The following is a 62,128-nucleotide window of genomic DNA, read 5'->3' on the forward strand; positions in this document are numbered from 1 at the left end:
GACATCATCTCCGTTTTGTTTTGAGAGAGGGTCGGAGGGAAAATTGTGACACATGCCAGTTTGAAACAAAAAAGGTCAGTTGCACTTGTAAGAACAGCATGTGGAGGCATGCACATTGTTCTGACCTGAGAGCACTAGGAAATGGATAAGTGTAGGTGGTTGAGTTGCCAGAGTAAACTCCTCTCACAGAAAAGAGAGACATGCTCTTCGTGAAACGGAACACGAACGGGTCTTCGGGGGCAGGAAATCTATGCTTTGATACCTGGTGTCAAGTTTTTCAGCTTTCATTCACATGATTTCATTGACCGCAGGCGCTCCTACATGTGCCGCGCCGTGTTGTCGGCAAGAAAATGCTTACACAAAGTCCAACCACGCAAATCGTGTGTTCCTCTCCTCCGTAAACTGACATAATCCCAGTCGCAGTCTCACCGCAAAGCCCTGCAACACAACAGCTCTCATGTTCAGCGCTGTTGTCCAGAGGTTAGTCAGATCTTTTACTGTTTCCCTCTACCATCCAAACAAGCCCACCATGAACCGCCACATGAAGTAGAGCTCCCTGTTTGTTTATTGGAGGACAATGCTTGTGAATTTCCTCCCTGGGTCCCTCTTTTCAGTCCATCCAAGTGTCACACACGCACACAGTGATAGTAACAATGCTGCACAAGCAGTTAAGCTGCCTGCACCTCAGCTGTTTCCCAACAGCCTAAATCCTGGTAATTGGCCTTCCCCTGAGCTCCTGAGACAGGCCGACTAAACAGCTGCTACAAACAATGACACCCCTTCCAGAGGTGTTGTGTTCCCAAGCCAACATACAGCTGCCAACAAGGGATCAGGGACAGGCAGGATGACATGCAAGCCAAGGGGTGAGAACTGGTACTTTTACTTGTGTTGGTGCAAACAAAAGTCAAGAAGACATATCTATTTTCATATACACATGAAATCCCCCAATGGGAGTCGGTATGTCCATATTTCAGCACTTAAAATTACCCTGAGAATGTTTTGAACTCAGTTTCTCTTTTGAGTTGGACTTGAGATTATTCACAGTCATTGTTTTGGAATTGACGAACTCCAAACTTGCTGCTGGCCTTCCAGCATCCAGCCTCATCAAAGTACAATGCATCTCGTTTCAGATCCAAAGGGGAACCGTGGAAGGATTTGAAATGCCTCAGGACTCAATGTTCGCCCCAAGTTTGTACTTACTTTCACAATGCGTTACTAACAAACACGATTTTCTAGATCTGCTGCTCCATAGATTAGCACCATTATGATCAGCAGTCTAAATGCTAGGACACTGGTTCCCAGCCTGGGAGTCAAAATTGGCAAAGGGGAGAGATTAGAATAAAAAAAAGTTCTCTCTCCCGTCTAACCCCTCCAACCAGACCAGCATGTGCATAGAAACACCCTATAAATAGTAACGCCAAACACTACATAGACATTTGGCTTTACAAATGACAGGAACTCCACTTTCTTTAGTAAAGCTGCTCTGTTTAACCCATTCATCCACCACATCCCACTGCCAATGTGGACACTTTTTCTGAAGCCTGAAACCAGATCCCACAGGAGGTGCACAAGTCAAATTTCCTCTCAGACAACTTTAATCACAGTTTGCTGAAAGGTTATTACTGCATGTTTCCCCAGTGATGCCTACCCCAGCTTTAAGTGTCATTTGTTCAGCTGTGTACTTTTTAATGCAAAGCTGCCATTATTTTGTGTGTGTGTTATGACAACCTGACATCAATCAAGGTTTAAGGTTAAGGTTAGACTAGTCTAAATTCAGCTACTGTAGTTAAGGACACAATAGCACAATTATCGCTGTCTTATCAAAGGCACTGTCAATGTCATGTCACCTAAAACAGTGTCAGCTACTGTCGAAAACAACTTTTTTCTAGGCCTTAATATAGCAGTCGTATTGGAACATGGAAGAGTTAGAAAATTTGGCAAAGGACATGGTCATGAGGTTTCATAACTTTCATTACAAACAGGCCTTATTGTTCCGCAGGAAGAAACCTTTCATTTAAGTCTTATTTCGGTTCCTGTGAATGAACTTTGGGTGTTGCCAGTTAGCGAGGCAGCATAATTCAAAAATAACACTCATGGCGGCACGATAAGCCATGATTGCATGATTGTTGTTTTCGCATTCTGTGGTGTCACCAGCAGCCACTTTGCCCTCCAATGCTGATATGGCTCCCCATTCCATGTGGGGTAAAACCTCAGCCAGGCACTGAAATGTGGGTTTTAGCCTGATGTATTGAGCAGTTGAGGAAAGTGGAATCTTGCAAGGTTTGCAATTTGCACACAGAGTGCCTCGTTGAGGTGGGTGCATCATGGTCTCACTTTCCACATGTAAAAAAAAAAGGAGTTCTTGGATTTTTTACTCAGATGGGCACACAACTTTAACTTTTCTCTCTCTCTCTCTCTCTCTTTTTATTTTTGCTTAGATATAGTTAATAAATACATTCTGTTGTAAGGTAATGTCGAAAAGTCTTGAGCCACACTAATGTCTTTATATTTTGGTAGAAAAACAGGAAACAGGTGCTATTAAGCATACAAACATACATGAAAATACAGTATATAGAGTTTGCACAGAGGGTTTGTGCAATTCTAACAAGCCTGAAATTCTCAGTACAGCCTTTAACAATGTTGAGGCTCTGGTGAGGCCAATCTACGACTGATACTGTTTCATTGTGTCTTCTTCTATCCAGGTATTCTTTTACCGATATGACCGTGTCTTTGGGATGATTGTCATGCTGAATAATTGGGCCCGTGTGTATCTGTGGTATTTTTCACAGAGTCTGCTGAAGAAATAGGAATAAATTATATGTTTAATGGCAGCTGCTAGTAACAAAGTGTCTAAAGATACACTTTAAGACACAAGTTGTCTGTTATGTGTGGACACAACACTAGCTCATCATTTAAGTTAGATGGGGATTTTTATACTTATGCATTGACGTTCATTATAAATCTGGGATAAAATGATCTCATCTTGAGGTGCTAGTGTTTTATACTGGCCAAAACATTACAGTCATTTTTTGCCACTGCACTGGATGTACCATTAACTGATATTTTTAGGTTGTTGATGGCATTTTTTGTTTTTTTGTTTACTCTTTATGTATGATTATTGTGAGCATAATTAGAATTCAAAAGCATTTTTACAAGTTTTTTAACCACAAGTTGCTGTATAAAAAATAACAAAAAGACTCGTTTAGTGATAATAAATGTACAAAATACTCATAAAGGCTTACGTTGACTTATGTTGTTTCACTCCAGAGTAAAACAGAAGCCACAACCACCCGTAACATAATGACAACTGGGGGATCACAAATAAGACATAGAGGAGAGCACGGCCTGGTGTCTCTGTGTAATATTTCATCATAGAAAATCTAAATAAATTCCTTACTACAGTCAAGTGTAACCACGTCAATGCAGCAGATGTAAGAAATGGCAGCTGCTGGAGGAATGTGGTTTGGCAGCAAGTGAGGCCTGGAGAGAGACTGGAAGGTCCTGTCACGTTAACACTTTCTGTGTTTGGGAACACAAAAATACATTGTTGATAGACTGAGCAGGATTCAGTCAGGTCTGCCGGGGGGGGGGGGGGGGTGTTGGTTGTGGGTCTCATCTTTGTGGTCACATTGAAAGAAATCCCACACAGTCCTGATCTAGTGAAACATACAAACCCAATTCCAAAAAAGTTGGGATATTGTGCCCATAAGTGTAAATAATCAAATCCAATGATTTGCAAATCTCATAATCTTATATTTTAATCACAATGGATCATAGAACATATATCAAATGTTTAAACTGAGAAGATGGACGATTTAAGAAAAAAAATATTGGCTCATTTTAAATTTGATAACAGCTTTTCTCTAAAAAGTTGGGACAGGGAAACATCTGCTCTGTTTTTTACCAACAGTCATTTCTCTCCCAAAAGAGCAGTTTCTGTTCTTTTGGGAGAGGAGTGTTGTCCCACTGTTCTCTGATAGAGGATAGTTAAATTTTTCATTTCATGATATGCCAAATTTTGCACGCAGGCTAGTTCAGCACTGGAGTCTTCTACCACAAAACCATGCTATTGCAATAGCTGCAGTAGGTGGTTTAGCATTGTCTTGCTCAAATATGCAAGGCTTTCCCTGAAGAAAAATATATATAAGCTCTTCTGTCTGGAGGATGCAGTGTCCAAAAATAACTTCAAATTTCAATTCGTCTGACCACCTTGGGCAAGATACTAACCCCAAATTGCTCTCCGATGCATCCATCGAAGTATGAATGTGTGTGTGAATGTTACTTAGAAAGAACTTAGAAAAATGTGCTTGTGCAAATGGGTGTGAATGGGTGAATATACAAGTTGTGTACAGCGCTTTGAGTGCTCAGAAAGAGTAAAAGGTCTATATAAGAACCAGTCCATTTACCAAAGATCACAGTCATCAATTATCGTTTTTCAGTCTTATCCTTTGTGCAGATTCTCAGAGTCTTTGGCTGATATTATGTACTGTAGATGACAACAGTTTCAAAGTCTTCAGAATTTCATTTTTAACAGCATCGTTCTGAAATTGTTCCACAATTTGTTGATGCAGTTTTTTACATCTGAGAAACTCTGGCTCACTAAGATGCTCTTTTTATACCCAATCATGTTACTGACCTGTCGCCAGTTAACCTAGTAGCTGCAAAATGTTCTTCCAGCTTTTTCTTTTTAGTACTTTAGTTACTTTTCCAGCCTTTTGATCGCCTCATCACAACTTTTTTGTTACTGTCATCAAATTCAAAATGAGCTAATACTTTTCAAAAAATAGTAAAAAGCTTAGTTTAAGCATCTGACATGTTTACTATGTTCTGTTGAGAACAAAATATGGGTTTATGAGATTTGCAAAATCATTGCATTCTGTTTTTTATTTCGGTTTTACACAGCATCCCATTGGAATTGGGTTTGTATTTTAAAACGATGGCATTACAGAACAATCAGAGTGGTATTTAAAAGGTCTTAAACACAGATGCTAAAACATATTTTACCATTTTATAAGAACATATTGTGATTTTTAAACATTCTGGGAGGTTGGAGGAGAGACATAGCGACAGTGTGTGAGGCAGCAGACCTGGCAAACTGCATGAGTGTGGCAGGCAGTTTCGAAGGCCAGCAAATAAATAGGCTTCACATTGCTCAAGCACATACCCGGAGCCAAAGCTGTAATGTTACCATAAATCTGGAATTGAGTGGGCACACTCGGCCAATGCAGGAGCTCATTCTTCCAGATGTTAGTTATGGATCCCCTTTGTTTTCTCCCCCTACTCAGATAAATGTGTACACATGTTAGGCATGAAATTGCACAGAGAAGCTGTCTGGATTCAGAATTTCATCAGTTTGATGAAGTCAGGTTACAAACAACCGTTCTGCTTAAGCAGACTGCTGACATTTATCAGATATCTAGCCTAGTCCAAAAAATGTGAGCATGTGACTTCTGGCTATAGATAAGCCCATTAGCATTGTTTTTCTATGTTTATGCAGGGATAACATATAGAAATGCATCTGTGTTCCTTGGCTGTTGTTTGATACGCCATGGACTTACTTATCATTACTTTTTTGATTACTTCTTATTATTAATAATGTTTAAGCTATCTAGTACATTTAAAAAGCAGAGCTAAGACTTCCAGTTGAGTGTTGATATTTCTTAAAAGAATCTTTTATTTGTGTTTAAAACTGAATGATTCTTTTAATCTTCTGGTGATGTGTGACTTGCTATCTTTAATTGGAGACTGTAGAGACGGTTGCTGGTGTTTAGCAACTAAAACATTAACCGTAACACCGTAATTTATAAACCCTGTTTATGTGTTTAAACATACTTAACACTGCTTGTATATTTGTGCTATTCTTATTTTTTAGGAATCATCCAAAAGACTATTATTTATATCACAAACCATATGTAGAGATCACAATTAGCTATTTAAGTAACAAAGTGGGTTCATTCATGACTCCAGTCTTACATTTATAGTTGCTGTTGTGATATTTTTAATCATAAAAGATGTTTTCAACTTTCCACCTTCTTTGATTTTCTTACATGAACTGAAAGTTGTGCAGGGTAAAGGAATAGATGCATTTTAATATTATAGGCTTTGAATTGAATTGAATTGAATCGAATTGATTGTATTGCAATTTGTTTTGTCTATTTACAGTAAAAGAAAACAGATGTCATAAATGACCCCAGTGAATGAGGGCCACGTACAATCACCTGAGGGTTAAAAGCCTGATTTTTTTTTCTTTTCTCACAAATACTGTTGTTTGGTTAAACAAAAAAAGAAGACCTACATGGACTAATCACTATTTAGACTGCATAAACCCAATGTACACAGTATTCCAGGACAGAAGTCTGAATTCATGGGGGGAAAGCAATCAAAGTTATTCTAAAATCTTGGACCAACCTGACTCATTGGAAATCCAGCGGTAGCCAAGGTAGACGTTTCAAAACCAAGACCAGTTTCTTAAGTGGACATCTGCATGGTTTCTATCTTCAGCTGTGGTTCATCTGCCTCTAAGGAGACCTCAGTTACTGTGTACAGTAGCGCTTTATAGCCTGCTGCGTGACTTTAGCACCATTTGGCAAGGACTGTACAAGACCTCCTGAGGCCTTTGGAAAATATGATCCTTTCACTGCTACAGAGGACACTCTGTAACAATTCTTCTTTCCGAGTTCAATCAACATGCTTATAATGCTTATTATAATTTTTGGGTGCAGATGGCCACAGGACCACTGCTACGGGACATATATGGTCACAGACAGTATCGCTTTTATTCGGAGCAGTCTGGCTGTGATTTTTATGGGCTTCTTGTTAGTGATTGTGAAAAGACAGATAGGAGATACTTCCCTGAGTCGGCATTACAAAGAAGGGACATTCAGAAATGAGGTTGTATTTACACTGCAGCAGAATGTGCACAAAGTCTTACCTCACAGCTTTTTTTTTTTCACCCAGTGCATTCGTGGTACCAGGCCACAACCAGCATTAGCTTAAACGCTTCTTGTCAGCGTTGCCATGACAGAAGGTAAATATGATAACTGTCAGGTTCCTTGCAGCTGAAATAGCTTGGCTGAGCAATGTTAGAATGAAGACCAGTAAAATATTGAATTAAAGCCTAATGGCCTGTTTGGTTTGTATTTAGGGAGACAGATCTGTCAGTTAATAGGCTACTGAAGCAAAAATGTGTCTGAATGGCACATTGTCTGATTTGAAGGGGTATATGGATACTTTGGTAAATGTGCTCATCTGCTTTGTTGCCAAGAGTTAGATAAGGAGTGCTTCTGCACATTTTTACCTTAGTATTTTGAGTGGAAACAGCTAGTCTGGCAAGTGTTTATTAGTGAACTCTAAATATGCTGGTAGGATTGTGTTACCTTTGGAGCCGGGCAAGCTGTTTGCCCCCTGCTTCCAGTTCTAGGCTGACGTTTATGATATACCTATGTTTACATTTTAAGCTAACTAGCTGTTGGCAGTAGCTTCATACATGCCTGAGAGGTGTATCCCTATTCTCATACCATTCAGCGAGAAAGTGAAATAAAGGAGTCAGACTTTGATCTCCACACAGTGGAGGTGGTAATGGCTGGCAGCTCATGAGCTCAATGAAATATATATACGTGCTACTGTCTGACACTTGATTGGATGAATGTAAATATCTGAGTGCAGGACTGCTGCCTCCTGGGAAAACGAGCCCAGAAATCCATCTCCATAAGTGAATTTGGGAGTTGCTCTGAGCCCTGTGAAGAAGTCAAGGTTATAGCTGTGGGGAAGCAAGAGGCTACCCCTCCACCAATCCCATACACACTATTGTTACAATATCAGTTCACAGCCCCAGGGGAGGCACAAGGTATTAGTAGGGTGTGGTGCTGGTGGGGGGTCTGTTTTTTTATTACAACCTGCTCTGGGCACAGTGTTTGTGAAAGCTGATGTAAAGCAAGACATGCAGACGGTACTGCTCTGCGTTAACACAAGCTGGAGCTCAGCGGGTAATAACATGAGCCATATTGCAACTGGGGGATCCCGAAGTAGCCAATCTAGCACTACAGCTTCCTTTATACCTCACTACGCTCACACACCAACACAGCCACAAAGATATTGCAGGCAGGCATACAGGAATGTCCACATGTATGCACATCTGGTTACCAAGTCTATGGCATCTGAAGGTGTCGGTTTCATCTGACATCTGAAACAAACAATCAAAAACAGTTCCTTTCCAAATTCCAAGAAATTCACAGCCACCTAAAGCTGAAACACAAGATGAAATTCATCAAACGTGAGTGAAAACCAAATATGGCTTCTTGGCAGTAGAATAGGCAACAGAAATGTGTGCTCAAAAGAAAATAAAAATTGCATCTATAAGTTATAGAACTCACTAGAAGTCAAAATCCAGAAGCAGAACCTTTAGTATATGCTCACCTCACACAATCAATCCAAAGAAAGTTGGCTCAAAGTAACATAGAATTGAGCTTAAAAGGGTTTTTAGTTCCTATAAGGATTAATTTGAACTGTGAATCATGCAAAACAACTCTAGAAGTGTCCAGAAAAACTGTAGTGTTGGAAATAACATATCAGGCCCACTAGCTGGTGTAAATCTACCATAGGGTAAGAGGGGAGTACACACTGGACGGGTCATCAATCTGATGCAGGGCTAACACAGAGAAAGATAACCATTTACACTTACAGGCCATTTAGAATCACCCACTAACCACATGTCTGAGGAAGGAAGCACAGTACCAAGAGAGAACCCACACAGACATGGGGAGAGCATGCAGACTCTACACAGAAAGGCCCCGGCCAAATAGTGGAGTCAAATCCAAGACTTTTTGCTGTGAGGCAACAGTGCTAAACCCCACACCCCTAGTTGTCAGGTTCAAAAAATTAAGCCAATGCAGAAGTTTCTTAAACCTGCATTCTGTCTGATATGCAACTGTGACTGTGAGAAATCTGCCAGGGAGAGGCAGCCATCTGCCGCCCTGGTTCTGCTGGAGTTGTCTTCCTGTTAAAGGGGAGGGTTTTTTTCCCACTGTCTCCAAAGCGCTTGCTCATAGGGGTTTATATGATTGTTTTCTCTGTATGTATTATTGTAATATCTACCTTACAATATAAAGCGCTTTGAGGTGACTGTTGTTATGATTTGGCACTATATAAAAATGGTAAATGGCCTGCATTTGTATAGCGCTTTTCTAGTCCATAGGACCCCAAAGTGCTTTACACTACATTCAGTCATTCACACATTGGCGATGGCAAGCTACATTGTAGCCACAGCTGCCCTGGGGCGCACTGACAGAGGCGAGGCTGCCGGACATAGGCGCCAACAGGCCCTCTGACCACCACCAGTAGGCAAACATGGGGCTAGTATCTTGCCCAAGGATATTTGGCATGCAGCCAGGAGGCAGCCTGGGATCGAACCACCGACCTTCTGATTCGTGGCTGACCTGCTCTGCCACCTGAGCTACAGCCACCCCACCCATAAATAAAATAAAATTGAATTAAAAAGAATTAAATGTGCTAGTCAAAAAACATTTATTGTGAATCAAATTTGTGGAGATTGCTAACGCTTATCAAATGTAACTTCAAAATATTTCAATTAAAATGTAAATTTTTTCATAACTGGTAGTTTCTTAATGTTTTGTTTTTTGCAGGTTTTTTTCTCCTCAGTATAACAAAGCTGCTAAAATGTGGTGTACTCCCCAGGAGGAGTGAACTGGCAGATCTCCACCCAAAGACCTGCTTAATTATGATCGCTATAGCCTTAGGTAACATAAGATCAAACCACGAATTCTGTCAGGCCATTGAACGGACAGACATACCTGTACTTGAACCCGCTAAATGACTCTTGTAAGCTATGTGGTTACAAAACAACTGTCATGTCTCTGTTATTCCATATAATCTGATTGAAAGGAACTCCTGCAACAAAGTGGATCGCGGAAGACACACAACCAGAATGAAATGAAAGTATTTTGTGTTTGCATGACCTGGCTGCGATTTCCCTGGAGAGAGCTTTATTTGACTAAAGGGTGCTGGTAGGAGGGTGGGAGATGTAGGTTGGCTTTGTGTCTTCAAATTCAATTGTCCACTATACAGTTAAGGAGCCCAGGTTTCCTGTGGCGTGTAGTAATAAACTTAGGCTCAGGTTTCATCCAAGGCGTAAAGGACAGCAAATGGTCAGAAAAAAAACAAAGTGATCTGGACTTCTATATAAGGTTAGGGACGTAAGCTACAAGACGCTGGGAAATCTCGACAGTGTCTGGAAGTTTCAACCTCAGAAATCTCTCCCTTCTTTCAAGCTAAGCTCTGGCCTGGCGGAAAAACGGCTTCTGTCGAATAACTGTGGATCTTCCAGGACCTTACAGACCTCCTTGCCTCTTCAAAGAGAATGAAATTGGGGTCTTTTAGTCTTGGTGGTTTACAACAAAATTCTCTGGTCTGGCCCCAAAATTAAGATCAGCTTGGAAAAGAAAAATAAGCAGTGAAATTACTACACAGGGGCCCAGATTATTTATACAAAATAATGAATTTGTTTCTATACATGCCAATCATCTCACCCAGAAGGGAGTTTATTAATTTTTTTTCTGCAGTGCTGCAGTCAAACATGCGTCCTGTCCATGAAAATGTTTGAGGCATGTGGAAAGCTTACACCCAGTCCATGTTGATACAGTGTGATTAGTTTATTATAGAAGCCGATGGCCTGAGTACATGGCTGTTTGCTTCCATGTTGCAGCGGTAGCATCTGGTGGGGCGATCTGACACGGCGGATGATGATGACACGGCTGCGGAATGCGAGACGCAGAGGCAGTGAGTGGCAGGAGATATGCCACACGGGATGGAAGTGACGTGAACATGGGGAATTATGGGTGGGGAGACGATGAATGAAGTTACTCATCCTGCCAGCCTGTCCTCAGCCCTCCCGCTTATTGCCACAGTAACCTGAGGCCGGGATGAAAGCAACCCCAACAGCAAGAGGACTTTTCTTTTCGAGGTTGAAGAGCACCCATCTCCTGCTTTCTTTAGGACTAGTACACATGGTGCTGTGTTTTTGAAAATAACAGGAGTGAGTTACAATACAATCATTTAGGTTCAAATTAGATTGACAGGGTATCAAATATGAGGAAACTCAGTTACAGATCTATTATGCGCTGAACTGACTTACATGCATCCGAGGCCAGAGGTTCACGCTGAACAAAGACCGAGGTCACCTGTTCACCCTGGGCCTGTTCTTATTAGGTTATGTGGAGCCTGATGTTATTATACACATATGCAACAAACATGCTGCTCCTGAGGATGTGGAGGAGCATATGTGTCGACAAAATCTATAGAAATTCTGGTAACACTATAATACACCCAGGGACTAATGTCGCAATCTCCCTATAATTAAATAGAATTTACTTTATTTGTTTTGTGATAATATTTTACTTGAAATTATGATATAGTTATATTTACAAACAAATACTTAAAAGCAGGTAAGTAGTGTTCACTATGCTGTACATTTTGGAGAGGAGGTCATATTGGGGAGGGGCTTAACCTTAACTATTTCCACATCTTTTACAGAAAAGGTGACACAAATTATCCTGTGAATAATTTGAAGTTTATAATAACCTGGTCATTTCATGGCAAAACCATATTTCATCTTACATTGTAAGTATGCCTTCCATTTCAGGGCATGGGCTGTATTATGGAGTAACTTATGCTTGCCTTTTTACACCTTTATTTAAGGTTTTGTTGTAATGGCGGAATTTTATTTAATTACATGGAAACTGTGGCCTTAGTTGTGAACCGTATTGGAGTTTACCATTCAAGTACTTTGCTTAATTCCAACAAGCCCATACGAGGTTCAAGATTTTGTAGAATGTAGGTGGTTGAGGTGGTGGGTGTTCTTTGTGAGGCAAAGGACACAGGAGGTTGCACAGTTCAAGTTCAAGAGATCAGGCCTGAAATTGGATTCTACGGCTGCCTGACAAAAATGTCAAAGGGTCTAAATGTGAACGAGTGCAACAATGTAAACACTAGGTTCCTTTTAATCAAAGTGTTTCCACCTGCAGTGCCAGAGCCATCAGTTCTGGTCATGCAGGTCATTACCTCCCAGTTTTCTGGGACTCAGTGGCTTACCTAAGGGAGGCCTGAGCTCGACTTTGCCCGACTTTAGAGGAAGGAAAAGGAGCAAAGGGGCATTTTCCTCTAACTTACCTCAGAAAGAAAATAGTGAAACAATCTGCAGACCTACGGGCTCCTTTTACAATCAACAAGTGAGGTTAAACCCCTAAGTGCAGAGGACATTGAGCTCTTGTCCAGAAGTTCTGTTAAACTCAGCAAAGGCCTGCTGCACCTTTCAGCCCTATCCCCTACCATATCACAGCTCCTCACTACAATAGTCAGTGCAGGTGGTTGTACTAGAGGATGATCTTTTTCCAATCACCTTCTCACTCTCTTCCTCACTTATATAAGTTAACATGGCAAAACAATCACCTGATAGCAAAATGGCAATAAGCATGACGACGTGAGTGCCGTCTGGGAACCCGACACCTTATGAAACGATGCCCAATGTCTCATAAGGTTTTTACACACGACAGAATGACTGCTCTCCTGAGGAGCTCATCTGAACGCTAACCCATAAGGCCTGCTGCTCTGGCAGGCAGAGGAGGAGCAGGAAGACCAGGTTGTGCTAATGAGAGCCAGATCTGCTCTGTTAGCTTTGTGCCTGGCTGCATGCTCAAACACAGGCAGCAGGACAGAGAGCAGTCTATCAAGCAGTGCCCCCCAGAGCAGCTTTCAGGCTTTCTCAGACAGCGAGGTGTGTCAGGACATGAGGTGTTCTGGGTGTTTTCATGTGACATGTTGGGTGCCAAAGAGTGTTTAATCCTCCTTTCAGTGCTTTTCTGTTTGACCAAGGTTTACCAAAAACTCTTTTCCCCAGGGAAACCACCGTCTTTCATCCACCCCTTCAAGCCATACTGTTGAATCTTCTGCTGCATGAATTGCATTGAAACCACAGACACTGAGGGTGATCAAGTTATTGATGTGGTAATCCAGTCATGTTCCTGCAATGCCAGCACAAAGTTTGACTTTTTTGGCTTTAGGTGGATAAATTTGGAACATCTACCCCAGAGGTGGAACTGTTACAACTAAAGGCTTCTCAGAGGTTAGCATCCTGGGTATCGCTAGACCCATTTTACTCAGTCGCAGGTTTGATTGTGATGAATCTCTGAATTTAGCCTGACACTTAAAGTCATAAAAATACTTGATTTGACTTGATAGAGTTCCACCCCAAATCCAAGCTGCTACACTGCCCTGATATCCCTGTATTCTGAATGTAAGTTGAGCCATTGTCAACACATTAACCTTTTTGCCAAAAAGACAATTTAATTTTTAATCATCACTTTTTTAACATTCAAACACTTTCCAACTCACTTTGGAAAAAGGTGACCTTTTTTCTTTTTTTTTAACCTTAATTGACATGAGTCGTGTCTTTTTAGTCAAACACTACGGTGAAATTCAGATATACCATAGTTTTATAGTTAGTCTACTTTTTTGCATGGGCATGCAACTATTCAGTAACTGTTGGAGTGCAGTGTCCATTTATGTAAAGGCCATTGGTGCTTCAGTAGAACCTCGTCTTCTAGTGCCTCTGGTTATGTGTGGAGTTTGCGCGTTCTAACCTTGTCTTCACAGTAGATCTAATATCTAAGTTGTCCATCTGTCTTTGCCAAGGACAGTTTCACAAAAAACAGATTCTAAATCGCAAAAAGTTCCATTTCCTTCTTTAAATAAAAGGTTCAGGTTCTGATGCATACAGCATTTGAGGTTGGGGTGGGGGTTCGAAAATTACCATCCACTGCACAACTTTGCACAATATGTCACTAAAAGGTAAACCAAACAAACGTATTCTCCAAAATATATAATCTCTCAGCTCCTCGAAGACTGTTTTTTCAGTGTAGGCATGAGGAAACAGTGGTGCTGCAGCTCAGCACATGGTTGGACCACAGGAAGACTTTGGGCTCCGCGTCTCTTTTGTTTGACTGGGACATACAGCTGCCCAGAGTGTGGCAAGAAATGAGGGATATGCTACAAGGGAAGAGTTCTTGGTTTAGCTGCCAACCCTGACCCTTTTATAATGGCTCAGGAATTATTCACATCCCAGTTAAAGCACTGATAGAGTGAATTATGGCTGCGGCGGTGCTTCCTGAGGAGTTCGCCAAAAAGATGATTTAGACAGATCTCACGTCTGGGGTCTGAGGGCTCCTCGGACACTGTTTAAACACCAAGTCTTTATTCTGAAGACACAGGAATGTGACGGGTGCCGGGTGAAAACCCATCACCTAGCAGCCACATTTCTAACATGGCAATGATGACAGGGGCACGTCAAGTAACACATCAGCAGCAACACATCCATTTATATTCACTTAAAAAAAGAACTTTATTTAGTTTAATACATAGGGCAATTTGTAGTGAAATATGGATACATTCAGCTTTACACAAAGGTTCCCCGACAAAGTCTTAAAATACAACGTTTATAAATGTTTTGACATATTTCAACACAAAAGAGACAGCTATACCAGTTTAATAAGTAAAAGCCTACTTCCTTTTTATTGTAACCATTAAATTTAAATGGTAAATTAGCATTTATTTTCAGCTAAATATAAGTAAGCCTCTAAACGTCATTCACCAGCAGACAAACTGGGGAAAAAAATGGCACACAGATTTCCCATGCAATTAAAAAAAATAATAAAAATCAATGTGTGATGAGACATGCTCAAATTCATGTCACTTTCACTATCCCTGTTAGGAGATCAAACCCCCAGAAGTACATTTCCTGGAACATATGCCAGCGCTTGAATACTGCAAACATGGTCAGAGGTCAGGGGTACAGTACATTTATGAGTGTTTCTCAGATGCTAACACAGAGATGGGAGAACTGCGAAATCCATTAGCAATGTGGAGCGCACAGCTTTTTCTTTGATTTTTCCAAATTCAGTGGAGACACCCGTATGACTCACTGCCCTCTTTAATATTGAACACTTTTCCTTTGTCTCTGTCCAGTCAAAGGGATCTATATGAAAGACTAGCAGTGGTGGTGATATTACTGATATTATCTGTCTGAGTGAATGAGTGCCAGTAGGTCGCACTCCATTAAAGCAACTTGTTACACACATTAAAAAAAAAAATTTTTTTTAAAAGGCGTGCAATTTTAAGAGGTCCCCTCTTCTTCAGCACCCAGTGGAAAGCATGTTGGTGCCAGTCTCTTCGATTTATGCTCTTTTCAAAAAACACAGCACTAGTTTGAAGTCCAAGTCAATAAAAGTCATAAAACACCATTCCAAACACTTGGAAAGAAATGAGGCAGTCATGTGCACAACAGAGTCATTTGATCCAAGCCTTTGACCGAGAGTGCCGAGATAAAATACAAGACGGCTCGGCTTGATAAGCTCCTCCATAAGCAGCATTATAATCTTAGAGCCTGTGCACGGGGAACAGGACAAAGTGCAGGGCAGAAGAAAAGTGACACTAACACTGGAGAAAAGTCGGCCCTGCTTTGATGCAGCTGTGCTTGCTAAGGCGAGGTACGCCAAGGACAAAAAGCATGCTTGATACGAAAAGAAACCTAGGTCAAATACAAGAGTTTCAACTCTCATTATCATACTTCAGAGATTTAGCCATATGTCTGACAAGCTTTGGCTCACGATTCTGGACTCGCTTTACTGCATCCCTATAACTAAATCACACGAGTATCAAGCGAGAACGGTTAATGTGTTGACCGTGGCACTGCGACTGCACAAAACTGCGACTCAAAACAAAACAGAAAGAGAGAAACACTCAAATTCCATTAACAGGAAAGCTGAGCTGTATTTGCATTTTAGCGCCGCGTTGTCACTAGAAAGTGTGCAAAAGGTCTGTGTGTGTGTGTGTGTGTTTGTGTCTGTCTGCGAGAGAGAAATAAACACTTTCACCTAAGAAGAGAGGAGAAAGTTGGATCTCTAATGCCTTGATGTGTGAGGACGGAGCTCAGGACAGCACACAGCAGGAAGGGAAGCTGTTCTTTTAAAGTGTGTATGCTTGTGTGTGTGTGGATATGCTTGTATTCGAGGGTATTTGTCCCGTGTAAATCTTTAAATGTGTGTGTATAGGTAGTCTAGACAAGGGAGCAGTAGCCGCCGCAGGTTCCACCTCCTGCGTCTTCGTCGGTGAGCTGGACTGCTCGGCCGTGGTTCTCGCTCTGCCATAAGCCAGGAGTCTGGATTATCTTCTCCACCAGCTCCTCAAACGCACACTGAACGCCGTCCCTCGTCTTTGCACTCGCCTCTGGGAGGACAGAGAGTGCAGAGGGAAGGAGAGAGGAGGGGAGAAGTGACAGGGACGGGAATGGGGAGGAGGCAGAGATTGGAAAAGGTGGAGAAAAAGAAGACAAAACGCAGAAACAACAACTGTTAATGTCTGCGTCTTGATGTCATCATCTGCTGGCCCCCCCAGCAGGAGTGCAGAGTGGTGGAAAACATCTCAACAGTAACTGTCAGCTCCACGATGCTAATACTGGACCATAGCAGGTTATTATTGGCTCTAGTCAGCACCTGCTGCGTAGCATGATAACATCCAGGAACATTTCAATTGTAATAACCATAGCATAAAGAAATAAATCCTACTATGACAAATCACGAGAAATATCTTTGAGAATTGCTTGGAAAACATGTCAAGAAATCTTTACATATTACCAAATAACACTTTAAGTGCTCAAGATAAAAACTAGGTGTTAACTTTTAAGTTCCCCCTTTTTACTGACAAACCTGAAAAATAACAGCAGAGGGGGAAAAAAGAGAGTGCACTAAAGATGATATATGAAGCCTGCTTTATAAATAGAAGTATGCAAGCATTCCTCGGTGAGTATGATAGTTATTTCAAACTCTGCCTCCCCTGTGAAACAGTCTGGTGTAACTCATGTGCCCGGCAGCTCTTTGTAGAGCGGGGAATCCTCCTGACTTACCTATAAAAAGCATGGAATGTTTTCTTGCAAACTTCAGCCCTTCGGCCCTGTCTAACTCGTGGTTTTCCTAAAACAAAGGAAAGGTAATGGATTATTTGAGGTCTGTCGGGTTGGGCTGTCAGCTACTGTGGTCGTCACGGGCCAGAGAGAGAAAGTGGTTTTCACAGACAAAGATCAGAACGCAATGAATTCATAACAGTACACGTTTTTAACTCCACTTACTGATTCTGGTATCCTGGCAAAGGACCAGCTGCCAGAAAATATGAAAGTGCTACTATCGTTTAGCTTAGCAATCCATCAGCTGGTCGAGGGCTCACTTTGTAAAACACACTTATTTTTGGGGCAATCCATCTCCCTGTTCTGTGTGTGTATCACATATATATCTAAAGAGCATAAACCAAGGGAAGACTGCACTGAAGCTAAATATTAAAAATGTCACGCGCACCCTTAACATCACAATTTTATAGACAAACACACTGACCTTATCAATTTTGTTCCCTACAAGCATTTTAACAAGGTCATTCCTTGTACAGTATGTCTCCAGCTCACTCAGCCAGTTGTCGAGCTTTGTAAAGGTTTCCCGTCTCGTGACGTCGTACACTGTGACACAGAATGAACAGGGCATGCTCAGAATGCAGGAAAATATTCATTCACAGGATGAGAAAAAAATATTTTAAGTGCAGAATGAGTGAGTGGATTTTCTGGATGCACGATTGAGAGAACTGCAATAATTATGCAAAAGTAGTTATGGTGTGTAAGGCAATAGGACCATCTGACACACTAAAATTAATCTGACAGGTGTAAGAAGTCCTTGACTGCTGAACCTTTTTGACTGGTTTATCATTGAAAATCACAGAGCAAATGAAACTTTACTGACAATAACACTGTAATTTCCACTTCGGTAATAATAATATTAATACTAATAATAATCCTCATTATCATCTAACAAAAAAGTTAAAATAAATACCGCAATAAAATAAACGAACATCAACTTAAACACATGGCTGGTTTATTTGAAAAAACAAAAACAAAAGAAAAACGCGGGGGGGGGGGGGGGGGGGGGGGGGTGTCAAAATCCCACTGATACAACGAGGCGCCTTCTGTTACTTTACATCATTAGTGTGGTCAAAAACCATGAACTGTAGAGGAAGTCTGCTTTAGAGGTTTAACTTTCCGTAGTGTGTGTGTGTGTGTATACATGCTGCACATGCATGACCTTATGAAGACTCTGATTTAAGAGTATAAACTAACTTCCAGAAAGAGGCAGGCGTATGTGTGTGAGTCACAGGATGAAAAGCCATCACTCACTTTACAACAGGGGCATGACTGTAAAGTCAAAGGCCGCACACATGTGCGCTTGCACACACACACACACACACACACACACACACACACACGCACGTACAGGTGTTTGAGCAATGACGGTGCTAATAGCTTTGCTTACCCAGGATGACTCCCTGGGCACCGCGGTAGTAACTGGGCGTCAGGGTTCGGAAGCGCTCCTGTCCCGCGGTGTCCTGCAAAACGCACACTACTGCTCACACTTGCAAGGAAAAAACCAGTGGCTACAAACCAGGGCAGACAAACACGAACAACACAGACACACTCCTTGGTATCAAGGGGTGGAAATAGTGTTACATAAGCGCCATCTTCTGGTTACTTGAGAGAAGAGCCGGTCTAGACCTGAGCTGGAGCTGTTTCATAGTTAATTTTTCTGCTCTGACAAACAAGAGCTGCATGTTTGTTTAACCGAGTGATACTAAAGCACTGGAATAATGATAGAGTCTGTAACATACCCATATTGCCAGCTTTGCCTTGTTGCCATCCACAGAAATGGTCTTCACTTTGAAGTCAACGCCTAGACAATGAAAAAAAAAGAAAACAGAAAAAAAAGAAAGGGGCAGTTAATCACCGAAACCCACATGATTACCTCATCCTGCTTCAGGCCCAATATGATGACTCCTACAGGTTTGTTCAATTACTGCCAACAATATCATATCATGGTGACAGACCATAATTATTGAAGATGAATTGTCAAAACACAATGTCTATGAACTTGTGTTAACCTCTGGTTATTCAGACTGGCATTACGCCCGTCCCGTGTCCTGCACTTAAATTACAGTGTGACCGTGCATTCACATACACGACGAAAGGACAGTGCGGTTTAACGTCCTGAACGAAAACCGACGAAAAAAAATGAAAGGCCGGCACCTGTAAAATGGCTCAGTGAGCAATGACTCAGTCTTAAAAATCCCTGCCAGGTCCCAGAGGAGCAGACGTGAAAATAACAATGTTGCCCCCCCCCAACAAGTAAATCTCCTCTATTGCCTCTTTGCAGTGTCTCGGCGAGCGGAGCGTGCAGCGTCTGGATGACATATAGGCCGTGTTTTAGCATCCACTGACAGATTTACCAGGGCAATGTACACTTGTGATGGGCTTGTTTTTACATCTGGGACTGAGGAGGGGAGTTCAGCTGAGAGCCAAAACAGAAGAGAGATCGAGCAGGAGAAAGGGGACATGAAGACAGGCTGATATATGGCACCGCACTCACACACAAATACACAGTCTGTTCACAAAGCCCATCACAACAACTAGCTCTTCCTCTCGTCCAGCAGGGTTGCTCAGATACTGCTGCCAGGCGCATGTGGAGACGAGTTTACACTAAACATTTCCCTGAACCTGGACCAGTCTCTTCTGCTCTAATTCACTACATATACAGACGGGCCTTGCCCAGGGAACGCACAGTAATGCATCTGTTTGCAATATCACAACACAACAAGATGCTACTAGTGCTACAGGTCAAGGCTGGGCTGCTCTCTGCAGGCCCTTCTCTGTACGATATAAATACACCAAAGGCAGAGCAGCACAACCCACTAGTTCGACACAAATCAAATCAAATCAAATCACTTTTTATTGTCACATCACATGTGCAGGCACACTGGCACAGCACATGCGAGTGAAATTCTTGTGTGCGAGCCCCACAAGCAACAGAGATGTGCAAACACAACAACACAAACGAGCAAAATACAAGAATGGCCAACCTGAAACTAATAAATATATGTACAATATATAATAGTGTATGCATTTCTGGATGTGTATACTAAATATTTTCCTACGTGTGTGTGTGTGTGTGTGTGTGTGTGTATACACATTTTTACAAATTAAATAGTAAAAAAATAAAATAAAATAATAATAATAATAATAATAATAATAAAATATATAAAATATACAGAGTTGAATATGTGCAAAACAAGTGGCATTTATATACAGTGTGGAGTGCATAATGTTGAAGTTCCAGTAGTGAAGCTGAGGTGTCTATGACGTGTTCAGCAGTCTGATGGCCTGATGGAAAAAGCTGTCTCTCAGTCTGCTGGTTGGGGACCGGATGCTGCAGAACCTCCTTCCTGATGGAAGCAGTCTGAACAGTTTATGGCTGGGGTGACTGGAGTCCTTGATGATCCTCCCCGCTTTCCTCAGGCACCGCTTCCTGTAGATGTCTTGGAGGGAGGGAAGCTCACCTCCAATTATCCGTTCAGAGCACCGCACTACTCGCTGGAGAGCTTTGCAGTTGTAGGCGGTGCTGTTGCCATACCAGGTGGTGATGCATCCAGTGAGGATGCTCTCAATGGCACAGCGATAGAAGGTCCTGAGGATGCGGGGGCTCATGCCGAATCTTTTCAGTCTCCTGAGAAAGAAGAGGCGCTGCTGCGCCTTCTTCACTGTTTTGTTTGTGTGTACTGACCACGTAAGATCCTCAGCCAGGTGTACGCCAAGGAACCGGAAGCTGCTCACTCTCTCCACAGCAGCGCCGTTGATGGTGATGGGGGTGTGTACTTCTCTGCACCTCCGGAAGTCCACTATCAACTCCTTTGTCTTTGCGACGTTGAGGGTGAGATGGTTGTGTTGACACCAGTGGGTCAGGGCGCTGACCTCCTCCCTGTAAGCCGTCTCATCACCGTTGGTGATAAGACCCACCACTGTAGTGTCGTCCGCAAACTTCACAATGATGTTGGAGCTGTTAGTGGCTGTGCAGTCGTAGGTGTAGAGTGAGTACAGGAGAGGGCTCAGTACACACCCCTGTGGAGCACCAGTGTTCAGTGTGATGGGGGATGAGGTGATGCTGCCCAGTCTGACCACCTGGCGTCTGTCAGACAGGAAGCTAAGGATCCAGCTGCAGAGGGAGCTGCTCAGTCCTAGATCCTGCAGTTTCCTGTCCAGCTTCGAGGGAACGATGGTATTGAATGCTGAGCTGTAATCTACAAACAGCATCCTCACATACGTGTCTCTCTTCTCCAGGTGTGACAGGGCAGTGTGTAGTGTCAGGGCTATGGCATCATCAGTGGACCTGTTGTGGCGGTATGCAAACTGTAGAGGGTCCAGTGAGTCGGGTAGTGCAGAGCAGATGAAGTCCCTGACCAGCTTCTCGAAGCATTTGCTTACGATGGGGGTCAGGGCTACAGGTCGCCAGTCGTTCAATGAGGAGATGGTGGAGGATTTGGGTACAGGGACGATGGTGGCCATTTTGAAGCAGGCTGGGACTACAGACAGAGAGAGGGAAAGGTTGAAGATGTGCGTGAACACTCCAGCCAGCTGAGCCGCGCATGACCTGAGGACGCGGCCGGGAATCCCGTCCGGACCAGTAGCTTTGCGTGCGTTCACCTTCCTGAAGCACTTCCGCACATCCTCCTCAGACACAGTGTGCGCACTGACGTCATCCGCGGTGCGCACACTGTCCGGTCTCATGGTGTTCGCTGTGTCGAATCTAGCGTAGAATACGTTTAGATCCTCACACAGAGAGGCCGTGGTCTGCGGTGTGCTGGTTTTCCCTCTAAAGTCTGTGATCGTGTTTAGTCCCTGCCACATACTCCGAGGGTTGTCAAACTGTTGTTCCACCCTGTCCCTGTACTCGTTTGGCTGCTTTGATCGTCTTCCGGAGTTGGTAATGTGCGTGTTTGTAGTCCGATGTGTTCGCGGAGGCAAAGGCGGTGTTCCGTGCCGCCAGTGCCGCGCGAACATCTCCGTTAATCCAGGGTTTTTGATTTGGGAAGGATTTGACTGTTCTGGATGGGACGACATCTTCCACGCATTTCCTGATAAATCCACAGACTGAGTCTGTGTATTCATCCATGTCTCTGGCGGCCACGTGAAACATTTCCCAGTCCGCGTGATCAAAACAGTCCCGCAGCGCAGACTCCGATTGGTCCGTCCAACAGTGCACCGCCCTCCGGGTTGGAGCTTCCTGTTTCAGCTTCTGCCTGTAGGCGGGCAGGAGCAGGATGGAGCAGTGATCTGATTGGCCGAATGGGGCGCGGGGGAGGGCTTTGTACGCATCCCGGAAAGAGGTGTAACAGTGGTCGAGTTGCCGGTTTCCACGTGTGTTGAAAAGGATGTGTTGATGGAGTTTTGGTGAGACTTTCTTCAGGTTTCCCTTATTAAAGTCTCCGGCTGTGATAAACGCTGCCTCTGGGTGTGCGGTTTCCTCGCTGCTGATCGCGCTGTACAGTTCCCTGAGTGCACGGTCAGTGTCGGCTTGTGGGGGAATGTAAACAGCCGTAATAATCACACAGAGAGAGTGGTGGTGGGGAATGACACATCATTGTTAGCCTGTATTCTCTTTTGTCTGTAACCTTTGGCAACGATGGCACCGAGAAGAAACAAGGTGCTTTAAGCCACCAGTAAGAGTATCATAAATGCAAAGCTGCTAATGTGCCTGCTGATCATCGTTGCAAAAGATCATTTAACACTCTGTGTGCTAGTGTGATGATGTGTCGAGACAGCCTTTGGCAATGGGAGAAATCCAGCCTCGGGGTGGTGAGATGAAGAAAATACTTTAACTGAGACTGAATGATACCAGATTAAAAAAAACTGAATCTCAAGTCAAAGCACAGAACTGACTCCAATAAAGACATCTGTTTGGCAGAGAATCCCAGCTGGCCAAGTAAAACAGTAGCGGCCCGTGCCTTGACCTTGACAAAACAAAGTATTTTCTCCGTTCCAACCCCTCTTGGGATCTGTGCTTTTCGGCCGTTTTAACAAAGACAGCATTGTGAGCTACAAGCGATTCACAAAACCACATTAGTTTGGTTTGAAAAACTAAAAAGAAAAAAAAGAAAAGAAAGTAGAATTCTTCATCCAAATTCTCTCCAAAATATTTTAAATCTGGAGCTCAGGGATGCTTTTGTCAAAATAAAATAATTAAGGTAGCTGCAGCTTTAATAGCTTATGAAAGTATAGTCGGTGTGTCCTCGATCCGTCAACTGATTTATTCAATTAACAAAAAAAGGCTGATATTATTTGCAGATACACAGTTTGGGGTTGCCACTACTTCTAAAAACCTTTACCAGATAAGATGGATAGTTTGGTCTGCCACAGATTGTTTTTTTTCTCCACACAGCATTAACTTTAAAATTAATCTGAAAGCTTTGTGGCTGTCTCAGTGTGTGGGATTGTGGTGACTTTAGTTTTAGCTCACCAAGTGCTGCAGAATCTCCTAAACGTCCACATTTCTGCCTAGCGACCCTAGCTTGACTTAAAAAGGAAAAAGAAGAAAAAAGCTAAACTTTAACGTCTCTTTTACAGTTATCTGCAGTAGGTACTGGGGGTTTAGCAAACACATGCAGCCAGTATGCTGACTGAGCCTGGAACAGATAACATAAAAAGTCCGTCAACTTGTGGCTGCGTTGCTCCAGACCATGTACAGTATCTGTCAGCAGCCTCAGCCAGGCCTGCACACTACAGGCTGGGAAACAGAGTGAAGGACAGTACATTTAGCTGAGCATGGTTGTCACTTTAGTCTACTGCAGTTGTTTAAAGTTGTTAAAAACTCCAACTTTGCGTGGGTGTGTCACAGCACAAATATTCTGGCAGGCATCACTAACATCCTTACATTACTGAGGTCCTGATAAGTGGTGGTGTTTGCAAATAGTGCTGAGCAACAGGATTGAAAAAAAAAAAAAAACCGTAACCTCATTGTTACTACAGCTAATTTAAGACCTTTCTGATATTCCTAATCAAAATTGAATACCACGATCTATGAAAAGATCAAATGCATGTGTCAACTGAGGGTGTACTTCAACTTATGTGTTGTGGTGAGCTAGAGTTTAATGCTGTACACACAACGGCAGAAGTTCACGTCATGTATGACCACGACTGGCTTTCGCATTGGGACAGCGGGCATCTGGTCTGGTGGTCCTCCCTCAGCATATTTGGTCTTTTGGACACCAACTGTATCCGTTTATGGAGAAAATATCCTCATGTAAAGCCTAAAACCAGGCACCAGTTGAATGATTCAGTATGTACTAGAAAATAGTGCAGCAAGTCATTCTGTAGAGTTTCCAAATCATCCATTTCAACGTTTCTAATTAAAAATCATTACTACAGATATACAGCATAACTGTCTCTTCTGCCCTCTCATGTTTCGCTGGTCTAAGAGTCTGAGTGCACAAACATCAAATATCAGACAGTTCTATCTGGTATCACGCTGCTTTTGTGTGTTTAATCAGCTTAAATGGCCATATTGCAACTGTTTATGACAAATTCATTTATTTTAATGTAGAAAACGTTGTTCTAGAGCCCGACTGACATCCATCACTTCTCTTCCGTTTATCCAATTTTAGGGTTGCAAGAGGGTTGAAGCCTATCCAAGCTGTCATAGGGCGAGAGACAGGATACACCCTGGCAATCTGTCCAGGGTGTATCCTGTCTCTCGCCCTATATTATTCTGTGTAAATAATCATTCTGTACATACGATAATTTTTAATCCTACAACTGTTTATAACTTGCATAGTTCACATTTCTGTATAGCTGTATATCTCCGATTTCTGTATAGTTTTTCATATTTATATCCTGTTCATAGCCTGTACTCACTACAGCCTGTACATACTTATAGTTATAGAATATTCATAACATACTTCATACCGTGTACATTATAACATACCATAATAGACCCATTTCTGTAATATACTTACATATCTATATTATTGCTAATATATATTGTAATATATCTATATCACAGCTAAAGCACTTCTGGATGGATGCAAACTGCATTTCGTTGCCCTGTACCTGTGCATGTGCAATGACAATAAAGTTGAATTCTATTCTAATTCTATTCTATATTGCCAGTCTATTACAGGTCTAACACAGAGAGACCGTTCCCGCTCACCTTCACACCTATGGGCAATTTAGTTACCAACTAACCTAATCCCACCAACTGCATGTCTGTGGAATTTGGGAGGAAGCCAGAGTACCTGAAGAGAACCCACACAGACACAAGGAGAACATGCAAACTCCAAGTCTCAAACAACAAGTCTTTAGAAACTACAAACAACTACCAGCCTGAATTACAGACACGGACAGCTGGAGTACGACTGGCTGAGTAGTCATTCCTGTTACACTTCTTGACGTCTGCTCCCTGGTTGCATGTGTAGTTGATGCGCTGTAATGTAAATTCTCTGAGGACAAGTCCATGTGGTCAAAAAAATCAAACAAAAAAAAACTGGCAGACATGTGGATGTCTGCACAGACCCTCACACTAACTGACTGACGACAGAGGTATTAGGTATAGACAACACTTTAAGCACAGCATAAATGAATAATCCACAACCTGCTGTGACATTAAAACAAGTTCTTTTTTAACCTGCACTATCATACTGTTCGAATAAGGACACATAAATAATTAACAGACAAACAAAACAAAACTCTTTTGTATGCCTGAAGAAATTCAAGAAATGTCTCAAGTCACAACAATATTCATATTGATCTTAAAGTCCTATACTGGTCGGGCTCTATGCTGGCAGCAACCTGCTGCTTCATCAAACTTTTTGAAAATCTACTCCTCCTTTTCCTTCCTGGCTCCACCGTGGTTATACAGCTGCCTGCAGGAGCTGTGCTGCTGCTGACTGAGATCACAACAAGTGTTGCATGTGAACATTAACCACTAAAGATTCAGTGCTGATATAAACTCATAGTCATATTTGATAGTATTTTGATAGATAAAAGCAATTTTTTTAATTCCTCCTATTCTTTCATGTTCATCTTGTGGAGGACAAATGCATGTGTTGTTCTATGCAGCATAGACCAAAAGCACCCCTATTTTAGTCTCTACTCCTGACACTGGTTGAATGCTAAAGTGTTAGCATACTCATATGTAATGTGGACATCATTACTAACCCATGAGACAACAGGTTTAAATGAGCTCATGCTGTTTGTGCCTCAGATGAATCGATGTATTGCTTATTATTACTCAAATTCAAGATCCTTGTCTTTGTGACTGTTTACTACTCTACGTCTGTGTCTTATTTAATCTCTGCTGCTGCTGATGATGATGATCCTGTACTTGCCAGCACATTCTGATCTACAAAGCCACATTTTTTCCATTTTACCCTTTAACAGACCTCACATGTTCAACTCACCTATTGTTGCTGATTGTTCCGGGTCGAATGTGTCTTCTGTAAATCTTAGTAGGAGGCTGTTGACAAGAAGATGGAAATAAGAAGATTAGACCTCATCATGACTCACACGTGTGTTTTTTAGTAATTGTATTCTCCTCTCTTGAGGATGCTTTTGAGCTGAAGTCAGGTTTCCAGTTGCCCTGACTCCTGCGGCAGGAGACAGTCTCTTTCTCTATCTCCTTCTATTGATCACTCTGTCCTTCACTTGCAAGCAAGAGGTGATGTCAAGCTCCAGATGACATCACCACTAGATTGCAGTCAGGAGGACAGGGTTCGTTTCTTAACCATGACTAATCGAGTGCAAAGGCCTTAACAGCCCCGCTGACGATGGCAATATGCTCGCTCCTCTCCCTTGACCCAGACATAATTCTCGTACTTTTTCCTCACGGGCCATCAGAAGAGATGCTGAAGCAGTAAGTGTTTATTGTTTGAGGGCCATATGGCTGATGAACTCATGCAGGGAAACAGCCAAGTTAGAAATGTATTCTGTACAGGTCAGGAAACATGAAACACATACATTCCCTGCCAAGCATTCAAATCTGTCATGATTTAAGGCCTTCAGATTGCAGGGAAACAAAATAAATATCTGTAAACTATTCAAAAATAAGTGTACCTATTTGATATTACCAAAGCTGGCTATGGATGATTCAAATTAGGACATTTGAAACTAATCACGGTCTGATTTTGTTTATTGTATTAAGCGAAATCCTATTTAATAATAATACTAAATTGCTTTCTGGAAACAATGCATCACGGCCTGGACGATGCCACGGCAGACAGCATGCAGTACAGCCGTCTAGATATTCTTCTGTTTTCTGGAAATATAAGCAAACACAGATCTGTGTTATGGTGTCGGCATAAAGCCAGTCCTTCCTCTGGGCAGAGCTTATACAGACCAGCCATTAAAAGATGCCAACTAGCAGTACAAGCCCTGTTAAAAAAAAAAAGGGAACTCTTTAGTATAAGTAGACACATGTTGCACATCAATGAACTGACCCAGGAAATTGGAAAAATTTCAGCTAACAGCGGACACAGTACTGGGCGTTAAAATATCAGCTGCAAAGAACATAAATTACTGCAAACTTTTTATTAATTATCATCTCTGCTTTCTGGTTTAAAACCTAGCTGATTTTAACTTTAACACTCTGTCCTTGTTGATGCTGAAGTTCCAAGTCTTATTATTGCCTCTCTTTGGTCTATTTTCAATAGATGGGTGTACTTTTGGTCAAGAACTTGTTTAAAGGCTTACAATGGCATAATTTTCTCGGAATGTTCTATGGCTATGGAAGGCACGCTTGTAGTCAACACCATAGTCTACAATGTGATGGTTGATGGCTCAGGAAGGCTATCAGAATTCCTCCAGCAGCCGGGACCACTGTTATGGAGACCTGCAAACCTGGATCATGATCTCTTTTGGCAGGGACACACGCTATAAACTTCCATGCTGATGTGGGTAAAAAGCATTTTACCCTGCGTGGAATATTATCAGGTTGTTAATAAGGACTCTGATTACCACATGACGACAAGAGCAAGTGTATCGTTTACATGTTTTGAAGTCCCATCTGGAGAAGGGGTACGCTTACTTGAGCGTGACCGGTTCGGATCGATCCTTCTGCTGGGTTCTTAATGACGGAGATGCTAGCAGTACAAGTAAATGGACTTAAAAGAGTGTCAGCTTCTCGTTTAGCCATCAAATTAGTGTGAACAAAAACAGCCTGTTTCTAGCAATTATGTCAGACGTGCACATAGTTGATGTCACGTACAGAGCTTCTGGCATCTGACTAATGCGTTAGCTAAACAGTGTGCACACTGTAAGCATTTCTTGTACATGTTGTACCAAGACAGTCTGACCTCTGTTAGAATAAAGAACAGGACAAACCAGCACTGAACCGTCTACATCGTTTTAAAAACTAAATTCTCTTTATCCACCTGCTACATCCCTGCTAGCGCTGGCTAACGTTAGCAGGGAGCCACGACATCACTTTGTTGATCACTTGGTCTTACCTGGACTTCCCAACGCCGCTTTCTCCTATTATCAGTATCTTCAGCGTGGTAAGCACGTCGTCTTCCATTCTTTCTTCACTGTATGCTGTGTTACTCTCAGTAAATCTCTAAAAGAGACTTGTTAAAGTGAAGCTGACTAACTTGCGTCCCTGTTTACAGCTCACAGCACAGATAATAATATGACAGCCCTTTGGTGAGACGTCTCACTCCAACCATTTCCGGTATGACTTGTCACTACTTCCGCTGGAGATCTTACAGGATATCTTGGGAGAAGATTATGTAAGACAAAGGACGCAGTGTTGCAACATGTCGACGTCATGTGTTCGTGTCATTTTAATAGTACTGTATATTTGCTACTGGACTCTTTAAACGGGGATTTTTCACACTCCGATACATTTGTTACTAATGTAATTTCAAAGTCAACCATTTGAAATTCTTATGTCAATGACAGTCACAGTGAATTGATCGTGACTGGCAATTTTGACATTTTGAAAATGGCTCATTTGTTTACATGAGGTATTTATGCATGTCACCGAATTTTACTTCTTGCCCTCTGTGTACCAAAAAAGTATTGGTTTATATATGAAAAATATAGGCTCCTATGAATTTTCCACTCATGTTCACCAGTATCACTGAACATGATCTTATTAATGTTTTAATCCTATTCTAAAGACAGGGAAGGTTTTTGGTCAGTATTTACACATGTAACTGTACAAAACAATATATGTTGTTTTCAAAGGCTACATTTTTGGTCCTCTTATGGTCAGGTCCATAACTAGCTCGACAATGGCAAAAGGTAATTACACCTATGTAGAATACCAAATACAATTTTATTTTGTCTTTAGTCAAAACAGTCAACTATACTCCATCAGCCTTTTTTTAACCTCCTAGGACCTGGCGTCCACATATGTGGAAATCACATTTTGGGTTGTATAGACCAAAATGCTAAATTTTGCTCTACAAGGATCTGATATCCACTTATGAGGGCGTTATACTGCCACTGTTCTATCGAAATTTAAAGTGAATCCTCATATGTGGATCTCATTTTTCTCAGAAACAAAAATAAGGTAATAAAAAAAATAAAAATCACACAATTCTTTGTTTTTACATTCATCAGTTCCTAATCAGCCCAAATAGCAACTTTGCTATTTACATACATACTTACAAATCATCATCATATCTGAGGATACACCATTTACCAATCAGCTCTGGACTTTCCCACTGGATTTCTTTTTCTGGATTCCCCCCACTGCCTGCCTGTGATACAGCTGTTTCTATCTTCTGGCCAAAAGTGAAACACTTGGTGTTGCAGCACTTGCAGTTAAACTGCACATGCAGCTTACATCACAAACCATCAGTTCTCCTGGAGCTCCAGTAATGACCTGGTGAATTCTCATGGTTCCAGGAACAGCTGGTATCTGCTTTGGCATTTTCTTCATAGCTTCCTCAACATCTTCACTTTTCACAAAGAACAGTTTCACACTTGTGTTTGTTTCAGAAAAGGCCCTGAATAACTCTTCTGCATCTGGGATGTCATGCCCCATCATGTCAGCTGCTCTTTTTAAGGCTCCCCCGACACCATCTGGTGCTCCTTTTCCATTACGAGCCTCGAAAAAATTCCAAGAGCCAGCCTTGAATCCTCTTCTGTCCAGTTCTGTAGTGAAAAGGTAGAAGTTTCTTGGTTGTTTGTATTGCGTACAGGCTCCGTCGCTTAAAAGGTGCAGCACAGACACTTGTGGATGTTGGCCTTGAAGGTAATCTAGTACAGGATTTAGGTGCTGCCATATTGCTGGAGGGCCTTTATGTCTACTGGGGGAGATGGTGCTAAAGCACACAGGCACTGAGAGTCCACCAACATACAACACACAAGTATGAAGGATGGCCTGCTGATGTGAAGCCCCAAAGTGGACTGCCTGAACTTGAGAACTGTATTTACAGCTGTAGTTTTCTGAGAAGTCAACATGTATCAAAGTCTCCTCCCCTGACATGCTGTTCTTCAGCTCACGGCTCAAAGATAAATTAAAAATGCTTGCAATGAAAGTGTTCAGGTCTTAGGAGGATAAGAATACAAGATATTTTTTGGGGGGGTTTATTGAATATGGACAGTGAAGACAGAGAGGAAAGTGGGGAGAGAGAAATGGAAGACATGAAGCAAAGAGCCATGGGTCAAACCGGAACCCAGGCCTATTGCTCTCCGGCTATATTGCATATGGTCAAATGCTCACACCCGAGCTAAACTGGTGCCTATCCCAAGATGCTTGCAGCTGATGGGATAATTCGAATTTTGGAAAATAATTCAAACTAACTGAAACGATACTGTGAACTTGGAAAACTAAACTCAAATAAAAATATAGAAGAAATATCAAACCTTTGTGAAACTAAACTGAATTGAAATAAAAAAAAAAAGAAATAAAATAAAATAAAAACTAATTAGAAAACACAGTTGATTGATACTTCTCAATCAACTCCCCAATTACTTTTGACTCTGAAATTTTGTGATTGTGCATAAAAATGTCCGTAATTCCTAAACAGTTCATGCAAGCTGAAAAGCTGAAAGTCTGCGCTTCCATCACATATTGACTTGACTGTTTCATTTACACTCTGCTGTGATTGCTTACACATGCAAACTTAAAAAAAACTGAATTATCGTCCACAAACTTTATGAACCTAACAGTATTTACAGCCCTTCCACAAATGAAACACCTGAAAGAAAGAAAATACACTTTTTTTTGTCCATTATTTAATAAATAAGTCATAAACAGCACTGTGGGAGAACATGATACTGAGATAAAAGGCACTTTGAAAATAATACTGTAAAAGGCTTGAGTGTGGTATCAGAGGCATTTGGGTTTGGGAAACATTTCAGAGGTTCTTCATGTGACGTTTCAAAGACAGTTTCAGCCTCACAGTCTCAAAAACAAACCAGCACGATCGGATCAAATGGGCAACTTCACCAGTTCACTGACAGGACATGCGTTTGGTGTACTTGAAAAGAAGACAGCAAAGGACCTGAGAATGAGTGTCAAAGTTACTTCATTTACCATATACAATCATATCTCATTAGTTAAGCAGTAATTTATTTTATAGTAATAAAAATCCATTGATTGTTCATTACCACCACATTTTCAAAATCTGAACAAGTGGTATGCATTCCCTTTAATGATATTTGAATCACTAGATGTTCTTACGCCGCACTCAATATAATATATACTGTATAATAGACTGTGCAATAGCCTAATCTAAGTCGAATGCTCAACATTACTCAGTACTTCCTATTGCAGTTGTTTTCGATATATACACACCGGCATACTGTCCTGATATGGCCAAGAATTTACATATTAAACTCAGGCCCTGTCAGCAAACATACAGAAACTCACAGGAGGTCAGTGCAGACAGAGTCAGACGAGTAGAGACAGACAGAAGCTGAAGGAGTGTTGTGCACGTGTTATATTATCCATGGCGTCTACGCTGTGTTGCTAAAAAAAAAGCCAAGTCCTCTGCCCGTACCAGTCCAGCGGCAGGAGAACTAATACGCAACTTAAAAGTATATACACATACTGTACATCTAAAATACAACAAATGCATAAAAATCATATCATCAAGTGTTAGTAAAAATACTGAATCAGTGGGCAAATGTATACACTGTAATGATAAAGCAAATAGGAAAAAAAAATGCACATAAATTCCTCCGCACGCTCCTGTCAGAACTCAAAGCTACGGTAAAGGCTGCGGCTGTCGGATACTTGATAGCAGAGCTGAACTGTGGAGCTAACATTTGCCTTCATATTTGGGATTGACCACAGTCGTCACGGCGCTTTTGTAGATTGGATTTTCACCCTGGAAAAGAAAAGTTGAAATTTGGTCAAATTCTAAAACTCAATCAAACCATGCATGTTTGTGTGTGTGTGTGTTATTCTTCCAAAAACACCGGTTATGATTAAATATACAACAACTTGGGATATTCACAGAATTTAGTTTCAGTTTTTGTTGTATCACACTTTGCAAACAGACATGCTTTTGTGACCACATACTAAACACCAGAAGGTAAAAATCACCAAGCAACTTTGCTTGTCACAGCCTGTTCATGCAGTCTTCATTAATCTACTCTTAATGTAGCTGCAGAGTCTGTAGGTCTTTAAAAAGACAGGTGAGAGAGAGAGAGATCACAGCACACACATAAACAGCCCGTGCAGGGAAAACCAAGTGGAAAGTAAAAGAAATACAAACTTAAAGAACAGCAGCTTTACGTCCATAGTTTGGGTTCTGGAACTGATTGATGGGACTCTTGTATATGGGGTTCTCTTGCTATGGGTGCAGATGAGCACAGGGCAGAGATGAATGAGGAAACAAAGAGTGACAGTACAGGAGAGAAAAAAATACAAAAGGCGAGATAAAATGAAAAAGCAGGAATCAGGTGCGGTGACAGAAGAAAAGACAGCATGTGAAATAGAAGGAATTTAGCTGGAAGCTCTTATTAAGCAATGAGCCACCAAAGCATTTTTCCTAACATAGCTCATCTATGATTCACTTGTTCACTTGCAGTCTTTCTTGTCTTTTTGCTTTTGGTTAACCGGAAGGTGCTGAAGGTGCTGAAGCATTTAATCCTCCCCTCCCTGTCTGGCAGTTTCCCACCTCTCAAATAAAAGGATAAAAAGAACTTGCCATCAGATTAAAACATTTACAGAAAAACATGAAGGGCACCCGTGATGTTTATTTTCGTTGTCAATTGCACCTAAAGACCTGTACTGAATGTAAGTGTTGTTGCAGCTTAAATACAACTGTATCATGTCAATATACACTATATATATATATATATATATATATATATATATATATATATATATATATATATATATATATATATATATATATATATATAGATCATAACTGATGATAGATACCTAAAAATTATAGGATGAAGATAAAAACAAATCAAACAAAGCATCTGGGTATGATATTTGACACAGACGTCTTCCTTTTATCTTGTCAGGGAGCAGGATTACATGCACTCTTATTTTTCAATATTACAGGGATGTGGAGCTTTAGGCCACGCTGCCTGTGGGAATAAGAAAGACCCCAAAATGCAGAGCAGCTTTACTGCTGCTGATTAGAGACATCTGCACCATCAACCCCATTATTCACTGCAGGTTTGACAAACTCCTGCCACTAGATGGGGGAATATTACTGCACATGGAATTATGCTGAAATCCAGATTTTTGTTATATAGATATTGGCAGATGATGTGGAAGAAGCAGGGAGGGGAGGAGTTGTGGCTACTCCCCAGAAAAAGTCCAGCTATGCTCAGAGTGCATAGCATTCCCAAAAAAGTCCACACAGTCTTCAACATTTTTCCCTCTTTATTTTGAGCTCCGCTCAAAAGCAACAAATACAGTCTGTGTGTGCAGCTGTGGGACGGTGGAGAGTGAGAACAAGATACTTCATAATGATTTCGAAAAGTCTGCAAATCTCGTCCGTTGCTAAAAAACAACAATGATCTTCGCAACTTAATTCTCTGACAGCGGCTGCTGTTGCTGAGCAGCCAACCGACACCTGTTTTCCACATTTAACTTACTAACCTCATCCAAAAAACCCAAAACTAAAACAATCAAAAACATTTATCCTGCTCGTCTTTCACAGAGCCACTTCCTGTTCCAGGCACTCACCGTGTCCCATTTGGCGTTCATCTTCTCCTTTTCAAACTTGGCGAACTCTCTTCTGTCGTGGATGATCATCAGCAGCTTCCAGATCAGCAGCAGGGCTAAGCCAATGAGGACAATGCCTGCGACCACGCCGGCCACAATGGGGATGATGTCAGGACCGGAGGGGCAGTCTGAAAAAGAGCAGGGTTCAGCAGGCAGCTTGAAATCGCAGTGCAGCAATAACACCATGGGAGTAACATACCATCACACAGCTATATGTGAGTAAACAAAAGCTCTATTTTTGTAAGCCAACCACCATGGCCCCTGTAATTAGCTTTTTCTGTAACAGAAACCTTCCACACCCTGTTCCCAGTGAGCCCAGCCCTCTCCTTACCCAGCTTGTCGACCACATGGACTTCCCTTTCCGTGTCGTTGACAGCGTAGGTATAGTAGAACCAGCAGTCATTGGCATCCCTCTCCTTGCAGTGCATCACGGGGTAAGGGTAGTCATTGGGCTGCGGCAGCTTGTTCCTGTCCTTCACTGTAATCAGGTTAAAGTAGCTGCACTCCTCTTTGCATGTTTTCATCTTCTCACCGGTGCCAAACGCCCGGCACTGGACACACAGTCTGGAAAGGACAAGGAGTGTTGTTAGTAAACACTCAGTTAGATTTGCCACGTGACAACAAAAAAGAAACAACTGCAGCAGCCCATCTACCTCCTTGTTGTCATGGAGTCAGTTAACGTAGCCTTATTTCTATATTTTATTTAGATTTTTGATAATTTTCTTTTTTTTGTTATTTTTTTTGTTATATGTTGACATGTTATTATTAGCAATGAATATATGACAGATCAGCTATTACTAAGTTCTTATTTGCAGTGGATATGCAGTCAGATTTTACTCAAAGCTGATTTACGTACATGTACTTGCATAGTACAGAGACATTATGAGAGCAAACACTTAAAGAGAAGTGTTCAGCAGCTGAACAGGAACACACATGCCAATCACCTATTATTTTAATGCATGCACACAGTAGAGGTTTGCAATAATTTCAGTGAGCATGCACTCACAGCCGTAGTAAAGCTGTAGATATCTGCACCAATCACTACAGTATCTTGTCAGCACTCCCAATTGAGCCTTTAATTACCTTGTGATGCCTTGTGATTTATAAGTATATTCTTTTAAACATCAGACATATTTTTCTTTTCTATAGTAAATAAAATATGGGTTTGTAAATCATTGCATGCTGGTTTTATTTACATTTTACACAACTTGTCATCTATGAAATATATGCAAAACCAGAACTATTTCTACACATCAGACTTACTTGTGTTCAGCGCAGACTCCTGGACAGGTAGGGCAGGTTTCACATGTGGGACCCTGGAACTTGGGGTCTGTGCACTTGCAAACGCCACACTCACATCTTCCTCTGCCGTTACAGATCTGCTTGTTGGTGGCCAAACATGTGCTGTTGTCCAGAGAACAGTCACAGGCTCTACCGCTCCACATGGGGTCGCAGATACACTCCCTGCACACACATCGTCCATTCCCTAAGGAAAAAAGTTAAAAAAGGAAAATTGTGATTAAATACTGTAAATGGCCTAAACACTTAAATGAAGCCACAGATATAATCTGTAACATTGACACACTCACCTCCACACAGTTTGTTTTCAGAGCGATCACAGTTGAAGTTGTCACACTCGCAGAACTGGCCGCTGTACCTTTCCTCTGGGTTGGGTCTCTTCTTGCACTCGCATGTGCCGCACACGCATTCTCCGTTGTTGCTGCAGATGTCCGTGCTGTTGTCTTTACGGCAGGTCTGATCCATGTCGTCTGTAGCCATGTCGTTGCTGCTGCATTCGCAATTTCTACCCACACGGCCTTCAAAACACCTGAGACAATAAAGGGGAGGTTGTGATGCATTTTAAAAGAAGTCCAAGTACATGCGAAGGCGAGAAGTGAACGATGGCATTTTTCAGCAAAATATCTTTTGAATTAAAGGCTTACCTGCACGCTCCACACTCAAAGGTCCCATTTAAGGAGCACTTTTCGCTTTTTTTAACAACATCGTTATTCTGGCATTGACAGTCACAGATGAAGTTGAGGATAATCTCCACCTCCTCTGTGAATCCCAGGGGCTTTATCTTGATGGTCTCACTCTTGCCTTCATTTGGACAGCCCTTAGATGTCACAGTGATGTTAAAGTTGACCTGAGTAATGGAATAAGAAAGAAAGCCTAAATGAGAGAAGAATGGTGTGAAAACTGAAATGGAAAATATGAACTGTGAACTGCAACAACAAGAAGTCATTCTGTATTTCCCACCTCATCTCCAATTGAGATATTGGAGCACTTTCGTCCATCGTCCTTGTCGTTAACCACTCCGTTCTTACACTGTGATTTGTATTCTATCTCCACTCCCTCTGGGAGCTTGCTGTTGTCTAGAATAACTTCAGATGAGAGAGACTGCCAAAAACCAAAAACATAACAACATGAAGGTTTTTTCCTGCTTTGGAATTTCATCTGGTAGCTTTGTTTTGACAGAGTACAACACACAAAGGCATGGCTGTAGGTTAAATGAGAATACAAGTACAAAAAAGGAATGTTCCAGCTCACTAATCGCTACAAGATTTTAACAGAGTTCATATGAGGAAATGATAACTTGATCAAAGTTTTATGACATTATGCTAACAGCAAAAAATCTCAACAATGTACTTACATTGTAAGCGTCTATGATGAGGTTGATTACATTGCTGGAGTTGGCAGACAGTGTACCCACTGCAGACTTTGGTATCAGATTTTTCAGTTCCTGTGGAGGAAGAGGCATGTTCAGAGCAAAACTTCAGAACTCTATTAATCTCGTGGCCTCAGAAAGAGACACAAGTTGTTTCAACTTACACTACAGCCCACAAAATAATATTTTAACCATTTTATTGCAGATTCTGATCACACAAATTTCAACTATTGCTTTGATGGGTGTTCACACTTCGAAAGGTGGACCTAAAAAGCAACAGCTTGTTAGCAAGAAATAATGAGAACTTCAAGGGGATGGTAGTCTTAACTTAGCAGATGGCTAAGCTTTTTGCAGATGTTTTTGTTGCACTGGACAAACACATGCATGCTTAAAAAATGACAATGAAGAAAGACGTGAATGAGTATCACAGGGATAACAAGAAGAAGAACTAACTTGGTACACAGGCTGAAACTCCTCTGTGACTGCAAAGATAGTCTGAATGTTGTTGTCGCTTAGCTTCTGGACCAGGTGAGCAATTGAGGGATAATCCTTAAAAAGACCAAGGAAGAGAAAAAGCCATATTTACAAAATCAACACAGCTAACCTGTACAAAACAACCAAAGCACAAAGGAACTACTTACATAATAGTGGCTCATTGTGTACACATTGTCCTCCAAGTGACATTTTCCATCATTAGGCAGTACAATGCCTCCCAGTTTGCCATCTCCAGCAAAGTGGAAACCGGCATCAGTGGAGAACACCAGCAGACGCGTAACATTCCTCCAGCCAATTTCCTTCTGATAAATAAAAAAGAAAATATATTAAGTAATTACCAGAACAGCTTAATATGTGACACATGAACTTTTGACTACATCCACAAATCTCCTTGTAAACACCAAGCACTCATAAAATACCTTTTTGACACTACATCTAAACACTTTTACTGGCACTATATCCCTCCAAGCAAGCCCCATAATGACTGGAAAATTACTTGAGAGTGAAAATTTCCCACAGGATCACTTTCCTTTTCTTGATGCTTACCCCGCAAACAGCCACTTGCATGATGGCGTCAAAGCCCCCCTCTGGAGAGTCCAGGTTTCCTGAGATTTGCTGCTTGCCCACCAGAGAGTTGAACATATTGCCGTCACTGGTCAGACTCAAGACATTCTTGTAGCTGAAGGGGCTGGTGCAGTTCTGGTCCCCTGTGCATGGGTTTAGCAGCTTGGATGGAGTGGTGCTGATGTAAGGCATGACCGTCTTCTCCACAAACGAACCAAAACCTGCAAAATAAATTTTAAACTAAACTAAACTAGATGTTTGCTTTGACAATGCGTATGTCTGTAACTGTGGGGTTAGGTGTGAGGCACAACGGCCTGATTATCTTTTAATCCTGCATATGATTAGTTGTTTGTTTTTTTGCTTGTTTTTAAATGAGAATTGAATTGAATTGAAAAGAACTTCATCCAACCTCAAAATTGCTTTAAGAGTATACCTCTAAACTGTCTATCTATTTATTTTTATAATTTTGAGGGGGGCTACAAATGTATATTTGTGCAGTTATAAAAGTCTTTCTTTACTTGTGTAATTACATTTTATAGTGAGAAAATTAAACAGGTGTTATTGATAATCCCCACCTATATGAAAGTCACTGGTGATCTTTTTCATCTCCAACATGAGACTGGTTCCCAGGTTCTTGACATTCTCCAGATCATCCTTCATTGAGTAGGACAGGTCCATCAAGTAGTACAGGTCAATGGGATAATCTTCAGCTCGTTTGAACTTCAAGTCAAAAGACTGGGGCTGACCTACATAAAGAGATCACATTTAAAGTTTAAATAAAACTGAGGTTGCTCCAGCCTGGATGCACTTCCAGTAACAGTATAAAATGTGTTCTCACCAGATCGAAGGTTGAGTCTGAGTTTCTGGGGCTGGATCTGAGTGATTTCCTCTGGCTTTGGTTTATTGGTTTCGACCCCAGTAACCTTTTTGCGATTGGTCACACGCTTGTTTGTGATGATCCACTTCTTGCCGGTTGGATTCTGAATTTGCGAATCATTACAACCCCTGTCTTTTAAAGACTCTACCTCATCACAACGGGTTGACAAGGCTTCACCCTGTTTCAGGAAGTTCTAAGAGCAGCAGCACAGAGAGAATTAAAGGAGCAGTCTGTCAGTTTAACAAGTTAAAATCTGTTCATATGTAGGCATCTTTGTTATGTGTAAACAAGGATGTTCTACAATGTACAACAAGCCAAATGATCACTTTGGAGAGAGAGAGTGGAGACTAGAAAAGTATAACAGACTACAGCCTACCCTGCGCTCCTAGGTAGGAGCAGTCTTTGTAAATTGGATGAGTGTAAAATACTGGCTTCTTGCTCCTCTGTATATCATTGATATAAAAGATTGCTAAAAATGCCACCCTTCTCTTTGGGAATTGACGAATCTATCGATGTTTCAAAGATAACAAAGAGTATAAGCCTAACATAAAACATAATGTTAGGCTTAACAGCTGTTTTCACTTCCGCAGCAGTGAAAACAGCTGACCACTTCAGTTCACGTACTTCCTGTTCACACCAGCCACATTTGGCTCCAGCCTGGATGCATTCCCCACAGTGTTTGGCATTGGCACTGATGCACTCGTTCCCCTCTAGATGGAAAACAAAGAGAGAAGAGAGAGCAGAGTCAGAGGGAGGAGAGGTATAGCGCAGTCGCTGCAAAATAAGCAGTCCTGTTAAGCCCCCGCCTGCGCGCTTACAAATCGGTTCCTCTGCAACACTCCGCGTCTCAATGGTAATGGGAGACAGAGACGGATAATTCCATTTTTTCCATTATCCTCTATGCCCTGATGCTGAAGTGGAGCTCTGCTCAGCAACATCATTAACCCTCCCTCGCCACAGTGGGACTCATCAAAATAAACTGCATGTTTACTATACGAGCTGACATCAACAAAATGATATAATTGGGACACATGAAGGATGCTACGGAAATATCAAGAGGAAAATCTTACCTTTCTGAGGATTACAGTAGCAAAAGACTCCTAACAACAGAGATATCAAGATCACCTTCAGGTCCATCTGAAAAACACACAAGGGGAAAAAATATATACATCAAGGTGTTCTGGTCTTGACATAAACAGAGCGACTGCTGTTTTGAAAAGCACAATGCCATTTTGACTGTGCCTTTATTTCCAATAACAGGATCTGGTGTGCTTGGTGGCCTGAGTGTCTGAATTAATAATATCCACGGATAAAAAGGTCCACAAGAGTGAGAACGAGTGTCCAAGAGATGAGAGATTAAACCTGCAAATAGCTTGGTTATAATTGGAGGTAATAAATTATCCTGTTATAGCGTGCTTGGCTATTCTCAGATGGTCATAGGGTAACAGGCCGCTCATTTAAATCAAACCACTTTCACTCACGCACACACACAAGATTACATCAACTCATCCTTAGCTTGGACTGTACCTATTATTTATTTCTCTCCCACAATTCCTTTTACTGTAAATAGCATCAGCTCCCTAGAGTCATCCCCTCTGTCGTCGTGTACATTGATCCCTGTCTGACTGCAGGCCATTTGGTTGGCTAGTTGCTGTGTGTGGACATATTTTATCACAGATAGCTCAAAGCTGCTAAAATGCTCAACAACTTATTTTAGCAACAAACATGCTAATGCCCAAATAAGTAGGCACGAGCTCATAGCCTAGCTAAAAACAGCTGAGTTCGAGTTTACAGGCTTTATTTTTATGTATTTTACGTTTTATGTTTTTTTTTTTACTGTTTTCACAGTGTTTCGTTTTTATGCCTCTGTGTCACTATAAATTCTGCATAACCGATGATTATATTAAGATATAGTTTGTGCTGGCATTCTTTAAGATTCGCAGCACCTCTTACTGGCAGACCTACTCAGCCGCAGCTGAGAAAGCTCCTCGACAGAACTGTCAACCAACCACCAGCCAGCAAAGGATCAGATCATGTTGAATCTAAAACATGTGGAAGGTATACCCAACACTCCATCTGACCATAAAACACAAACTGATGGTGAGTCATTGCTAAAATATTCTCAGAATATAGAAGTCTACCACACTACAGGTCAAGGATCCAAATTAGAGACTGACAGACAGACAGCGGTAAAGTCACAAAACTTTGATTTTAACTTATTTAGACTACTGGCTGCTGCTGGCTATTCATGGAGGCTGCAATAAAAGACTGCATTCCCTCACACTGTGCTAAAGGAAGCTCTGATGTTCAGTGTTCACTGTGTTGACTGATGCATTCCTAAGCACTTGTGTGAATGTGTGTGTGCATTTATCCAGACACAGAGGGACAGACGGCCTGTCTACAGCCCCCCAGATTAGATCAGCTGGCTCGGCACTGCTGGGCATGGGCAGCATGTTCTAGTTGGTGTTGGAGCTGGACATTTAATAGAATAAAAAGATCCCATAGCATCTTCTATGGTAGAATACAGATCTATGACCCAGCTTTAAATGTTGCGAATGATTGGTTTATGTGTAGTCAGTATACAGGATAAAGAAGTGACTCAGGTGAAAATCCTGATCTTAAAATCAAAGAGGTTCACAAACATGATATTTCTGTGTATGTTTCTTGTTTGCAGTCAAATAAAAACAATGGCAATAAGACTCTTTTCAGGTGTCAAGTTAGAAAAATAACCATGCTGTCTTCAATCCCATGAAGCTTTGCAGCTGTACAGAGGAATGCTTAGTAAATAACTACAGTAGGATATAGAGCTGAAGACTGAGAGCAGCCCAAGGAAGGTTCAGGAACAGGTCATCCAGAAACGTCAGACTTCCCAGACTTCTAAATCAACTAAATAACTTGTCAATATTTCCAGGTGCTTTTCCTCACACACTGTTATATGTTTTAGTAAAATAAAAAGGTAGAAAAACGATTACTTCGAAAGCAAAAACCCACCACTGATAAGGTAGGACATACTTGGTGGAAAGTTGTTTATTATATAAGCATGAATGTTTAAACTCAACTGTAATCTGTCTGTTTGCATTTCAGAAATGCAGTTTATGCAATTCATAAATGATAAAATTCAGCGTAGAATGCAATCAGACCAATTTATCAGCTGATATTAGCCATCTGGTCTATTGGTGTCTGCATGCGTAACTGCTGATAAATGAAAATTTAACAGGTAAAGAAATGGGAGAGACACCCTTCAACTACTCTTTACTTTTCTTGCTGGCAGTCAGCTGATCCAAGCAGAGTTGAGCAGAGTAAATATAAGAAAACAAAAAACTACACAACAATTTTTGGGGAAATGCTTATGTTTCATGGGTCTGAAAGCAGCCAAGATGCCCCCCCGCGCGCGCACGCACAAACACATCCTCCAACCACACACACCCATATTTTGCTCCATTGCGGTTTATTTCACACCTCAAACATTTAGTAAGCAATTAAGCAAATACAAGTAATCTGCAATAAATTACAGGTAGTAATAAAATAAACTACTAACTCTTTTATGCTGCGTCCACACCTACACAGGTATTTTTGAAAATGCAGCTGTTTCGTCCACACGTAAACGGCGTTTCGAATCACCGAAAACTGAGATTTTTTAAAACTCCTTCCTTGCGTTTACGTGTGGACGAGGAATACAGAGTTCGTCACACAACGTCAAAGGTATGTGCCTTTTTTCACATCACACTGTGCGCCACGTTATTGTTTACATGAGATGAATTGCAGAATAGCAGATAGAGACAAAATGTTAATCTATCTTCAGTTTTTACAGGCTTACATACACACACGCAGTTACTGTCCCTCCATTTAGAAAGGCAGAGGCGTCACGGTGTGATTATTTTACGTGTAGTTGTTTTTTTTTCCTGTGTAATAATAATATTCAACATTGCTATCAATACACTTTTCAAAAAATGCCTCTCTGTGCAAAATGGGTTTAAAAACATAAACAACTGTGAGATACTGTTTGTCCGTGATTTAGGCTACGTTCACACTGCAGGTCTTAATGCTCAATTCCGATTTTTTGATCAAATCCGATTTTTTTGTCTGCTCGTTCACACTACAAATAAAATGCGACAGCAAACGCGCTCTAGTGTGAACGCTCAAAGCGGCCCGCATGCGCAAAAGAAGGCGTCACACACAACGCGCTCTGTTTAGACCCAGAGCAAACAATATTGTTTGACTGATGGCCCTTAATATAAAGACTTCGGACTTCACGTTTCCCAATTTTTGCTTTAAGTTATTTTGTTATTTACATAATAATGTAGATAACCTAATAATGATCCTTTTTTTTTTCTTTTGCCTGTCCCGTTTGGCTCTTTTGCCATCAGAATTATTGTCTAAAGGCAAAGAAAGATGCCCAACGGATTTACTTTACCAAATTGACCATCCCAGCCTTGCCATAATGGTCCATTTGATTCACCTTTTATTGTTTATTTTATTTTCACTTGCTGAATACGGGACAGACTTGACTGGGGGAAAGAAGGGGAGAAAGAAAGAGGGAAAGAGAAACAGCTGAGAAGAGGGACGGGGGAGAAGGGCAAAAGACAAAAACCAACAGAATGAGCAGAAAAAAAATGCATATATCAATCACCTGGATCACCTGTTGAGAAAGAAAAAAGAAAACAAGCAGAAGAGAACAAGAGTAATAGAATAAACAACATCACGATGATATATGGGAATATGACAGTAAATACTAAATGTTAAACATTATTGTGCAGCACATAAGATCAACAGAACACAGTGTGCTTTGAGGTAGGAGCCAAAAAGGGTGTAGTTTGTGGGTGTGATCACCTGTGTGTACACCTGTGAGCATGGACGCGCTTGTTTTTTGTTTTTTAAAAGGTTCCTTCATGTAATGATCTGCTAGAGGGTGTGGGGGGGCCACAGCCCCGTCCTCCAGGGCATGAAGCAGGTATGGAGGAGATCAAAACTCCAGACATCCAGAGGCCCCCAGAACACAAGAGACCAAGAAAGACCAACAGAGGGGCAGCCGCGCCACTGTCCCAGAAAGAGCTGAGGAGAGTCCCAGATGAGGGCTCACTCAGCAGCCGCGGAGCAGAAGCCAGGGGGGGTTGCAGTGACGCGCCCGTGAGCTCCGCCGGCAGCCAGCCGTGCCTGAGTGACCGAGCCCCAGGCCGAGAGGCCGGGGGCACCCCACCTCCGAAGTGGCCCGAGCGAGCCCCAGGCTCCAGGCCCCGATAAGCGGCCGCCAAGGAGTGAGCCGGTGTGTACCTGGACGCCCATCCCCAGACACAAAGAACCACCAACGCACCGACACCTGAGGGAGTCCGCCACTGGCAGGGGAAGTGGTGGTGGGGGGAGATAGGCCTCCAAACCTTGGAGGGCCTGAGATGTCCCCAGAGAGGTGGCGTCTGATACCCAACCTGACATATAGACACAGACATACAGGCACACACAGATACAAACATCCATTCCCACCCTCATGCTCTCATGTGCACTTACTCCACACTCAACCAACGTGGAGACAAACATAAAGAGACGCTGTACACACGATCACACTCCCCAAGCGTACTCTAAGAACCAGGTCTAGGTACCCTTGCCCCTGGAGGGGGTAACTGCACCCAGACCCAGGTGGTGTTACCCTTTTCCCTGCGGTGGGGAGAGGCAGACTGCCCCGACTCCGCAGCAGCAGGGAGGCCCCACACTCCAGACCGCAGTCGGACGGCCAACTCCTCCTCCTAGCCCCCCCGCTCCAGCAGGCCGCAGAGAACAGGGGTTAGAGAAGATTCCAAACCTCCCACCACCTAATAATGATCCTTATTGCTGTTTTAGAGAGGAGCGGTGCTTCAAAGGATAGTTGCAGATTTCTGTCAGAATCTGCAGATTATACAGTACAAATAAAATGTTCACGTTTCTCCAGCGTTGTCTTCCCAACAGTTTCACTTACATCTACACTGGATGGCCAGGAAGCGTTCGTGATGTCTTCTCCAGCGCTGATAATTTCCATCGGTCTTGTGTCAGTGACGTAAAAGACGGATTTAATGCGACATGACCGTTCAAACAGCAGTCGCTTTCTAAAACATCGGATATGTATCGGATTCAGGACCACATATGAAAGTGACCCAGATCGGATTTGAAAATATCGGATTTGTGCTGTTCACACTGTCACACCATGATCGGATATGGGTCGCATAGGGTCAAAAAAATCGGATTTGATGCGCTTTTGCCTGCAGTGTGAACATAGCCTTAGACAGGGGGAACAAATCGTGGCAGGATCAGCCTGATATTATTTGTATCCCACCGTAACTTTACTGTATAAAGAGCTAACATCTCCAAAATGTCAGGAGTAGTTAGTCATTACAACAAGTGTTTGTGAACTAAAAATCAAGAATGTGGGATACTGTTTGTCCGTGATTTCAACAGCCCAGCGCATGCTCCGATAAAGGGAGACCCAATTATGCAGGGGAGACCTACCTTGGCACTTGTGTAGGTGAAACCAAAGGGAAGATATGCTTCACCAAGACATGCTTCTAGTCTTTGGCTTAGCAGTGTCCAAGCGTTTTTTTTCCCCTTTTCATACCGCGCCCCCCCTGCAATGGCTCTGAGATACTGAGGTGCATTCTTGAGGATATCATGAACTTTTCCTGTCAGTAAGCCAGTGTTACTGAAACTGTCTTTGAAGTAGAAATTATATTGTTGGTTTCAGACACTTTCGGACAAAACTCAAACAAACTGAAATTGTTTATGAAAGGGAAAATGTGATTTCTAGGTCACAGCTAACATTAGCTGGTATAATGTTAGCGCGGTGGTTCCCAAACTTTTTTTGTTAGGCCCCCCCTTTGTTTTACAATAAAATGCCCCCCCCCCACTCCCCCTGCAAAAACACATCCTCCAAGCGTAAAATAATGGTTGTTTTTTCTGTTTTTTGAAAGAGATTGTAGTTTTACACACACCCATATGGGTGTATGTGTAAAACCACTACCTCTTTTCAAAAAATGTCTCTCCGTGCAAAATGGGTTTAAAAACATAGACAACCATGGGATACTGTTTCAACCTCTGCTTTGCATTTGTCTTGGAGCCCCGTCAAAAAACTTGTCCATTATGCTAGTAGTGTCCAAGCATTCTTTTTTATTTTAAATTCATCCCCCCTAGGATATCTGAATATCAGATTTTTAAATCACAACATATTGATATTGGTCTTAAAAATCTTATATCTGTCAGGTGCTGCTACAGGATGAGAAACACAGTTAGGCTGTAAGAAGAAACCAAATCATATTTTTGTAATTAATAAAATTGCTTGAGAATTACTATTACTATTCACTCAGACATGTTTGGATATGGTGAAATGTAAAAAGCATACCCACAAGGACAGAAGCTGTGCAAATAAACGGCAGCACATATTATTATTTATAAGTTCCTAGGAAACCAGGCTTTTAACACACTGTCGTTATCCTGCACTGGTGTGTGGGAGAACTGGTTCCAGGCACCAGGATGCTGGAACCAGGATTTTATGAACATGCAAACTAATGCTAAGAACACGTTATCATCTATAATTCTCTTTGCGCTAACTTTGCAAAATTCATGAGGTTCGAAAAGACCGTACACCTAGAAGTATGCTTTCACAAACAACCTGGTAATTTTTACTATGAAAAATATATGAATCAAACTTGGTAATGTGTTATTACGTAACAAATGTAATGACATGTGTGTGCTTTAATGTGTGAGTAGATGGAAAGGGTAATATAGATAAATTCCCTGACTACAGCAGAAAGAGCAGTTACTTTAACTCCCTGTCTCTCCCCCACTCAGACGTCTGCATACATACATGGAAATTTAACTCTTCACACACACCTGAACTGTGACTAGTGGCAGCCCAGCGTTTCGTAGGCTTCTGAAGGCTCTATCAGTTGGCAAGAGAAAGTGATGTATGGCAGACGCTGTGGTGCGTGACTAAAACGGGCTGAGGCATTCCAGAGAGCCTGAACATTGCCTGACCAGGATAGTAACCCATAACACTGTTACTGCACTTTGGGGAAATGTGAGCTGTTGTGACACCCACGATGCATAAACAAACTCCCTCCATCCTTGTCTCTCTTCCTGCCTCAATTTTCCTGATTAAACCCGATTACAAACCCACTTTTTCCATTTTTCCACGACTTTTCTCATCTGCACATATTGTTTATGACTTTTTTACATCACGTTAACAGATATTAGCTTGAGGTGAGTGGGGGGTGAATCCCTGCGTGAAAATCTGTGGTGCAGAAATTAATTGAGCTACTTTAAAAGACTGGATTTACTTCCCTTCAAGCTGAGCTGCATTTGCAAGTACTTAGGACTACTTACTTCAGCAAGCACTGCCATGAATAATGACCACTGGAGTCAAGGGAGAGAAACAGGGAGACACGGTAAACCATACAGTGGAGCTGCAAAGAACTGGTTGCTGCTCAGAGTCACAGCTCTCTTTGTGGCTAAAGGCTGGGTGCTTGGTTCCCTCAGAAAGGCTGTTCTTCTAAGTTTGTGAAAAGAGGGAATGGAAAAGAAGGAAAAACAGGAAAGGGCGGTCCACAGCTCAAAGGAAAAAGGGTAGCCTCAAGTCCAAAGGAAAGGATCCCACAGACTTTACTTCTGCTCATGTATCTCCTAATCCTCTCTCCTCCATTTGCACTTTTACTGTACTTTTACTGTCATTAACTTTAATTGGTAATGACAATTACGTAACTTTTAACAGGTCTTCACAGCTTAAGACTGATACATTTCATAGACACTGATAGCTTGGAGTTTTTAGTTGATATTTAATTCCAGCATTTCAACATGTGTTCAGTTTCCAGAGTTGCCTGTGGCATATCTTTGGCATCCTATACTCCCATCCCTCCCATTTTCTCTCCCTCATTTCCCTAACGCACTCCCTTGCGCAGCGCAAGTGCCTCCCTCCTCCCTCATATCCCCGGCACAATCGCTCAGTTCACTCCCTCCGCTGTGAGTGGAGCCAAGCCGGTGGCCCCTTTGACTCCACATACCCTTCAAACACAGCGGAGTGGGGAACATGTCTGAGCTCTGAGACGTACAAGCCGCCGGACAGAACTGAAGGAGAATACCAAACAGTGTCTGCCTGTGTCTCTATCCACCCCCACCATCATCCGGAGGACCCTCTCAAAAGTAATGAATCAGGCTGCCCTCTGAGACCACGAGGATCTGATACTTAAAGTGCTCCCACTCACCATCCAATTTTTGGCTTAAAAGGGCCTCTGTGCGCTAAATAATACTAATGAGACAAAATACAATATCTTTTGGTGCTTCTTTGTTTCAAGGGGATTGATAAGTGCAGACAATCCAATTTAGTAGTCGATGTGAATTTTTGCACAGAAGAAAAGAGTAAAACACTCCAGGTGACAGCGGCTGAGAAATGTCATAGTTTCCACGTTACATCAGCATGTTAGTTCTGTGCGATTCCTCAAGAGAAACAGCTTCCAGAAATGGAAAAAACACTAAAAATAACTGGCCCGAAGAGTGAGGCTGAAAGGCATGAGACGGGATGAGCAGTGAGTTTTCTTTCCCATTTTTAGTCTGAAAAACATACAGTCAATATTCAGCTTCCATTTCTATTTTCCCATTGCGAGAAAACGATCCAGGGGTTCTAAGAGCGGCTAACAAGTTTTTCATTGATTATGGGTAAAATATGTAATATAAAATGCATACTGAATATTCAACTAGGAAACTGACAGAAGCAACAATTACCCAGTAACTGTAACATAAAAACTGTAGCGGCATAATAGTGATGCGCAGATTTGCTAAGATCCTGACCTATAACGGCCAGTATTAGCTATTTGACAATAATTTCTTATCTACATTTATAAATTAAGAGATTCAAATTCAGAGAAGAAAAACACCCTGCAACCATGTTATTGATGCTGCATAGTTTGTCTCTGCAGCTTCCCTGTTGGGAGCACATTTGAAACACAATGACAAGCAGCATCTGATCCAAGCAGAGCCAGGCAGAGCCTGAAGAGAGTACATGAGTAATCCACCTATTGTGCCTAAAAACAATATTAAACTTTATTATCATACTCACTAAGTGAGACAGTATCAGCTGATATATCTGATTTTTAAATCACCAGATATTAGTGCTGGTATCGGACTTATAAGTATAAGTCAGGTTCCTTTACTTATTAATTCAAAGCCGTTGAAAGAGTTATTTTCTGTAGCTAAAAGCAGTCCATATATCAGCAACAGTCACTGAATTCCATTCAAATTAGCTAGCTTTAAATGCTAGTGAAATGCACTAATGTGATTTGTATAAGATAGAGAGCACATAATTTCAAAAACCTTAACAGTTACAGGCAGTGGCATTTTAGGCATCTTCTTTAGTGAGTAAATAAGAAAAAATGTGTATTTATGCACTTTCTGCTTCACTGCAAACCCAACCTTGAATTTGTTTTTGCCATTATAACCCTAGCACCTTTAAAAAAAAGTGTGCTGTCACTCCTGACGCTTAAAGCAGTGATGTGCCATTATATAACAACAGCTGCTCACATTTTAGCTATTAAAGGTGATAGCTCATTTACATAATACCGGTAGAAGCCGTCTAGTTGTTTTCTTAATCAGGAATCCTGTTAAAAAGTGTTTCAGGCAATGTCAAAGTTTTCCAGAATATTTCCCTGAGAGACCTGTAATTATGCACAGTGTGATAGTTTAATAGAGTAATAAGGATAATAGCTACAGCCTAAAAAACAGTTTTATCAGCGATTCGACAGAGAGCCTGTTGCTGGCCTTAAAAATTCTGCTGCAGCTTTTCACACAAAACACTTAGCCACGCATGCTCTCTTGAGCCCTGCCAACATTCTCCTTGTGTGTGACAGAGGCTAAAGATATACTTCTGAGAAGGGATACTGCATTTGAAGGACTTTTCCACTCAGATAATCTATAACACTTTCATAGGACTGGTTTCTTTTTTTCTTAAAAAGAAAAGTGCACATCAAACTGGGTTTGTATCTCATCACATCACGTCCTCGCGTGGTAGCTAAGTAGAAACAATCGAAACCCAGCCACAGCCGTTGGTGGAGGGCCAAGACCATATCGCTTTTCAGGGCTCTATCCCTGTGTTGAAAATAGCTGTGCAATGCTAACGTTATTTTGGACTCGTCCTCCCTGCCTGGCCTCTCCAATCTCTCTTTGGTTTGACACAAAGTTAATCATAAATCTCCCTCGAGCCTACAAACATATAACCAATTTAATACTTGTTTCTGTAGAAGTAACGACACACTTTATTCTGTAGCATTCTTGAAAAAAGAATTTCTGTTGAAGTAAGGCAGATTTGTTTGACAGAAGACAAGCTTTGTTTAGTTTTAAGGAGCCATCTGTTTTACCATTTACAGCAATGCTATAAAAGCAGAGTGAGACAAGGCAAGAGGGTCCAGTTTTTACCACTACCAACCACCAGTCTAAACTGTAGGATGGCTGTGGAAATCTTGTGGGGTTATCTTGCTGTGACAGTGTGAGCCTTGGGCTCAGTCTGTGGAGCTGGGAGCAGCTGTACAATAAGCCCTTCCAAACTCCCTGTCTTTGCTGACTCTGTCCTTCCTGCTCTAAAACACAGGAAGCTAAAGAACGTACAAGAAGCCTGCATCAATATGCCTGGAAACCAGCCAGGCATGACATATATGGATGTTCAGTGGGAAATAGGAGAACAAAGAAAGTTAATGACAAGCGAGAGCCAGGAAAAGGCTACTTTACTACAAAGAGGTGAAATGGTTGTGATCTGCCAGAACAGCAGCTTATTGACTTTCTGAATGAAGCGTGTCTGATCTAAACCTAAACCAGTCCATCACTGTAATCGGAACTGTGCAAGAAGCTAAACAAACTTGGAAACTGCTTTAAACAACAGCAGCACTGGAGCCAAAGGGAGCGACTGGAAATTAACTGACAGCTGAAGCATTTTTTAATTCTACAAAAATCAGAGCAGAACCTGGGCTGACAGCAGCCTGCAGTCTCCCATAAATATTTGCAGCTGTGAAATGAGTAATGAATTGTCTGTTGGGATGGAGACAGGAATAAACATTATTTCTCCAGTAGAGTCAGTAATCTGGGCAACTGCTGACTAGAAATAGGTCAATTCTCCAGGTCTATGCACTAGATGTGACAATTGCAGCAATTCCAAGAGATTGACATTCTCTTTGTTACAGAAAAAGGACCAACATTGCCAGCTGCAGTCAAAGAAGGTGGTGCTTGAGTATGTCTGGCTATAACCATGAGATCCTCTCTGGGGAAGCAGCTGGGTGATATCAAGGACTCACACAACAGCATGTTAGTTCTGGAGGTGTGAAGCTAGTTGATTGTCAGTGACTTACTTGCAATACTAGAGTGAGGCAGTTGTCCAGTAGTAACTCAATCACAGATGATGTCATTCTCTCAGACAGATTGAAAAACAGTAAAGTTTTGTTGATCCTGTTCATCTGGACATTCAGCCGCTGTTTAGGTATTTTAATCAAGGCTATGAATGTAGACTACATGGTGGTAATCAAAGAGAACACACTCAAAGGGAAGAAACTACAGTACCAGCAATCTGACATTACATGTTTTTTTTACAGATATGTGGACGGACACATGTAATAAAGAAACTTTGACATTTGGTTTCACTGCATGAGGCCACCCATGGACACCTCAACTGTTTTTCTATGGAGAGCCTGCTCGAAACCACAGCTCATTAAAGACACTCAGATGTCTTTCATTAGAGCTTCATACTTTACACTAAAAGTGAAGGACCTCCCCTTCTGCTTCCAGGAGAGACTGGAGCAGTAAACACTTCACAGCTCAAATTGTTCCTGTTTTATTTGTTCATGCATACATGTGATTTAGACAGACACATGGGGAGAGATTATTGCTCAAAAGAGGACTTGAGCACGAAGACAGATTGTGATGTCAGCAGTTTAACTATTTAATAACTGTAGCTAAGAGCCTGCAAAAACCTCTGTATACAATACATTTAACAGATGTTACCCGCTGTATTATATTGTAATAGAATGCACCCCCTAAATATCTCCTACTGTTGTGGTAGAAAAAAGTAGACTCTCTTTTAATTTTAAGGTTTTATGTTAAACATTTCTTTTGGCTGCTTCCTTATTCACAATGGATCATCACAGTGGGTGGCTCTGCATATCTGGCACAGCAATAACACTTCTGGTGCAACCCTTCCAGTGTGTCTTAAAATTAGGTAAATACAAAGACTTCACATATTATACTGTGCCATTATTTATTTAACACATTTTTAAGCCAAAATTTAGAGGGCTTGTATAAAAATGAAGTACAGCCCACAATTCAATAGCTTGTACCTTCAGCAGCAGTAAGTTGAAAGAATTGTTTTCTGCCAGTCTCTGGCATCGCTGTGGTGCTCTCTTCTTTCCTACGTTGCTACAGTTTATTGAGGTTTACGGGTATTTGTTCATGCACAGCTCTCTTTAGGTCCCATTGCAGCATTTCAGTTGGATTGACGTCTGGACTTCGACTGGGCCACTGCAACACTCAGTCACTTTATTGTAGACTCTTGGAAGCACTGTCGTGTTTCAGGACGCAGTTTTATTTCAATTTTGGTTTTTGGGCAGATGGCCCCAAAGTTATAAAATGCAATATGCTTATAAATGTTATAAATAGGCGTTCATGGTCAGCTCAATGACTCCAAGGTGCCCAAGTGCTGTAGCTGCAAAACAAGCCCAAATCATCATTCCTTTACGGCCATGCTTGATAGTTGGTATGAGGTGTTTGTGCTGATAAACTGGCTCTCGCCACATGGTGCTCTGCATTACAGCCATACACCTCTGCTTTGGTCTCATCTATTCAAAGGACACTGTCCCAGAAGCCTTATTGTTTCTTCAAATTTGCAAACCAAAGCTGTGGTGCCATGTTTTGTTTTTTTTTATAGAGAAGACACTTTCCTAGCGTGCAATGGTGTTCAGTTCAGTTCTAATTGTACTGTCATGAGCTTTAACATTTAAAATGACACCTTTAGAGTCTCATGTTAAATGCCTGCAGATCAGTCAATAACAATTATTAGTTAAAGTACCAACGTGCTGCTCTGTGAGATGTCAGCAATCTAAGACGTAGTATGTTCTTTAAAATTACAAGGAATAAACTTGGAATGCTGTAAAATTGCAAGTTTGAGTGCAGTTGGGGATGTTTACTGCACGCCATAGCTGTCTCATCTCTCATTTCCTGTCATTTCCTTACATTTGCTTATCTGACAAAGAAACCCAGCGCAAACAGCGCATGTAATTTTTCTGTCCTGCTAAACACAAACTGCCTCTATTTGTGAGTTACACAAACTCACGGAGCCTTCCAGTTAAAAACTCACGCTGTCACAATAATAAACAAAGAATGACAGAGTTTACAGCCCTGCAAATGTCTGCTGTCATTTACTCCCAGCAGAACAAATTCTTCATTTTCTCAGCAGACCTTGTAGAGCCGAGGTCAGTGTTAACCGCTTCATACCTCCCTGGTGTTTCCGGGGCTGATTTTAGAAAGAGGAGGCACCCCATCTAAAAAAAGAACAGGGAAGAAAAGGGGCTAGAGGTGCACTGGCGTTCAATGTGGTGAAAATATGAGTGAACAAATGTATTTGTGCCAAAAAACTGTGCGCTAAGAGAATGGCACCCAGTAAAGGCAACAAATCAAAGTGATTATATTGTTTAGAAATTGTTGCTCTTATAGGATTTTTAAATCTCATAAGGTTGGAGAGCACTTGTTATAGAAAAGACTGCTGAGGTTGGTGCTGGCTGATCGCATGTGAATGTCTCGCTGTTTCAGAGCTCATCAGGTTGTTGACCCGCTTTCAAACTCAAGGTAGGATGGGCACGTGTGCAGGCAATTGAGGTGAATGGCTTTAAAAGGCAATTATTTGTGCCACGTTACATCTTTCCGCTTGAAATGTTCCCCTACGGCACAAAGCATGTCTCGCAGGGGGCAATTGTACACATTCATCACTTATGTCTCACAGAGCAACACAAACACACACATTGATCGCATCTATCTCAGTGTAACAAGTTCGCACATAACGTGTGTGCCACTCCCCAACAAAGAAACAAACGCACTCACGTTCATGGGAAACATCACACATCCAGAAGAAACGCCTGGGTGTGGCTCTGAGTCTAAGTGGCATTATAAATCAGCTGGGAGCCCCCCACCCCCACCCCCCAGCAGCTGCTCCCCAGGGAACCTGAGGTCACATCTATTCAGCTGGTGGCTACTGGCTACAACTCCCCTCATTGTCCTACATTTACCCTCCTCCTCAGTTAGCATTCCTCCCCCATGTCCTTACTGTCCTTCCTCCAGCCCCATCACCCTCCTTCATATTGCCTTCTACCCCCTCCCCCCTCCAAACTCCCTCCATCCTTGTCTCTCTTCCTGCCTCCATTTTCCTGATTAAACTTCTAGGATCTTTACCTAGTGGTGGTTTCAGTGCAGTGGGCTATATTATTTACAAGGCCTTCACTCTCCAGCTCTCCTTTAAATGACTGGGGGGTTGGGGGGTTACTCAATAAATGGAAGTTGTTCAGCCTATCAATCACGCACTGCATGGGCAACAACAAGCAGCAGACAGTAAACACTTATAAAGTCTTATAGCTCTGTTTTTAGGTTTTTAGCAGTTTGTTTGTTTTTTTGCGTATATTGGTAAATAGACTGAGGTCAACAGTATTTACAAAGTGGTTCTATATAAAATAAATAAATTAATGTTTTGGAAGTTATGACTTTATGTGACATTGTACCTACATTATAACTAATTCAGACCTTTGTGGCCACTTAAAATATCTTTGTAGAACTATTATGTTTTATTTGTTGCAAATTCTCTTTAAAAAGCCATTTTTAATGCCAACGATACTTTTTAACTAGATAAATAAAGAATACATTTTAGTCACTTTGCCAAAAACTGATTGCATGTTCTACCTTGTGACAGGAATGTTGTTTGTGTCTGAAGATGATATCATTTATTATGATATCATCTATTATTATACATTTGGCACATGTTTTGCATATCATAGGCCAACAACTCATCTATCTAATTTTAATATTATTTAATCACTTTTTTGCAAATACCGGAAATCACTTTTTGACGATCAGATTTCTGGCACAACACCGAACACATTAGTACACTTCAGTTTGACTATTAATGACAATGTAACACACTGACACATGGCCAGTAACCACAACTATGCCCCATAAACAGCCAGAATCTTTACATTTTAAATCTGCATGTCTGTCATGTCAAATTAAACCACAACACAATGCCCGTGATTAGATTATTGCAAACGGGTTCAAGTATCAGTGAAAAAAAACGTGGGCGATGAGAAAAATAATAAAATGTTACAAACTTTATATACCTGCCATTAAAATGTAACAGTGACAGTATAAACTTAACCGGGCTGGTTACGTTTATAAAAATAAAGAAAAAAGAAGAAAAAAGAGGAAATAAATGAACGAATGAAGTTTACCTTGGCGCTGTTATTTCATACAGGAGACATAAGCAGAAGTAAGCTAGCGTTTGTAGTCCTCTGCCCGCAGCAGCGGCACAGGCAGACAGCAACTATCTGCCCTGCTGGCACCGGGGACCACTCTCTCCTCCGAAAAGTCACTGGAGATTTATCCTGCTGCTCATTCCTCTCTGCAGAGAAATATGTCGGCAGTATATATGTTTAAAACCAAATATTCGGTAGTTGGAGAGGGAGACAGTATCCGCACACTGCCTGGGCGGACCTCTTTACCGCGGACTAAATGAAGGGGACGAGCGAAGAGTGAAATCCTCAGTCCTCCGCCGCTGTTCCTAAAAAAAATAAATAAAAAATGCAGCAGCATCGCGGACAATGGCACACCGAGCGTTTCCGGTTACAGCTCCTTCAACATAAAATCAAATTCAAATCTTTTTATTTTTTTGTTTATTATCTTTATATTTTATAATTGTATATATAACAAAAATAGGAAAAAATTTCAATAACTTTTAAGTTAAAGATTTTTATAGCCCCTTTCGAGAAGGACGAAAGCTTTACAGAAGAGTAAGAATTCTCTGGTAAATGGAGATTAATGGGGAATTCCAAAAAACAAAGACGGTGGTAGAAGTCTTTAATTTTCTTTTCTTTCTTTTTTTGTTTATATGGGGTTAAAATTTTTGTAATATCTGGGGTAAAATCTAGACCTTCTTAGTACTGTATCTTAGTACTTTCTAAGATACAGATGTCCTGTTAACCATTCCAATTAAAGTTTCACTTCCTCTAATTAAAAAGTTTTCCCAATGCGTCATCAAAGTCTTTTTACGTATTCAAAAAACAAACAAACAAGCTTTGATATTTTTTGTTTTGAAGGCGCGCGCATTCGTTTAACCGTCTTAATTTTGCTCACTTGACCCTTATGTTGCCTACGTCAACGCTAGAAGACAGCCCCACTCACGCTCACACATACACAGTGTGTCGGTATAATACTAACTCAGTCCGTAACTCCAATTAAGTCCACATCTTTAATCACCATCAGCATCATCCTCATCACTATAAGGACAGTTGGCTCTGTACTTGTACCTCACTGTCCACTAACAGTTTCACACTGAAGCTAAAAAAAAGAGTAGGCTATAAAGTTTAAATACATCTGATTAATTATCTTTTACTGTGTAATTTACTACAAAACATTTTTTAAAAATCCAGTCGTAATTTCTTCTACTCATATTTTAAATATGATAATTTATTTAAAATGTTTTTGTTGTTAATCCAATTTAGTTATATAATAAAAAGTTATATAAAACCAATAGAAAACAAAAAATGAAAAAGAATAAAATCAAGGGTTTGCTGTAAAGTATCTATATTACTGAAAACCTGAAATTCGAGTGGACTCTTTAAAAATGTGTAATACTTTTTTTAACAACCACAAAGCTGAAATTTATTTATTTTTTTATGAAAATTCTTTTAGAGGTATTAGATGCCACAAATACAAAATGAGCCACTACCATTACTTTTTTGTATGAGTTCTAGTAAATAAATAAATAAGTAAACTCACTCAGCTATTTATTTACTTTAAACTTTCTGATTTGTTATTTTGTGCCTGAGCACTAGTGGACACAGTGGGGGAAAGAAAGTGAGAAAAAATAAACAGTGGGCCGGAAGACCCTCAAATCCTGTTTAGCCTCCTGGGAGTGTTTACAAGAGAATGCAGCTCTCTATTTCTCACAGAAAGATCTGTTCTAGAAACTACAGCTATTTCTTTCTACTTTTTTCAGGTATTCAGCAGTAGTTTTAAAACTCAAAGTATGTTTTTTTGTATTATTACAAGGATAAACGTTGATATGACTTGTGATATGGCTCATATAAACGACATGGCTCATATCATTCCAGAGAAACAGAAATTGCTGCAGGTTCCGATTAAGTTGTGATTTTACTGATATACATCCCAAATCACACTTAAGTAAGAATGAAGACATTGCTGAAAGGGAGCAAACATTCCCCAAAGAGGCATTTGTTTTGGATGGGCATTTGAATGCAAATCTAGACAATCCTACAGGCAGTTCCATGAGACATCCTGCAAAAAGAGACATGAGTGGATATTCCAGCAGTGATCCACTGTCTTTCCACTGAATAATAGACACCATGCTATGAAATAAACAATAAACAATAGAAGCAAAAAAACAAAACTTTAATATAGCAATTTTTGTAAATATATACATATAAAGATATAAGCTATACAGATTGTCAGTTGCTTTTCTTGCCTATGGTGCCAATAGAAATTATTGTGAGCTGTTATTATTTTCCCTGAGCTGGGAACTACAACAGATCTTAGTGTTCCCCCACTTGCCAAATCTCACTGACTGTTCTTGTTTTTCTGTTTAGGTGTGGAGGCAAAGTCAACCCCTATTTTTGTATTCTCTTGTGCTGCTGATTTTCTAAATACCAGATTCAGATTCAGGTCCTGCATGGGTGGCTGACATTTTTTTCAGATTAATATAGAAAAAACAGAAGTCCTTGTTTGTGCCCCTGACAGTTTTGTGCTTTAACTTTGGATGATCACGATCACATGAAATCTCACGCTGTGATTCTCACGCTGTGAATTAGAAATTATGGCAAATACTTTTATCTCATCCTTTCTGGAATATTGCAATTGCTTGTTCACTTGTCTCAACAAAACCTCCTCAGAATGTATGCAAGTTGTTCAGAATGCACCTGTGAGTACTGTCAGGTCACTTTCTAATTCAGATGCACTGGCTCCTCGTCAACTTCAGAGTCCACTTCAAGATTCTGGTTGTGACTTTCAGAGCTCTCTGTGGGTAAACACTGATGTACATCACTGAACCTTTACAGCCATTTGTCTCCAGCAGGTCTCTGATATCCTGCGATCAGGATATCAGAGACCTTGTGTTATACAAGAAAACTAAAGGAGACACAGATTTTCCCACAGTGACCCCTAGACTCTCCCCCACTGAGCCTTAGATCTACGGATTTGGTGGTTTCTTATAAAAAACAACTAAAGAGCCATCTTTTTAAGTAAAGTTGCTTTTGGGTAACTTTTTTAGACAATTTTTTGTGATATTTATCTTAAAAGGTGCTATATAAATAAAACTGTGCATACATTCCAGCAAAATTCACATGATAAGATCAGACTTTAGCTTTAAGAACATAAAAGCACGGCTCCATCCTGCCTTGTATGAACAATTCAAGTTGTTGCTTGTGGTGTAATGTTGTGGTTCCTTGGCACATCTTGGGCTCCTTAGTACTGAGCATCATTTAAAATGCCACATCCTACCTGAGTAGCTACTCTTGCTGATTATATCCATCCCTTTTTGGCAACAGTGTATAATCTACTAATGACAACGTGCCAGGTCACAAAGCTCAAATTATCTCAAATTGGTTTCTTGAATATAACAATGAGCTCGCTGTACTCAGGTGGCCTCCACCACCACCAGATCTCAGTCCAAGAGAGCATCTTTGGGATATGGAGGAATGAGAATTTCAGATCATGGATGTACAACGAACAGATCTGCAGCATCTCTGTGATGCTATCATATCAATATGGAACAAAAAACCTGTTCCTAATGAAGTGGATGGTGAGTTTTTGTAGCCTTTTTTTTTGTTTTGTTTTTTTACAGCCAATGGTATAAAAGTGATGGGCCGTAATAGCTGAGGTATCCTGGATAAATGCCATAGGACTTCTGTGGATTCTGGAGCCCCCCTGTGATGGGATTTGGCTACTGCATGGACAGGGGCATAACAAATACGATTTCAAATCTAAGTTTTTTTCAGAGCTGCACTTTGAGGGCAGACGACTTCGTCATGGAAAAATAGCGAGATGACAGACACAATTTCCTCTTGTTATAGCAGGAAAGGCGCAGATAACTAACGGTTCTGTTTTATTTGGCAGTACCAGTAAAGACTGTGTAACACAGCAACTTATTGAAGTCAGCCAGTCACTCTGCGTCCGTGATAACATATCACAATGCCCACAATAAAAAACAAACAAACTGTGTATTATGTTTGCACGTATTATAACTGGCAAATCATTCCTAGTCCACTAAATCATTTGCAGACATTAAACAATATGGAAACAAAAAAGAAAAATAATGAAGCAAATACACATTTACTGTAGTGCTCTACATTAATACATTAGAGACCGTTTCATAATAATGTTCCTTTTATTTAACAAACGTGGAATATGATACAGAATAAAGAACTCAATATTACTCCACAGAGCCACCCAGTGGCAAAATATAAAACTACAAGTTTCAGATGCGAGCCTGTCCGGGACGTTACTAGTGCTGTGGTTATGCTGCTATAACTTCTTTCCTGCAAAGCTAAAAAGCCTTTACAAACTAGTAAGTCAAACATTTTCAAATTTCTAGTTGTGACAAAAAACAATGTGAGTGATTCTCCTCACAGTGCGACTGTGGCTTTGATTTTTTGGCTCCATGTTACGTTTGACCTGGAGAAAGAGATTTTTTTTTTTACTGATATTGTAGCTACAGCACTGACTGATTCTTAATAAGTGATAAACTAATAGCCTTTTAAGGAGGTGATTCAATAATGACTTCTGCAGATTTTAATAAGAGCGACTGCACTGGTATAGAATAGAAAAGCTAAACACAAAAGGGATTTTTCATTATCCCCAAAATTAATAATTAAAGACTAATCTTTAGAATTAGTAGATAACATATTCACAAAGAAGCAGCACTTTAAAGCCTTTGGAAAAGAAGACTTTAAAACCCAAAGAAGTACTGCTAAATAAAGTATCCATATCATACACTTTCTAATTGTGGTGTATATCAAGCTACAATTCTCCATCAATCGTGCCACACAGATAAATGACTGATGATACTCTGTGTGTTAATGACTAATTAATTAATCATTAATTAATGTTGAGCATAGTTTTGCAAGATTATTAGTTTTCAGCAGTCTGAGGAGAGATAAAACAACGATGAAGTTGGGTTTGCATGCTCTAAGCTCTCATGTAGTCAATAGCGTGTGAAGGATATAGCAGCTGAAAGATGTTAGGACTCTAATTTGCTTGCTAACGATGATGAGGGTCCTGCTATGTCTTTCAAGATGTGTGTATAAGCATTCCTCAATGAGCTGCTTACATGCTGTATCTCACGCTCTAAATTGAAACTGACACTGAAACCAGAGATTTTAAAAATCTCTGTGGTGATACTTTCTGTCTCATTTCCTGGCCTGCCAAAATAAGTGGCAAAACGATATGACCCCTGTAAATTTAGAAGAAGAAAAAAATCAGTGAAAATGCAGTTTGAACTAATGATAGACCAGGATCAAAATCCAGCTGAGTGACTGATCCCAGCTCACATCAGCTTCTCATTAGTGGTCACCACTTTACTTTATGCCATCAGTTTCACCACTGTTAACTACTTCAGTAAGGTGGAAACTCACATTAGCAGAGTTCTGATCTGGGATCAGGAGGTTAATTTTCACCTGTCATTGCTCAGTGTCAGGCCAATCGAGCCGGTGAGTTGTTTCTCTTTTATTAAATGCAGAAAAAAAGCAAAACTCCTCAGCAAAGAAAAGTTCATCCTCCTTCGTGTGGAGACGCTTTTTTTTTTTATTGTATCTTTGGAAAGCGGTGGCAATGAGACAGAGACCAGACAAAAAAGTTCTCTTTTAACATCACTGCGTTGCCTTGATAGTGCTTTCACATCACTCTCAAGCAAAAACAACAACAACAAAAAAGATGCTGTTTCAAAGAGCTGCTTGCTTATGAAGCTGCTGGTTTAACCCTTCACAGCAGGGCTGTGGTTTGGATGTCCGACTGGAGCAGAAAAAGAAAGAAAAAAAACATTTCAAAGCCTGAATTACAACTCACAAATTCCCTTTCCAATTTTTTAAGGCCTTTGCTGTTTATTCCTTTCCCCTCCCGCCCTTAACAACAGTAAATTACAGAAGCAGTACTGAAAATAAAAATCTTAATTCCTTGTTATTGTAAAAAAAAAAAAAGAAAGAAAGAAAGAAAATCTGCACAAAAGTCTGAATGACAGTACAAAACGAAGGGTTAATATGCCATGTAAATGTACGGGGGAGGGACATTACTGCTGGGAGGAAAAAAAATCTCTTCTGCCTTTTCAATAATGAAAACATCTCATTATTTTTACATTTCAGAATTATGTCACATAATCTGAAACTATATATATATATGCATGTATATATAAAAAGAACAGAAAAAGAAAACAGTTTTTGATTTTCTTCAGTTTCTTTTCTTTTTTTTTTGCAAATGAATGCTAGAAACACATAAACCTCTTAAATATATTTGTCAGTGCAACATTATTTCTTTTGAGTCCACGCTACAGTATCCTTTCTCCTTAGCTGCTGCAGCTACAGTGCTCTACAGCTGAAAGCACAGGTGGGGGAGGGGCAGGGGGCGGTGTAAAAGCTGAGGGGAGAGAGGGTCGCCCGGTCCTGAAAAATAAAATGAACAAGCTGAGAACGTGTGTTCACCACGGCACAACATACAAAGCACATCCATGTAAAAAGACTCCACGCCTCCCAGGATTGATTTTTTTTTTGGATTGTTTTGACTGTGGCACAAAACCCCCCCACTGAGTTCAGGGGCCCCAGCAGCCTCGTGGAGGGGGGGGGGCACCACCACCCTGGGATTGAAGAGTTCACACCTGGGCGACGTTTCACTTCTTTTAAGCTTAAAAAGAGATAGAAAAAACAAACACGTTGCTGTTCTCTGTGAGTGTCCTGCCATAGGCTACCCCCTTTTTTTGATTTTTTCATGGGGAAGGGTGTGGAGAGGAGGGACTGTGGTCTCACGGTATTTTGTGTTGGCGAGGAACCCCTCCTCCCCCTCCAGCCCTCCAACCGTATGTATAAGGGGGCAACCATCCTTTGGTAAAGCCACGGAGAGAGGCCTGGGAGTCTGATTTAGGTGACGATGCTCGAT

At 41.2% G+C, this 62,128-nt stretch overlaps 3 protein-coding genes across 4 annotated transcripts; all 3 read right to left on the minus strand.

Moving 5' to 3' along the window:
* Window positions 1–14,544: 14,544 nt before the first annotated feature.
* LOC146625080 (ras-related protein Rab-18) lies at window positions 14,545–28,594 on the minus strand. Its single transcript, XM_085361929.1, has 7 exons — window positions 28,423–28,594; window positions 26,380–26,435; window positions 18,766–18,827; window positions 18,414–18,486; window positions 17,451–17,569; window positions 16,970–17,036; window positions 14,545–16,293 (listed from the first exon to the last, which is right to left on the minus strand). Exons 1-7 carry the CDS (start codon window positions 28,488–28,490, stop codon window positions 16,124–16,126), a joined length of 615 nt encoding a protein of 204 aa, XP_085218055.1. The 5' UTR covers window positions 28,491–28,594; the 3' UTR covers window positions 14,545–16,123.
* A 1,102-nt stretch (window positions 28,595–29,696) lies between these two features.
* Window positions 29,697–30,410, minus strand: LOC146625081 (uncharacterized). The gene has a single exon (XM_085362122.1). It carries the CDS (start codon window positions 30,408–30,410, stop codon window positions 29,697–29,699), a length of 714 nt encoding a protein of 237 aa, XP_085218248.1.
* A 749-nt stretch (window positions 30,411–31,159) lies between these two features.
* On the minus strand, window positions 31,160–55,520 carry itgb1a (integrin, beta 1a). Of its 2 annotated transcripts, XM_085362618.1 has the most exons (17): window positions 55,204–55,520; window positions 39,799–39,865; window positions 39,353–39,438; window positions 38,690–38,921; window positions 38,427–38,597; window positions 37,834–38,072; window positions 37,434–37,589; window positions 37,246–37,341; window positions 36,778–36,867; window positions 36,384–36,524; window positions 36,068–36,270; window positions 35,714–35,952; window positions 35,388–35,610; window positions 34,456–34,688; window positions 34,086–34,252; window positions 32,650–32,727; window positions 32,195–32,259 (listed from the first exon to the last, which is right to left on the minus strand). In XM_085362618.1, the coding sequence occupies exons 2-16, from the start codon at window positions 39,863–39,865 to the stop codon at window positions 32,650–32,652; spliced, it is 2,421 nt and encodes an 806-aa protein (XP_085218744.1). In that variant the 5' UTR covers window positions 55,204–55,520; the 3' UTR covers window positions 32,195–32,259. The 2 variants fall into 2 exon arrangements, with proteins under 2 accessions (XP_085218745.1, XP_085218744.1); XM_085362619.1 differs by lacking the exon at window positions 32,650–32,727 and having other exon boundaries at window positions 31,160–32,259.
* Between the last annotated feature and the right edge of the window lie 6,608 nt (window positions 55,521–62,128).

The sequence above is a fragment of the Diplotaxodon limnothrissa genome, linkage group LG9, assembly GCF_057381915.1.
Source record: "Diplotaxodon limnothrissa isolate DT_005_m linkage group LG9, D_limnothrissa_male_GT1.1, whole genome shotgun sequence".
Taxonomy (NCBI): Eukaryota; Metazoa; Chordata; class Actinopteri; order Cichliformes; family Cichlidae; genus Diplotaxodon; species Diplotaxodon limnothrissa.

What these genes read in the sequence shown, in the direction of transcription:
- LOC146625081 (XM_085362122.1), bottom strand. Translation starts at nt 30,410, where the DNA reads ATGTCAGGGGAGGAGACTTTGATACATGTTGACTTCTCAGAAAACTAC.
- LOC146625080 (XM_085361929.1), bottom strand. Translation starts at nt 28,490, where the DNA reads ATGGAAGACGACGTGCTTACCACGCTGAAGATACTGATAATAGGAGAA. An exon ending in AGCGGCGTTGGGAAGTCCAG is followed by an intron (nt 26,436 to 28,422) that starts GTAAGACCAAGT and finishes TCTTGTCAACAG; the next exon opens with CCTCCTACTAAGATTTACAG. An exon ending in AGGCAAAGCTGGCAATATGG is followed by an intron (nt 18,487 to 18,765) that starts GTATGTTACAGA and finishes TGCGTTTTGCAG; the next exon opens with GACACCGCGGGACAGGAGCG.
- itgb1a (XM_085362618.1), bottom strand. Translation starts at nt 39,865, where the DNA reads ATGGACCTGAAGGTGATCTTGATATCTCTGTTGTTAGGAGTCTTTTGC. An exon ending in TGCAAGTGGCTGTTTGCGGG is followed by an intron (nt 37,590 to 37,833) that starts GTAAGCATCAAG and finishes TTTATTTATCAG; the next exon opens with AAGGAAATTGGCTGGAGGAA. An exon ending in ACACAATGAGCCACTATTAT is followed by an intron (nt 37,342 to 37,433) that starts GTAAGTAGTTCC and finishes GGTCTTTTTAAG; the next exon opens with GATTATCCCTCAATTGCTCA.